Raw genomic sequence first — 72089 nt, 5'->3', positions numbered from 1 at the left:
GTGTTCCATGATTCATTGTTTGCATTATGAGGGCATTTTTAATCTATGTGTGTAAATTAACAGCACACTAAAGAGAAGCTACAGGACCATTAGGCAGTGAGAGGTTTGTGTAAGTTATTTCTTACCAGTGCTCTCTTTGCTTTGCTCTCTTAGGACTCTCATATTCCTGAAGATGGGATCCATTATAGTAAAAGTAAAGATGAATGTTCTGCTTCTCATTTGTGTAGGGAGAGAAGGATGATTGTGAAAGGAAAGATGGGGAAGAGAAAACTTGATAGGACACCTTGACTGTAAGCATGTTCTCAGGCAGGTCAGTTTTATGAATTATACATATGGAAGTTGAGATGACACTGGAAGTTGATTCCCTTAACTCTTTGCCTGCATACCTCTTGAAATTTTTGTGCTCCTCCAGAAGAAGACATACTACTGATTTGTGGTGATTCCAGAATTTCAAAAATACCTGTCAATTTTTGCTTCAGTCCTTCAATAGCTTCAATGTGAGCATTAATTATGATGGTTATAATTTGTATGAATACTGCTAACATTACATAAGTAATATTAATCGCTTATATTACATAGCACTTTGGGTTTTCAATTTCTCTCATTTATGTTATTTCATGTCATTCTTTCTTGGCCTTAGTTATTCTGAAAGCAGAGCCCAAGGGAGAGGCTTGGGTGCAGGTCATATATTTGGGGAGTAATTCCAGGGAGAAAGATGGGGAAGTGAAACAGGGAAGGATGGAAAAGACAACACAAGGAGACATTCTTGAGTTGGGTATCTCTGTGGGTGGTTGGGAAACTGAGGTATCTAAAAGAGTATATCTCAAAACTGCCAGTCTAGAGGGAAAATGTGGAAAGCATTTCTCCATCAACTCTAGCTCCCCTTGCTCAAGGCAGGCCGCAAGGACATCCAAATCCTAGATGTCCTCAAAACCACAGGATAGAGAGCAAGAGATAGTAGCAGTGGGTCCAAGATGAAGCAATGTCAGGTTAGAAGTCTTCAGGGAAATAAACAATGCAGTAGTGGCTGGAGTGGGAGGTAAGGTTAAGATAGTTTGATGCCTCACACAAGAGGAGTCTTATCCATGCCCTTTATAGCAACAGTATGAGATAGGGCAGGCATCCTTATTAATCCCATTTTAAAACACAATGTATTAACAGCCTATTATGCTATTGTTAATAAATGTCTTGGCCACTCTGTGCCTCAGTTTCCATAGCTGGAAAAAAAGCAGAGAATAAAAACTCTTACCCCTTCCAATATGAAAATAGCTAAGAGAACAGCTGCAAAATGCTGTGATCTCCCAGAAGAACACAGCTATGTAAATAAATTATTGTTATCGTGCTTTATAGTCTATTTGAAAACAAGATGAGTCTTTTGTCATTTTGAAATATTGAATTCTACATCAGGCAAAATTGAAAAATACATAGGGACCAATTTTATCTCTCATCCCTCATGCACATCTCCCACTGATTTTAAAGGGAGTTTGGCTCTCTTTGTCTATATATAATTATACAAAGTAATCATAAAATTCCATATTTTAGTACTTGTATAATGAGCCTCAAAAGTCAATAATGAACTACAAATATTCATAGAAAATATTCCTTTCTAATTTTAGGATTGATAATTCACTGCTACTTCTATTTGTGCATCAAGAACAACTATTGGTATGATTACTTCTCAGAATTTATGCCCTCATTCTGGAGCTAAGTGACTTCTTTTGACTGTACTGCATTTGTGGTATTCTTTGAAGGAAGCCATATTGAAGCTTCTCCTGGCTCCATGGCCATCTGTGACTCTGTGCTATACCCATACATCTCCACCTCAAAGTATGAGGAGGAGTTAGTGTCAAGTGATCCACATGGATATTGGTGGCATAGAACTGCTGGGCTAGTAAGCCACCACGGGCCCATGGTCTGAGCCCTGGGTCATCTAATTAGCTTGAATGATTCTATTTTTTTCCTGATGAATTGACTGGGTTTTAGTATGGCCACAGCCTTCAGATTATAATACATGTAATCATGCCAGGCAATCACAGTCACCTTCTTGAGAACCCAAGCCAAGGCAATGATATAGACAGAATCCTAGGTCTGCATAAACTTGTGAGAGCTCATTTCTCCTTTTTCTCCTCCTCATACTTATTTTTCTTGTTCATCATTTGTTTGTATTATGTGCTAGGTTCTGTTCTACATTTTATTCTCATTAGTTCCTGCAATAACCCTATGCAGTAGATGTATCACTGTAACCACTTTACTGATGAGAAAACTGATGCTTAGGTAGGCTAAATAAATTGCCCAAAGTCACCCAGCTTGTCAGTGGCTAAGCTGGTATTGAAACCAAGGTCCGTCTAATGCCAAAGCACTTATTTCTTCTTGTTAAGTAGTATTCTGCTTCTAATAAAAGAAAAGTTCTGTGTTCCCTGGACATTGGCTATCAGGGCCAACTTCATGCTAGATTTGAATTTATTATTTCAGTCTTTTCTCTTTGACCTAATACAGATGAAATTACTGCTCTGGCTTCCATACAATGCACCCTGGCCATAGTAATCTCTGGCTCTGATCTTATCCTGAAAGTTTGTACCTAACCTGAACAGTCCTTGGTGTGAAGGTCTGGGGCCTAGAAAACCCATAGTTTTAGTCTCTCCAGACCTTCATGATGCCTATAGTCCAGAATCTTTCTTCACTCATTTGTTCATTTAAAACATTTTTTATTGAGTTGGACATGGACACTAGATGGTCATTGCCCCTGCATTCCTGGCTCTTGCAGCCTAATGGGAGAGATATAAATGTGTACGCACACACACACACAGGAGAAGTAATTTCAAGTTGCAATAAGTATGATGAAAAAAACAAATAGGGTGCCATGCCAGAAAAATAGACTTGGGTCTATTTTAGATAGCCATGGAAGGTTGCTCTGAGGTGGTTATCTGGAAAGATAAGAAGGACCAAGCCATGTGAAGATCCAGAGAAAGATAGCAACAGGCAGAGGGAAGATAAATGGCAAAGGGCAGGCAGAGGGCAAGCTGAGGGAAAGGGCTTGGGCTGGTTCAACCAATAGGGAGGAGACCAGTGTACTTCGGGCTTAATAAGCAGAAGAGAGAGAAAGGCTGATAGGAGATGAGATGGTAGAAATAAGCTAGGGCCAGATCTTGACCAGACTTTATGGGAAGACTTGAAAAAGTGTTCCTGTTTAATTCTTAGGGTCATGGGAAATCATTAGTTTTTAAGCAGAAGAGTGATATGATCTAATTCATAGTATGTAAGATAATTTTGACTGCTTTGTGGAAAATGGACTAGATGGTAAAAAAAAGTGGAGGCCAGGGATACCAATTAGGAGTATCTTACAGTTGTTCGGGTGAGAGATGATAACAGCTCAGATTGGGGCTATAGCCGTGGGGGTGGTGAGGATGGTCAGATCCAGCAGGTATTTTGATGGTTGAATTGACAAGATTTGCTGACAGACTGGAGGCAGGAGGGTGAAGAAAAGAGAGGAACAAGGATGACTCTTAGGTCTTCATTTGAGCAACTGGAGGAGTGATGAGGCCATTTATCAAGATGGGATATGCTGTAGGAGGAACAGATTTTGGGAAAAAATATTAATAATTCTCTCCTGGTCATGTTCAACGTGAGGGGCCCATAAGACCCAAATAGAGACATTAAACTGGCAATTGGATAAGTAAGTCTGGAGTCCTAAGGAGACATCAGGGCTAGATATGTAAATCTATGAGTTAGACTATAAATGGTAAATAGAGCCATAGAGCTGGATGAGATCATTCAGGGAAAGAATCTGTTTCTTTTGTTTCTTGCCTGTCTCCTGCTCCACACTGGAATGTAAACTCCATAAGGGCAGATATTTCAATTCACTTGTAGTTCTTTTAGTTCTTATAATAGTTTGTTTATTTAAAAAATATATTGAATACGTAGAATTAATTATTTTAAGTTTCTTATTAAATACCTCTCAATGGATGGGCCACACAGTGACATGTGGCCCCACCCTAGCGTCCCATCCCTGGTTTCTTTATTCTTCCTTATTTCTCTCATAGAGAGTTATATTCACTCATGATAGTGACAGCCATCATATCTCCAAGGTACGGGGAATGTTCTTAGCTAGTCACATATACCTATCCTGATGTGTTCTTCTCTGTTCTTCTCTCTGAACTTCCTTTGCCTAGACCTTGCGACCCCTTGATTTCCACCACTCCCACTTCTTTGCTCTAATATCCTAACCTAGACAGGACACTAAAATTGGACCCCACATGAAGGTATTTGAATCATGGTCAGGTTGTGAATTGGCAAAGGCTACCTGTAGCACTACAGATATAAGAAGGAATACGTGCACTAACTTCAGATTTGATCACATTTCTTGAGGCAAATGCCTCACTGCTTGTGCAGACCAGGCTGCTTAAAATTTCTTGTTTAGAGCTTATAACTTTAGCAAATGCTCCTAGGATCCTTACAATCCAATTGTACTATATAATATTCTTCAGATACTTTAAAACAAATCCTCATTGTATATCCAATCTGAGTGCCACCAAACATGATGCCACACTAAGCTGATGCCTCCAAGCAGGTCCGTACTGGCTCAAGCCAGCACCAAGTTAGAAGCTGCATTCCCTGGGCTGTTGGCCTTTATTGGAAATGCACTGGACTGCCCGGAGTAGTCAGATGGCTGGTGTTCCAGTAGACTAATGATGGAACTTGCTTTAAAAATGATTGCAGTGGAGCAGGCCTTCAGCCTGCAAGAAAGTGCAAATAGTAATTTTCCAGATCGGTTTGGCCCAGCCCAAATCAATAAGGATTTAGTGACATTAAGAAGTAGTTTTTTCTGGGGCACCTGGGTGGCTCAGTCGTTAAGCGTCTGTCTTTGGCTCAGGTCATGATCCCAGGGTCCTGGGATCGAGCCCCACATTGGGCTCCCTGCTCAGCGGGAAGCCTGCTTCTCCCTCTCCCACTCCCCCTGCTTGTGCTCTCTCTCTCACTATGTCTCTCTCTGTCAAATAAATAAATACAATCTTAAAAAAAAATTTAAGAAGTAGTTTTTTCTTTTCTTTTTTTTTTTTACTGACATAATCCATTTGTTTTACTATAACAACTTTCGAAGGCACGTCACAGCAGCCTAATACACTGGGAAAAGCATCCTTTCTTTTCATAAGGACAGTACTACTAGAGATAAACATCAAGAATTACTTAATAATCTGTCGATGGACATCTTGGCTCTTTCCATACATAGTTTGGCTATTGTGGACATTACTATCATATGATCTCACTGATATGAGGAATTCTTAATCTCAGGAAACAGACTGAGGGTTGCTGGAGTGGTGGGGGATGGAGGGATGGGTGGCTGGGTGATAGACATTGGAGAGGGTATGTGTTATGGTGAGCGCTGTGAATTGTGTAAGACTGTTGAATCACAGACCTGTACCTCTGAAACAAATAATATATGTTAAAAAAAAAAAAGAAGATAGCAGAAAGGGGAGAATGAATGGGGGGAAACCGGAGGGGGAGATGAACCCATGAGAGGCTATGGACTCTGAGAAACAAACTGAGGGTTCTAGAGGGGAGGGGGTGGGGGGATGGGTTAGTCTGGTGATGGGTATTAAAGAGGGCACGTTCTGCATGGAGCACTGGGTGTTATATGGAAACAGTGAATCATGGAACACCAGCAAAAACTAATGATGTGCCTGGATTTCGTCTGGTCACAGGAATTCAGCTGGATAGGGATCAAACCATTCTGAACACCTACGGACTCAACAGGAGCTCAAAGAAAAGAATAGCAACAACTCTCTGAACAGAAAGGCGACCACTTTCTGGAAGGTAGGACGTGGGGAGAAGTGAATCCGAGGCGATATTCGGGAAGATAGACAGTGGGGGAGGGGGCCTCTGTCAGCCGCTTCTGCCAAGTGATAGAGCCGAGGAGCACAAAATCAGAAATTTTAGAAGTCGGCTCCGCTGAGACATTGCTCCAGTGGCTAAGTGGGGGGTGGAACACTCGCTGGGACAGTGGGGTCTCAGGACACTCGGGGTCACAGAAAGACCGGGGGTGCCTGAGTGCAGCAGAGCTCCCAGGTAATGGAGCAGGGAAGCCGGCTGCAGAGACAGAGCCGAGGCGCGGGCTCTCAGCTCAAGGTTGCCATAAACCATGATCCGCGGCACAGTCGGGCCACTGCTCCTCCAGCAGGGACCCAACAAGTGGCAGATCCAGGGAGACTCACCTTCCTCGCCTGGGAGGAGCGGTGCAGGAGTGCACCGCAGGGATCTGCTGGGTTTGGGGACTCCACACAGGGTCGGGTGCCAGAGATAGAAATGCTCGGTCACAGGCCGGGTGAGCACAGAGTGCGGTGGGAGACTGACTGCTTTTCTCTGGGGAGCGCACTGAGGAGCGGAGCCCCGAGTTCTCGGCTCTTCCAGGACGGAGATTGGGAGGCCGCCATTTTCACTCTCGGCCTCCAAAGCTGTATGGAAACCTTGCAGGGAACAAAAGCTCCCGAAAGCAAACCGGAGCAGATTACTTAGCCCGGACCGGGCAAGGGCAGGGCAATTCTGCCTCCGGCAAAGACATTTGGGAACCATGACAACAGGCCCCTCCCCAAGATCAGCAAGAACAGCCAGCCAAGACCAAGTTTACTGATCAATGAGAACGGCAGAACTCCAGCGCTAGGCGAATACTGCACATAGAATTCATGGCTTTTTTACCATGATTCTTTAGTCTTTCAAAGTTAATTTTTTTAACTGTCTTTTTTTTTTTTGAATTTTTCTTTTTCCCTTTTTCAACCAACATCTTATCAATCCCTTTTTTGAAAAATATTTTTATTTTTCAGTTTTAGAGTCATATTCTATCCCTTCATAGTACTTACCCTTATTTTTGGCATATATATATAAGTTGTTCTCTCTTTAAAATTTTGAGATACATTTTCTTCTAACAGACCAAAATATACCCTAAATCTCTAGTGTATGGCTTTGTTCTAGTCTCCTGCCTGATTGCATTCTCTCCCTTTTTTTTTTAATCCTCTTCTTTCTTTTTTCAACCAACTTCTTATCTTATCAATTCCTTTTATAAAATCTTTTATAATTTTCATCTTGACAGTCATATTCCATCCCTTCATCATATTAACCAATATTTTTGTACATATATAAGTTTTCCTTTCTTTAAAATTTTGGGAGGGACTTTCTTCTAAAAGACCAAAATACGCCCAAAATCTAGTGTGTGGCACTGATCTATGCATCAGTCCGATCATATTTGATCATATTCTGTTTTTGTTTTGTTTTGTTTTGTTTTTGTTTGCTTTTATCTTTTTCTTTTTCTCTTTCTTTTTCCTTTCTTTCCCTTTCTTTTACCCCGGTTTCAGTTCTTTTCTGATTTTTCTAGAGTGTATTTTCTGGGGACATTGTTACCCTGTTAGCATTTTGGTCTCTCATTCATCTATTCATCTCTGGACAAAATGACAAGACAGAAAAAATCACCTCAACAAAAAGAACGAGGCAGTACCGACTGCCAGAGACCTAATCAATACGGACATTAGTACGATGTTGGACCTAGAGTTCAGAATGATGATTTTAAAGATACTACCTGGGCTTGAAAAAAGCATGGAAGTTATTAGAGAAACCCTTTCTGGAGAAATAAAAGAACTAAAATCTAACCAAGGTGAAATCAAAAAGTCTATTAATGAGGTGCAATCAAAAATGGGGGTGCTAACTGCTAGGATAAATGAGGCAGAAGAGAGAATTAGTGATATAGAAGACCAAATGATGGAGAATAAAGAAGCTGAGAAAAAGAGAGATAAACAACTACTGGATCACGAGGGCTGAATTCGAGAGATAAGCGATACCATAAGATGAAACAACATTAGAAAAATTGGGATCCCAGAAGAAGAAGAAAGAGAGAGAGGGGCAGAAGGTATATTGGAGCAAATTATAGCAGAGAACTTCCCTAATATGGGGAAGGAAACAGGCATCAAAATCCAGGAGGCACAGAGAACCCCTCTCAAAATCAATAAAAAATAGGTCAACACCCCAACATCTAATAGTAAAACTTCTGAGTCTTAGAGACAAAGAGGAAATCCTGAAAGCAGCTCAGGAGAAGAGATATGTAACCTACAATGGTAGAAACATTAGATTAGCAACAGACCTCTCCACAGAGACCTGGCAGGCCAGAAAGGACTGGCAGGATCTATTCAGAGCACTAAATGAGAAAAATATGCAGCCAAGAATACTATATCCAGCTAGGCTGTCATTGAAAATAGAAGGAGAGATAAAAAGCTTCCAGGACAAACAAAAACTAAAGGAATTTGCAAACACGAAACCAGCCCTACAAGAAATCTTGAAAGGGGTCCTCTAAGCAAAGAGAGAGCCAAAAGTAACATAGACCAGAAAGGAACACAGACAATATACAGTACAGTCACCTTACAGGCAATACAATGGCACTAAATTCCTATCTTTCAATAGTTACCCTGAATGTAAATGAGCTAAATGCCCCAATCAAAAGACACAGGCTATCAGATTGGATAAAAAAACAAGACCCATCATTATGCTGTCTGCAAGAGACTCATTTTAGACCCAAAGACACCCCCAGATTGAAAGTGAGGGGGTGGAAAACCATTTACCATGCTAATGGACACCAAAAGAAAGCTGAGGTGGCAATCCTTATATCATCAGACATATTAGATTTTAAACCAAAGAGTGTAATAAGAGATGAGGAAGGACACTATATCCTACTTAAAGGGTCTATCCAACAAGAAGATCTAACAATTGTAAATATCTATGTCCCTAACATGGGAGCAGCCAATTATATAAGCCAATTAATAACAAAAGCAAAGAAACACATCGACAACAAAACAATAATAGTGGGGGACTTTAACACACCCTCACTGAAATGGACAGATCAACTAAGGAAAAGATCAACAAGGAAATAAAGACTTTAAATGACACACTGGACCAAATGGACTTCACACATATATTCAGAACATTCCATCCCAAAGCAACAGAATGCACATTCTTCTCTAGTGCCCATGGAACATTCTCCAGAATAGATCACATCCTAGGTCACAAATCAGGTCTCAACCAGTACCAAAAGATTGGGATCATTCCTTGCATATTTTCAGACCACAGTGCTTTGAAACTAGAACTCAATCACAAGAGGAAAGTCGGAAAGAACTCCAAAACATGGAGGCTAAAGACCATCCTACTAAAGAATGAATGGGTCAACTAGGAAATTAAAGAAGAATTAAAAAAATTCATGGAAACAAATGAAAATGAAAACACAACTATTCAAAATCTATGGGATGCAGCAAAGGCAGTCCTAAGAGGAAAGAATATAGCAATACAAGCCTTTCTCAAGAAACAAGAAAGGTCTCAAATACACAACCTAACCCTACACCTAACGGAGCTGGAGAAAGAACAGCAAATAAAGCCTAAACCCAGCAGGAGAAGAGAAATAATAAAGACCAGAGCAGAAATCAATGAAATAGAAACCAAAAGAACAGTAGAACAGAGCAACGAAACTAGGAGCTGGTTCTTTGAAAGAATTAACAAGATTGATAAACCCCTGGCCAGACTTCTCAAAAAGAAAAGAGAAATGACCCAAATAAATAAAATCATGAATGAAAGAGGAGAGATCGCAACCAACACCAAAGAAATACAAACAATTATAAGAACATACTATGAGCAACTCTATGCCAGCAAATTAGATAATCTGGAAGAAATGGATGCATTCCTAGAGATGTATCAACTACCAAAACTGAACCAGGAAGAAACAGAAAACCTGAACAGACCTATAACCACTAAGGAAATTGAAGCAGTCATCAAAAATCTCCCAACAAACAACAGCCCAGGGCCAGATGGCTTCCCAGGGGAATTCTACCAAACATTTCAAGAAAAATTAATACCTATTCTTCTGAAACTGTTCCAAAAAAATAGAAATGGAAGGAAAACTTCCAAGCTCATTTTATGAGGCCACCATTACCTTGATCCCAAAACCAGACAAAGACCCCATCAAAAAGGAGAATTACAGACCAATATCCTTGATGAACATGGATGCAAAAATTCTCACCAAAATACTAGCCAATAGGATCCAACAGTACATTAAAAGGATTATTCACCACAACCAAGTGGGATTTATCCCCGGCCTGCAAGTTTGGTTCAACAGCCACAAATCAATCAATGTGATACAATACATTAATAAAAGAAAAACAAGAACCATATGGTCCTCGATATAGATGCAGAAAAAGCATTTGACAAACTACAGCATCCTTTCTTGATCAGAACTCTTCAGAGTATAGGGATGGAGGGTACATACCTCAATATCATAAAAGCCATCTATGAAAAACCCACAGCGAATATCATTCTCAATGGGGAAAAACTGAGAGCTTTCCCCCTAAGGTCCAGAACACGGCAGGGATGTCCACTATCACCACTGCTATTCAACATAGTATTAGAAGTCCTAGCCACAGCAATCAGACAACAAAAAGCAGTAAAAGGCATCCAAATCAGCAAAGAAGAAGTCAAACTCTCACTCTTTGCAAATGATATGATACTTTATGTGGAAAACCCAAAAGACTCCATCCCAAAACTGCTAGAATTCATACAGGAATTCAGTAAAGTGGCAGGATAGAAAATCAATGCACAGAAATCAGTTGCATTTCTATACACCAACAACAAGACAGAAGAAAGAGAAATTAAGGAGTCAATCCCATGTACAATTGCACCCAAAACCCGAAGATACCTAGGAATAAATCTAACCAAAGAGGCAAAGAATCTGCACTCAGAAAACTATAAAATAGTCATGAAAGAAATTCAGGAAGACACAAAGAAATGGAAAAACTTTCCATGCTCATGGATTGGAAGAACAAATATTGTGAAGATGTCAATGCTACCTAGAGCAATCTACACATTCAATGCAATCCCCATCAAAATACCATCCACTTTTTTCAAAGAAATGGAACAAATAATCCTAAAATTTGTATGGAACCAGAAAAGACCTCGAATAGCCAGAGGAATGTTGAAAAAGAAAAGCAAAGCTGGTGGCATCACAATTCCAGACTTCAAGCTCTATTACAAAGCTGTCATCATCAAGACAGTATGGTACTGGCACAAAAACAGACACATAGATCAATGGAACAGAATAGAGAGCCCAGAAATGAACCCTCAAGTCTATGGTCAACTAATCTTCGACAAAGCAGGAAAGAATGTCTAATGGAAAAAAGACAGTCTCTTCAACAAACAGTGTTGGGAAAATTGGACAGCCACATGCAGAAGAATGAAACTGGACCATTTCCTTACACCACACAGAAAAACAGATTCCAAATGGTTTAAAGACCTAAATGTGAGACAGGAGTCCATCAAAATCCTGGAGGAGAACACAGGCAGCAACCTCTTCAACCTCAGCTGCAGCAACTTCTTCCTAGAAACATCACCAAAGGCAAGGGAAGCAGGGCAAAAATGAACTATTGGGACCTCATCAAGATAAAAAGCTTTTGCACAGCAAAAGAAACAGTCAACAAAACCAAAAGATAACCGACAGAATGGGAGAAGATATTTGCAAATGACATATCAGATAAAGGGCTAGTATCCAAAATCTATAAAGAACTTATCAAACTCAACACCCAAAGAACAAATGATCCAATCAAGAAATGGGCAGAAGACATGAACAGACATTCTTCCAAAGAAGCCATCCAAACGACCAACAGACACATGAAAAAGTGCTCAACATCACTCTGCATCAGGGAAATCCAAATCAAAACCTCAGTGAGATATCACCTCATACCAGTGAGAATGGCTAAAATTAACAAGTCAGGAAATGACAGATGTTGGCGGGGATGCGGAGAAAGGGGAACCCTCCTACACTGTTGGTGGGAATGCAAGCTGGTGCAGCCACTCTGGAAAACAGTATTGAGTTTCTTCAAAAAGTTGAAAATAGGGTTACTGTATGACCCAGCAATTGCACTAGTGGGTATTTACCCCAAAGATACAAATGTAGTGATCCAAAGGGGTATGTGCACCCCGATGTTTATAGCAGCAATGTCCACAATAGCCAAACTATGGAAAGAGCCAAGATGTCCATCAACAGATGAATGGATAAAGAAGATGTGGTATGTGTGTACAATGGAATATTATGCAGCCATCAAAAGAATGAAATCTTGCCATTTACAATGACATGGATGGAACTGGAGGGTATTATGCTGAGTGAAATAAGTCAATCAAAGAAAGACATATCATATGACTTCACTGTTATGAGGAATTCTTAATCTCAGGAAACAAACTGAGGGTTGCTGGAGTGGTGGGCGGTGGGAGGGATGTGGTGGCTGGGTGATAGACACTGGGGAGAGTGTGTGCTATGGTAAGCGCTATGAAGTCTGCAAGACTATTCAATCACAGATCGGTACTTCTGAAGCAAATAATACATTATATGTTAAAAAAAGAAGAAGAAGAAGAAGAAGATAGCAGGAGGGGAAGAATGAAGGGGGGGAAATCGGAGGGAGAGACAAACCATGAGAGACTATGGACTCTGAGAAACAAACTGAGGGTTCTAGAGGGGAGGGGGTGGGGGGATGGGTTAGCCTGGTGATGGGTATTAAAGAGGGCACATTCTGCATGGAGCACTGGGTGTTATATGCAATGAATCATGGAACACTACATCAAAAACTAATGATGTAATATATGGTGATTAACATAACATAATAAAAAAAACTAATGATGTAATGTATGGTGATTAACATAATAAAAAAACTAATACGAATACAATGTTTACAAAAAGGACATTTAAAAAAAAGAATTACTTAATAATCTAATAGGAAATCTGAGATTTAATAAATCACAGTCTAAAGAGATACAGAGAAATTTCATTATTCAAAATTCATATAGTGATTTCCTCACATAGAGGAAAGAAGTGAACTAATTGTCTAGAGAGGGAACATGTATTACTTGGTTTGTTTTGAAACTCATGATTGCTTCCCTAAGACAGAGAATTTAAGTTGAATGAAAAGTGCTGTGGACCTGGAAAAGGATTTTTTTCTCTCAGTGAAGGTAAAATTACCCTGTAAGAAGGTGAGCTGAAACCCTGAAATTTCCATACCCCATCCTGCCAGCAAAGGAAAACAGCAGAAGTAATTTCACATATATGACTCTGGAACTGGTATCCACTGAGTTAATCCTTTCCAGGCTCCTCAGTTTCTTCCCTTCCTTGACCTGGATTAATGCAGTAACTTCTTACTCAGACTAGTGGACTCTCATCATTTCCATGTGTGTGTTCTCTAGGTCACAGCATATCAGCTCCTAAATTCTTCTGGCAGACTATAAAGACCACCATCATCTGACTCCAACTTGCTGCTTTGTAAATCCCACCCCTTCCAACACTCGCATGTGTGCATGCACACGTGCATGCACACACACACACACACACACACCCTCTTCTACTTACATAGGCTTCTCCAGTACCACTCCCCTTCTTCCATGCTGGTGCCAACTGCTATGCTCATTTCCACTCCTGTGCTTTTGCTTACACTGTAGCCTCAATCTGGAGCACTTTCCACTCTTTGCGTAAACTGAAATCTTGCATTTATTTTAAGACCTAGCTTAAAGCCAGCCTTTCCTGTGAAATCCAGCTCATTGTGATATTTTCTTTCCTCATGGTTCCCTGGTTCTCTCACATATATTTAATGCATACATTTTATTGTCCATCTTAAACTCTGTTTTCTCCATGATAAAGCTTTCTACTCCTTTGAAACCCTTCAGAATGCATATGGGGATGGGCAAACCATAGACACTTAATGAAGCCTTGCTGAGGGAATCTTAACATTCTTGACTCTTTCCCATAGGATATATTGAAGGAGGGCTGAGAGACATAGCTCTGCTACTCCCATGCCCCTCAACACCAGTATAATCAGAGTGGTTTTCCTTCTATCTATTTAGAGTAAGATTATATTTGCAAGAAAGTGTTCTGATGATTTTTTAAAGTATGAAAGCCACCAATATGGACCATTAATTCAACACTTAATAAATACTTATAATGTGGCCAGCACTGGGCTAAACATTCCTATGGGAAGTTAGAAAAGGGTTAGAGTTATAAAGAATTCTACACACCAAGGATTTGAAAATGTAGAGACAAGGGGGAAGGGTTTTCTGGAAACCAGAGTAACTACTCCCCTAGTGTGTGACCCACTGAAGATGCAGGTGTTGGCTCTCCTTTGCTGTTCTCTGAGGGAGGGGCACAAAGAGGAAGGCATCCCTTCTCTAATGCATTTTGCCAGCTCCTCTGTCCTTGCCCAGTCCCTTGCCAGTCTTGTCACATCAGAATGATAGAGGCCTTAGTTTCTCAGAACTCTAAATCAGACCAGACATATTATGGTTTGGGGTTGATTGTTTTTTGTTTTAAGTACCAGGCTCCCCTGTGGGCACTGGTATCTGCATCTGCTTACATAGCAGGCTGCCTACATGAAATCTTCCTCCTGACCCTCCAGGTCTACTGGGAGACTGAGCTGGCATCCGGAAACCTCTTTTCCCATAATTCATTTCTGCAATACTGAATGCTAAGCACCTGAAGCAAAGTGTCCTGCTGCTACCACCACTGGGCAAAACTGAATCATGTGCAGACACCAACGCCCCAGGCTGCTGGCTAAGAATAAGATAAGCTCAAAATAACCTGCACTATCCCCAGTGGACCTTGCTGCCTGCCAGCCCTCTCTTTACCAGTGCCTATGATTGACTGAAGAACCAGGTAGACAACTACTTCCCGAGCCCTAAAATAACACTGACAACAAAAATAAATCTCCTGCCTCGGTTAGAGGCTCATCAAAGCCAAAGGAAGAGATGTTCAATCATTCTGCCACTTACTCAGATGTACTCAGAATTTCTAGTATGGGCTTCAGGGGGTTCTTGACCTCCCCAGTTCAGGTGGGTAGTGTGTGTATTTGCATAGTGGAAGTTGGGAACAGGTTGGGAGAAGGAACTAGACTTAGCATCAGGGGAGAACCAGGAAGTCTGTGTCCATGAGCTCAAAATTCCATTCTTGTACCCAGGCCCTTGGTCTCTATGAGCAGACCTGTATTCAGGCTATCTGAATGGACAATTATAGCCAAGATACACCTAGTTAATGAAAAGCAAAGGGAGCTAAAGATGGGAGCTCCTCTCTGACAATGAGAAATCAGTCTACTCCACACACCTCCTCCAGAGCTGGGGACACCTTTTCTAAGACTGAACACAAAGCAGGAGGAGAAGGCACTAGTGTTTCCTAAATTGAGACTCACCTATTGAGCAATCTGATAGCCAAGAGATTCAGGAGTCCCTACTCATCACTCTCATGGTTCCCCTCAACTTTGACCTCAGAAGAGGCATTTTCCTCTCACTTAGCACCTAATGGTGGTACCATAGAATGAATTATGTTCTTGACTCTACCCAGCCAAAAGGCAGAAGGTGCTGATTCTTTAGGGACTAGAAGTCTTATCAAGAGCAAGAAGTGGATTCATAAGACTGCAGACCTTAATGACCTGAAATGACCTGTAATATCAAAACTGGGGACTCTCAATAGGAACAGGAAGCAAAGCAGTGGAGCATTAGTGTTTTGAAAAATATGCCAAGGTTATTATGAGCCTCACCTTGAACTTTATATCCATGCATTAGCAAGTTATTCTTATTAATTTCCTAATTCACTGAAGAGACAAAAATGCCCCAGATAAGTAACGTGACCTACAAAAGGTCATCTAGCTGAAAATGATGCCAGAACCTGCCTGCATCCTTAAGAACAATCTTCCTTCACATGTGTGTTAATCTGCTAGGGTTACCATCACAAAATACCACAAACTAGGTGGCTTAAACAATAAAAATTTATTTTCTTATACTTCTGGAGGCTGGAAGTCCAAGATCAAGGTGTCAGCAGAATTCGTTTCTTCTGATGCCTCTCTCCTTAGCAGGCAGGTGACCACCATCTTTCCATGTCCTTACATGGCCTTTTCCTCTGTGCACACACCTCCTGGTGTCTCTTTTTGTTATTATAAGGTCACTAGTCCTTTTGGGTTAGCTCCCCACCCTTATGACCTCATTTATCCTTAATTACATCTCTAAAGGCCCTTCTCCAAATATAGTCACATTGGGAGTCAAGGCTTCAACAGATGAATTTTAGGAGGACACACTTCAGTGCATAACAATATGAAAACTCTGTGACAACTGGGCACAAGAATGTTCATCTGTACCTCACCCTGCATCCATGAAACTATATTTCAATCATCCTTCCTAACCACATGCTGCAAAGAAACTTTCTCTGCACCTTGAAAACCATGACTGTTGCTTTTACTAAGTCACATTACTTCCACTCTTCTCCTCTAGCCCCATAACATCCTGTCCCCTCAGTTCTTCTGCATGATCCCGGGACTGCCTGTCTTTTTCATATATGGGTTCTCTGCTCCATGGCAACCTTAATAGTTCTTAAGGGCAGGGACCAAATCTTCTGCTTCCTTTGGAGACCTAGAACAGACAGCAAATATCTGGGCACACAGTGGGCACTTGTACTGAAACCACTTTGTACCCTATTTAGTGACATGACATGAAATGACAGTAAATGTCATTGCACTCCAGAAATGTTGACTGTGTGACTGCCGAGGGACAGGAACAGGGTCACCTCATCCTCCTTTCTGCCCCCTCTTTTAGTCTTTTCCAAACACCATGGAAAAGGTCTTGCTCTCCGCTTCTGTTAGACTGTTCTATTTTCTACCCTTACACTCTAGGCAGTGAGAAACTCAAATAAGAAAAAAGGGCATTTATCTCACTCTGAGAGGCTGAGGTTTTTTTCTGCCACTGCTCTGGGGCTCTCACTCTCCCAACCAAACAGCTCAATAGGAAGAAAATGAAATTAGAAATTGGGGGCAAGGGAAGGGAAGAAAGGAGGAGGAAAAGGACGAGATGGAGGCGGGAGGGAAAGTAAGCCAACATTACAGTGGCCACTGCTGCCCTCCCTGCTGAGAACAGGAAGGGAACTTCATTTTGCAAAGCACCTGTAAATATAGCCTTTCTCTGGACAAAGACTCTGATGAGAACCGAAGGAGGAGTGAGCCCGTTTCCATTCTCATGATCATGTTAAAAGTGCAACTTCATCGTCTGGCTCATCAGCCCAAGAACCAGGCCAGCAAGTGCCTAGTGGTTTATTTTTATCCCTGATATCATCTCCCTGGTCCCAGAGGGAGCCCAGCCTGGCTTATTTAAGACCACACGATGTTGCTGTTAAACTCCTATGTGCCTGAGGGACCCTTCCTATCTGTTGTACAGGAAGAGAGAACCTAAGCTGAACCCCTTGGCTCTCTTGCCCTTGTTTTCCAACCGGCAGTTTAATAGTAGCAGTGAACCAAAGAAGCAGCTCAATGACACTCCAAGTGCAATGAACACATTGAGCAATTGCACCTGGCCCAGTGAGCTTACTTATCACCAGCTAACAGTTCTGGAGTATGCACTGGATGGAAGACTGCATTACGGATAGTGTGCCTTTTCCATAGAGATGACATGATCCACGCTTCAGGAGTCCCACAGTCCTGGGACAAGATTAATTCAGTAATATATTAGTTTTTTATTGCTGCCTAACGAATTACTATGAACTTTTGTGGCTTAAAATAACACCCATTTATTAGTTCATAGTTCTGTAGGCCAAAAGTACAGCATGATGTGACTGGAATCTCTGTTTAGGGTCTTACAAGCCTGAAAATAAGTTGTTAGCTGAGCTGCATTCACATCTGAAAGCCTAGGACTCTCTTCCAAGCTCATGTGGTTATGGCAGAATTCAACTCCTTGCAGTTATAGGACTAAGGTCTGGGGACCTCTTCTTGCTGACTATTGTCAGGCACACGCTCTGCTCCCAGTGGCCACTTTTATTCTTTCTGACATGGTCCCCTCCATATTTTAATCTGCAATAGGACTTCACATCCTTCTCAGGCTTTGAATCTGACTTCCCCTTCTGCCTTTTCTTTCTGTCACCAGCCAGAAAAAGATTTCTGTCTTTAAAAGCTCATATGGCTAGATTATGCCCACTGAGATAATCTCCCTCTCTAAAGGTCAACTGTGCCATATAACATAATATAATCATAGCAGTGATCATCATATTAGGGGACGCAACCTGGTCAGGAAGGGGGGATGTATTTTTAGAATTCCTCCTACAACAGCAATAAAAGGACACTTGTATATGTGTGTGTACCCCCATATATTCTTTACCCCTCCTTATTCCCCATGTACAAGTTTGCAGAGCTGTGAGTCCATAAATCAGTACACATCCAAGAGCTAGCAATACTCAGACTTTTCCCCAACCTCTCCTTTTCTTGTCATGATTCTGGAAACAAAACAGAACCTACTATTCCCATCATTTCAGATACCAGTGTAATCTTTGGGTTTCTACCACAAACAGTGACTGAATTTACAGTTGTGGTAGAACACCACTTTGAGAAAGAATTCTCCCTCATGGTTGGCCAGAAGAATGGAAACCAATTTTTGTTGGTTTTATAAAAGTGCTCAATAGTGTACAGCAGTGAAGGGTAGCCATTTACATTTCATAATGGAACCCTAAATGTCTTTGAGTTGCTGATTTTTAAAATATTTAAATTTATCTGAATGTTCATGATTGTTTTATCATTTAGAAATAAAATGGGTTTCTGACTGCTGTCACATCTGATAGTCTAAAATATAAATTAAGAGAGAAGATAGTGCATGAGTGAAGACACGAAAGCAGGATACATTTCAGTTAGTGGTGCAGCTGGGAATCAGGTTCGGTAGAGGTTAATGTCCATGCATTGCTATGATTTACAGAAGGAAAGAGATGTGCATTATTCTTCAGAACCCAATAGGGATGAAAAATAGATATGATTATATTTGAATGGTAGTATGCCAACCATACAAATAGTAAAAGTCCTTGAAACTTAAGATGTATGAAGATTCTAGCTTTTTTCTTTCTAAAAGCAACCAGGGAAAGATAAATTATAGAGGATAGTCCCCATATATACCTCCACTCTGTATCTGAGTTTGCTCCATACCTATAATATAGATATATGCCATTTATATTTACATGGATTCCTTTGAGCTTCCCAACTACCCTGTACACAGAATGGCTATGCAAAAAAGGGGGAAGAAAAACCGTTCCCTCTCCCAATTTGCTAATTGAAAACAACCTTAGTCTGGCAATAGTTTAGAGTAAGAAAAGACAATATTTTTGTTAATGAGTTAATGTCCTACACTACCCCTGACTGAGACCTAAAAGTATGGTGTGGAGATGTGCTGGTCCTGGCTGCTAGAGCAGAACTGTGAAAGAGTCACATCTGATAGTGGGGATGTGTAGTGTCAGAGGGAAAGCTTGAATAACAATGAGAAAGGTCATTTTTCCTAGGTTGTATGCCAAAGAGTTTGGAGTTTGGTTCTGGATCCTGGAATGCTATTGAGTCAGAATTTTGTATAAATAATGAGAGCACGTCTGACCTAGAAAGAAGAGATGAAGTGTATAAAGTTCAGTCAAAAAGGACTTTGCATTTTGGGGGAGTGAGGGAGCTAAGACAGAGATGTGGCATTATATTAGGGGTATAGAAATATAAGGAATTTTAATGAACCAACAAAAACTTTAAAAACACAATTTATATTTCAATCTATAATAATTGGAGAGAAGCACCACAAAAATTGAGGGAGGGACTGGGACTCCGGGAGCAAGGCTCTCAGAGAAGAAGAAACCCCTAGAACTCAAGCAGGGAGGAATAGCCTACAACAGCAACTACAAGGCTGCTTTTCTGAGGTCACCCTGACCACTCATTTATCATTGGCAGATCTTATGATATTTTTTTCAGATACGGAAGACAAGTCAGAGAAGTTAAAAGACTCACCCAAAGTCATATAGTTAATTACTAGCAGGAGCCAGGGCTAGATCCCATGTCTCTTGGCCCTTTTGGCAGCTTTCATTTTTAGGCTCGTGACCTTGAGTATGTCATTGTATGATGTTATTGAGTATGACAAGGATTGAGGAAACAGAAATTAGAAGATAGGGAAAGACACCCCTTTGTGACATTTATCATAAGCACTAAATAAGGATAATCAGTGACCAAAATCATTGGTGATTTATTGAGCTGGTTAAGTAATGGATGCAATCTAAAGATTCTTTTTTTTTTAAAGATTTTATTTATTTATTTGAGAGAGAGAGAATGGGAAAGAGAGAGAGCATGAGGGGGAGAGGGTCAGAGGGAGAAGCAGACTCCCTGCTGAGCAGGGAGCCCAATGTGGGACTCGATCCTGGGACTCCAGGATCATGACCTGAGCCGAAGGCAGTCGCTTAACCGACTGAGACACCCAGGCACCTGCAATCTAAAGATTCTTAAATACGCACACACATACACACACACACACACTGGTAATAATGTGAAGTGATGGATGTGTTAATTAACTTGATAGTGGTAATAATTTCATAATGTATATGTATATTAAATCATCACATTGTACACCTTAAAATGTTGTATTATCTAAATATATACAATACTTGTTTGTCAATCAAATCTCAATAAAACTGGAAACAAAGATTCATAAAAACATGGATATTTATTGGTACAGATGTATGAATTTTACAAAGAATTAATCTTGCTGAATTGATGAAATAAAACAGTTTGTTGTACAGAACTGACAATCTTAGAGGAGTCTTTTGCATGCTGAAGACAGGTATGTTCACTTGTGTTACTTCTTGGTGAACATGGTATTGCAATCTAGCTGACTGCACATTTTAAATGACAAAGAGTGCATCTAATTTCTAGAAGCAAAAAATGTGGACTCAGAAGATTGTGAGATGTTAGCCATTCTGAGGGCTTAAGGAAGGGGCCAAAGGAGGAGGAAAAAAGCACCAAAGGCTTGGCCACTATAGCTTGATCATATAATTATCTAAGTGTTAACCTACTTTCCTAAACTCCCTTGCAGTCAGGTTGGGGCCATGTAGCTAATTCTGACCAATGGACTCTAAACAGAAGTCATGTGTACCACTTTTAGGTCCAAGGGATTAAGAGCTAGTGTTTCTTCTCCATCTTTCTCTTCTCCTCTTATGATCTCAGAAGCTATATGTTGAGATGGTGATGTCACAAAATGGGTGGAACCTGAATCCTGAGTCACTGCTTGGAGGAAAATCCCCACCAACTTGCATTAGACCTGGTGAAATAAACTTTTGCTGTGCTGAGATACTGGAATTTTTGTCTTTTGAGGCAATTAGTGGTTACTAGTCCTAATGCAATCCTGTCCTCATAAGAATATCCAACTCAGTCAGTCTTTTGCATGATTTCCATATTTCTCCCACACATGTCACTAAATACATTTTTACTTGTATGAGAAGTATAAAGCTTTTGGTCATTTAAAATTGTATTAATTCTACAGAAATTTGTTTTGTACCACTTTGTTGGAAGGCACCTATTCCATAAAACTATGTAGCTAAAGCTTAGATATTTTCTAGGATTCCCATCAAGAATACTAAGTAATTGTACGAGGAATACATTCAGAAGGCAACCATAAATGTTCTAGAACTGGATTATAGTGATGGTTGCAGAACTCTATAAATGTAATAAGAATCGATGAATTGTATACTTTAAACAGGTGAGTTTTGTGATGTTTAAGTTATACTTTAATAAGGTTGTTTTAAAAAAGAGGTCAAATAAGTATAGGTATTTGCACAAACCTTTGCAAATATTTGCACACCCATTATAATCATTCCAGAATTCACTTCAAAGAGTCCTAAGCACATGTCCAAGAAATAAGATATGAGCAAAATAATGTAGCCTTATAATCAGAAGAGCTAAGGATAATATTCACAGGCCCAGGAAGAAGTCAGGCCAATAGCACCTGTGTAGTGAGTTTGGGGTTGGTTTCTCTTGGCAGGTCTACAACAGTTAAAGAGATGATAGGACATAAAACAGCTAGCAATAGTCTTCAGAACATGCAACACTTGGAAACCCTAATAGAAGAAACATGTCTCACAGATTTCCAATCTCTCACCCACATCATAAGTAACCGACCGGAGAGAGTTGGTTCCTGCTGAGAAAGAGAATGATAACTAGAAGCGATTTTGAACAAGACCATCCCTAAAAAGGAGGAGCAAGTAACCCAAGGTTGCCTTTGGAATTTGTCCCTTTGCTTCTTTTCCCAAGCTTGTACTCAAGGCCCTCACATTCCCCATCTTCCAAGGAATGGAGGAAAACAAGATATCACATAAAGCTAATGATGCAAAACTGTTGGCAGCATATTTCCAATGAAGTTTATAAGAGGCAGCTGGAATGGACAAGACATAAACCAAAAGAGTAATTCTATATGGTGAAATTTAATATATAAATGGCCGGCTGGTATAGAAGATAGTATTTTATTAAAGAAACCTTCCAAATACTCTTGAACCTATACCACACAAGCAACTGCCTATTTTGTAGTAGAGGTGGTGGTGGTGGTGGTGGTAGTAGTAGTGATAGTAAAACAGCTAATATTTACTGAACATTCACTGTGTGTCATGTCCTGTGTTAAGCGTTTAATGTCTTTATATCATGTAATACTCTCAAACAACCTATAAAGTGGGTATTACTGTCCCCAGTCTATAGATGAGGAAACCATGACATGGAGTGGTTAACAACTTAAGATTGTACAGCTAAGAAGAAGTGGAACCTACACCTTGGGTGCTATATACATTATTGAGATAGTTCAACAGAGAAACTGCAGATTCAGAATAGAACAAGAAAGGAGACTGACATAAGAGTACCTAGATGATAGGCTCGACACTGTGTTGGCTCACAGACCTACACTCCTTTAACCCTCAGTTTAACTCTGCAAGGCCAATAGTATTGTCCCTACTTATGGATGTGTAAACAGCTCTATTTTTTCAACAAGTGTTTATTGAGCTCCTATTGTGTGCTAGGCAATGTACTGGATGCTTGGGTCACAGCAGTCAACAAGTAAGAAAAGTTAGCTGCTTTTGTGGAATTTACATTTTAGTGGGAGGTAGAGGGGAACAATTAACTAACACATGCTACGAGGGAAAATGAAGCAGAATATAGGAAAATAAGGATTCCTTGTTCGTTTCCTGAAAAATAACCACTCTTTTAAATTTAGTGCTTATTATTCCTGTTTTTATTACACATACACACATATTACATATATACATAGACTTGGTGATATGTATATGTGCATATGTATTTATTATAATGTATGTGTGTATATATATGTTATGCTATATATATATACATAAACAACATTATACCTGTCAGTTTTTGCTGTATATCAAATCTAGTATCATACAACAACAAGCCTGCTTCTCTTGCTCCCTTGGTCTGTGTACCAGCTGGGGCAGCTTTTCTCTGTGCATTTTCACTCTGAGGCTGATATTGAAGGGGTAGTCGCAGGGTACATGATGTATTCTCACAAGATGGAGAGAGAGAGCGCAAACTCTCTGGTATCTCTTCTTATAAGGGCACTAATCCTATCATGACTGTCCTACCCTCATTACCTCATCAAAACCTAATTACTTCCCAAAGGTCCATCTCCAAATACAGTCGCATTCTCAGAGCTTCAACATATGAATCTGGGGGAGGGGGGACACGATTCAGTCTATAGCAATCCTCTATTCCTCTATAGCAATTCCTCTATTCTGTTCTATCAGTCTATTTGTTGATCCCTGTGTCAATATTATACTTATCAATCATTATAGCTTTGCATGAAGTCTTGATATCTGAATCCAAATGTGAAAATCAATAAGTAAAGTTACACCAAAAAAAAAAAAAGATGGAATATTTATTGGAACTGCATGGAATGTACAGATTCATTTAGAAAGAACTGACACACTGAGATATCAAGTTTTTTTTTTAATTCATGAAACATATTTATCTCTCCTTTTAGTCTTTTCCTGTGCCCTTCAGTAATGTTTTGTAAATTCCTCTGCATATTTTGTTAGATTTAGTCTTAAGTACATTATATTTTTGGTTGCTGTTGTGGACTGAAATATTTTTCATTGACTTTTTACTAACTTAAATTAGAATGTTTCTAAAATTCATTATTTGGTATGATTTTTGTTGAAGGCTTGATATCTGTTATCAGGTTAGGATATCCTCCTTTTAGTCCCAGTTTGCTAATACATTTTTATCATTAATGTCTTAGGATGGTACCAGTAAATATAGGAGAAATAAACAGATAAGGAATGTTGTTTGTAGGTATAATTGATAGAACTTGCACATGGATTGGAGGTAAGGACCAAGGGAAGAAAAGGATACAGAGGTTATTTCCAAATTTTTGGCAGGAGCAATGGTTAGAGAAGGGATAAAGAAAACTAGTCATTTTCTTTTGCATAGGTTAGATCTGAGCAACCTAATCATGTTTAAGTCATCATCATATAGATAAGATCATCTGGGGAGATTCTGCATCTTGAAAGGAGCAATGTGCCCTAGAGTATTTAAAAATCAAGAGATAGAACATAGGCAGGAGAGCCAAAAAAGGATGAGGAGGGCCACCAAAGGAGGTGGGGGGGGCGGTAACCAAATAAGTATGGTGCCACTTACTAAGATGGTGATAATTATAAAAAGCAGGTTTAAGGAGGAAGATTTGGATCTTGGTTGTGGATATGTATAATTTGTAATTTGTAAAGCCTATTAGACATCCAAGTAGATATGTGGAGTATGTAGTTGGACTTATGAGCCTGGAATTCATGGGAGAAGTTTGGCCTAGAAGATACTAATTGGGGAGCTGTCAATATTTAAGTCAGTTGTTTTCAATCATGGCTGCACATTAAAATCACATAGTGACTTATAAAATTTATGCATGCACAGGCCTTACCCTAGACCACTTAAATTAGAACCTCTGAAAGTGGGCCGGGGCAATAGCAGAGGTTTAACTCTCCACCTGATTCCAGTTTGCAATCAGAGCTGAGAACCACTGGTATAGATCATTGCCTTTCAAATTTTAATGCACCCGGGAATCTAGTTAAAATGCAGATTATGACTCAATGGGTCTGGGGTGGGGCCCAAGATTCTAAATTTCTTATGCACTCCTATGTTTTTGAACTGTAACTCACACTTTGAGTAGCAAGGGTAGGGATATTTAAAGCCAGGAGATTAGATGAACTCATCAAGGGAGTGGGTATAGACAGAGAAAAGGTGCAAGAACAGTTACTGTTTTTCTCTCTCAATGGTTGGGAAATTGGTACAAGCACAGACCAGGAAGATTACTAAATTTAAACAGGTTTAAGGCTTTGTGGGACAAATATATGAAAGGGTCAAATGAATGGAACATTTATTCAAGAGGTGATTGCGTTAATGAACTACGGACTCTAGATTGGGTAAGTAAGATGGGATCAAAGCGTTGATAGAGTGGAGATATTAAGAACATGAACTGAAAGGATAAGAGGTGTTGGTCAGGAATGGGAGGCTTAAAATCAGGACTTTGGTGCTGGTGCATTTCTTGCTGATTTCAAGAGTGGGAGCTGCAGAGATTAAGTAAAAGAAAATATAATTGGAGATAAGGAAGCCAAAGAACTTGGAGGCCAAGAAGTTGACACAGAAGTTCACATGAATGTTGAAATTTCCAAAAGGATGGCAGACAAGAAGTAAGCCACGTGCTGAAGTACTCATTGAATGAAGTACTCAATGAAAATGGGATGGGATAGTCTAGTGGCCCCCAGAGACTGTGACTCTGTTAAACTGGGGTGTGACCTAGGCATCAAACTTTTTTCAAAATTTCTCAGAGGACTCTAATGTGAGCCAGAATTACAAATCACTGTGTTAGAATAATCAGTGTGAAGTGAAAGGTATGGAGCTGCTGAATGGTAAATACCTACCATAGCTCCTGGGAATGTGAAGGCCAAAGCAAATAGGAGATGCTGTCTTAGAAAGTTTAGTAAACAAAGAGAAGTTAAATAATTTGCCCAAGGAGACACAGCTTGGAAATGTTTGGGCTGGGATTCAAACCTCGATCTGCCTGACTCCAAAGCCTAGACAGTCTTCATTCTACCATGTTGTCTAGGGGTCAGTATTTTAGCTCAGAAGATACAAAGAGATGTTTTGGAAAGAAGTGCAAAATTGCAAAAGTCCCCAAATGAGATTCTTTTTTTTAAGATTTTATTTATTTATTTGACAGAGAGAGAGAGAGAGGGAGCTATATTGAGCACAAGCAGGGGGAGTGGCAGGCAGAGGGAGAAAGAGAAGCAGACTCCCCATTGAGCAGGGCGCCAGATGCGGGGATCTGGGATCATGATTTGAGGCGAAGGCAGACGTTTAACTGACTGAGGCACCCAGGCACCCCCACCAAATGAGATTCTAATAGGCCACAGTGGGAAGAGGCAATTATTCCCAATATTACAATATTTACCTCTTTATCTATCCCCCTTTTATTCCCCTTGACCTTTCTACCAGCTTTGTTTCCTTTTCCGTGGTTGCCACCATCTCTCCAGTAAGTGGAGGCACTACATGAAAAGGAGCCAACATTGTGGGCTGCCCTCATGGATGCCAGCTGGCCTCAATGCCCCCCTTTCCCAAGTACTGTTCTCTGGGGCCTCCTTTCTGGAGAGGGAGGAAGGAACAGGATACAGTGCTGCAGTCAAAACCAAGCATTTTGTCTCCCCCTACTTCTGCCTCCTGACATATCAGCAGCTCTGTATAATGAAAATCTAAATCATTTGTGTGCACACATAGCAACTGTTTATTTTGCTGTTAGCTTTGAGGACTCAGTGGGGGTTTGATGCATTCAGAGAAGAGATCACCCTGGGAGAGCCTAATCTCATAAGTAGACAAAATGAAAATTGAAGCTGAAAATACACATCTCTACATCTGAAAGAGAGGCCAGTAATAAATATCTTAAGCTCAGGAAATGCTTTTAAACCAGGCACATGGAGTGAAGATGACTCCTTGAAAGGGTCCTGCTTCCTGTCTGCTAAGAAAGCTTTACTGGGCCTGGTAAGAGATTGATTGTGCATTCTAGAAATAACACACCTTTCCCCTCAAACCACCAAGTGGGATACCTTCCATCTTTCACAAAATGCGTTCACTAATTTTCTTGAAACGTCCCCCCCTGCGCCCCCGCCAACAGGCTGCCTTGGGACCAAATACCATCCTAAAGTTTCTCCACAATACTACTTCTACCAAAAGTGAAAGCCAGACTGAAGAAAGTGTCTTTATCACATTTGAAGGGGCCAGGCTCTCCCTCTCAGGGCACCTTGTTTGACAGTTTATAAAGCCTGTGCTTCTCAGCAGCTTCCCCATCCCCTCATCTTCCTAGGGTTTCCCCTCATCCAGCAAAACCCCCATATTGCCACCAATTCTTGCAGAAACCGGAAACCTCTTACCCAGAGGTCAGAGCCTTTCCATCTTCGTTTCCTTTCCATCTTGGCAAGGCAGGATATCAGTGCCTGGCAGTCACGAGTAACTGCAAGGGAATGGAGGCAGCTACTCCCCTGGGACCAGGGACAATAAGGGACAACATTAGGGAGAGGACATCGTCTAAGACACACCTGAGTGACTTAACACTTGCAGTATACCAAGGGCCACCCCAAGTGTAGAAACTATAACCTTATAGACATGAAGGCATGTGAATTGGGCAGTTACTGCCAATCTGGCATTCTTTCCTGCAAGAATGTCCTGCTAAATGAGCTCTTATGAAATACCCAGTAGATTGTGAGCTTGTCCAGGTGAATAGCCTCCATCCTGTCACCCCTCCAAGAAGATCTATGTGTTTCTAGGAGTCGTAAATGACCCATGGTTCGTCACTCCATCTGTGTACACAGGTGGGGAGCATGTCAGCCAGCCAGGCATGGGACAAACCACAGTCTCTAAGGTCCTCACGTGACTCATTTGACCCTCCACCTGAACCAGGGGCTCTACTTCCTCTCTGTTCAACAGCAGCCAGAAGAGGCAGGCTTAGCTTTCAAGAGACTACTCCAGGCCATAGGGGGGAAAAAAAAACCAGGCTGGTCAGACATCTACACAAAAACATAGCTTGACAGCAAAGAAACCAGACACAGGCAGAAAGGAATTTAAATTCAAATTGAACAAGGGGCTGGACCCCTCTTTTAGTATAAGCCCCTGAAGGCAGCTGATTTCAAGAGTGAGAGCCTGAAGGCCTGGTTTCCTCACAGGAAAAAAAAAAAATCCCTTTTAAATCCTATCTCCTTTCCCTGGAAAAAGAGAGGAAACATTCCAACTAACTAGTACCTTATACAAGGTGACAGTCATTTAAAATGGTTCTTAAAATGGAATTAACTCCTTCCTGCTCAGTCCCCTCTTTAGGGTGTAACTACTTCCTAGTGTGTTCGGGTGTCTGGGCCATGTAGGGCAGCAAATTAAGGTTTCCTGGAGAGCAATGTGTAAGGGAATGACTGTCAAGGGCCAAGTACACTCACTGAGTTGTTATTTTCCATTTGCCCCTCATACCCCCCAAGGTTCATTCTCTGCCCTTCTCTGCCATGTTCTGTGCCAAAGCTGACCTCATTGGACTGTAGCAACAGGCTTCCTTACTAGCTGGCATCTGGCTGGGTCTGGATAATGGTGGACGCTGGCAGGAGATCAGAGTGGTAAGAGAGTGAGATACGTAGATTTTCTGCCCCTGTCTCCCTCCCAGCTGTGTTGCATTTAAGCAGAGTCCACATTGTGCTACCTAAAGCCATAGCTCTTAGGCAGCCCCCCTCTTGCACCCATATAGCTCTTGCTGGGTTCCAATAACACACTTTCTTCCCCTTGCCCTTTCAGGCTTATAGGTGATTACAGCTCCCCATTGTTCATCGTATCTGTATGTCTCACCAGCACTGGCAGGTTCCTTTAATCCTACACATACCACCATAAATGGTCCCTGCATTAAGCTCATCTCAGCTAAGTATACCTTACTGAATATGCCATCTGTTTCCTGCCAAGACCTTGGCTTAAAGATTCATACCACTCACACAAATTCCATCCCACAGAATTTCAGGAGGTTCCCTATCCTGAGAAGAGAGATCACCTGATCTGTCTTTTCTAAGGAGAGCGGTCTGCCTTTTCTCAAATGCTTGACATATTCTCATATCTTGGGGTTTCCTAAATTAAAGTTGCATTATTATTTCTACATAATAAAAATGAGGCTTGAGCTGGTTCCATTTTTGTTTTAACTGTTCTTAGTCATCTTCTTAGTCATCTTTCTTATAATTGCAAACCCAAGTACACTTCGTCCCTTCCAATGAGGTGTGTTCAACTTGCCTTACCTTAAACACGTAATCCAGTTCCACGAGGAAGATCATTCTTGACATGAATTCAATCATCACTTCTTACTATGTTATTCCTCTAGTATTCCCCATCTTGGTAATAAGAACCACCCATATCCCAAAGTGGTCATCCCCAAACTTTCACTCACCCTCACCTACACATATCCATTAGACTAAGTACTGTGGGACCTAATCTAATTCCTAAATAGCTTCTTTCAAATTCATCCATCTGCTCAAGTCCCACAGTTACTACCTTAGTCAGGACTGGATCTTTTTACACTTGGTTTACTGAAATATCTCTCGTTTCTCCCTATTCTCTTTCATTCTCCTCACTGTGGTCAAACTGATTTTTGACAAAAACACAAATATGTTCATGTCACTTCCCTTTCAGTGGTGATCCTTTAGGATAAAATCCAAACTCTTTATCCTGGAGTAGAAAGCCTCAGGGAATCTGGGTAGTATCTCCCTTTTCAGCTTCATTTTTGCCACCTCCCTTTTTACAACCCTATTCATTGCTTTCATGATGGTGCCATATTCTTCATGTCTTCATGCTCCCGCTCCTTTTTCTAGTACACTCTTGCTTTTGCTGACTAATTGCCCCTACTCAGTTCTCAGACTTATCTTAGGCATCATCTTTTCTATGAAGTTTTCTCATGCATCCCTTCACCCCAAGTTGGTTTAATAGCCTCTCTGCGTGATCCTTTAGCCCCCTCTTCTTCACTTACTAGCACTTAACACACTGGCAATTATTTATCTACATGTCTATCAATGCCCACCACTCTCTCTTTTAGGGTGAGTGTTTCTTCTTCCTTTTATCCACAGCAGTTAGCACAGAATGTGGCATATAGTAGGCTACTCAAGAGATGTGTCCTGAATGAGTGACTAGACGAATGAATGAACTCATGAAGTATATGCTTGAATTCACTTACCTACATAAGGTCAATATCAGGACCCTGACCCTTCTTGAAATGGCATGTAACTAATGAGGCCAGTTTTGGCCATTTCTCCCCTTCCAGGTAGGGCTGTACCCAAACCACTCTGGAGTGATTAAGAATAGAAACAGATGAGCTGGGGCACCTGTGTGGCTCAGATGGTTGAGCGTCTGCCTTCGGCTCAGGTCATGATCCCAGGGTCCTGGGATCGAGTCCCGCATCAGGCTCCCGGTTCAGCGGGGAGCCTGCTTCTCCCTCTGTCCCTCCCCCCCTCATACTCCATCTCATTCTCTCTCTCTCTCAAATAAATAAATAAAATCTTAAAAAAAAAAAAAAGAAACAGATGAGCTGGCCTTTTGAGTCACAGGCTCTCCCTAATCCCTAAAGCGATAGTTATGGAACAATAGAGCTGGCCTGAATTAATTGGGGTGGGGGAGACAGATTCTGTCCCTGGGAGACACCAAGTTCTTCTACACCATCCATCAGACTTGAGCACAGATGGGATGGAGGCCAGCCCTAAAAATACATCAGCCCTAGGTGACACCAAAGCTGTGTTCTTTCATGTCTAATTCACCCCAGATGGAGGGGAAAGCATTTGATGAGCAGTCTTTGAAACAGGCAGAGAAACTTATATCATGCTAGGAATGACTATAGGGGCAAAAGACCACTGTGAATTTCCTAGTCAATAAAAATGAACTCTACTAGAAATTTTAATAAGGAGCCAGCAGAAACAACCTTGTCGTCATCATTGTGAATTCATGTTTATTGAATGTACAACAAATGCTAGTCTCTGCTCAGAACATTGGATGAACACCATTTCTGTATCTATAAGGGACTAGGGAATACTTGCCACTATTTTGATGCCAGTCACCCAGCCAGAACACAAAATGAACTCTTATGAATATTCTAAAGCATAATAAGGAAGGGGTCTTAGACTATATGCAGTCATCCTTGATTAGTATTTTCCCCATTGGGAGTCGCCCTCCCCACAAGCTTCCCCACAACTGGAAAGGAAGAGAAGCAGGAGAAAATAGGAAGAGTCAAGGTATAGTCCTGAGAAAGTCACAAAAATTTGAGCAGTGGCACTCCATAGATGTTTGGAGATGGCAATAAATACCGGGGAAGGGCCATATACATGGAGTGGTAAGAACCAGCCCAGTCCATCTCCTGGTCCTTCCTTGCATATGTGTTCTTATACAACATTTAAATGATAGACAGGAGCTGTAGATCTCTGAAGATCTGCTTGATTGTGAAGTTACCTTTCAGGTGAGGTCTTCTTCTTACTTTGCACAAAGGAACACTTTGGGACTTGAGGGCTAGTGGGTACTCACCAGCTGGGTAAATGTTTGAGAGAATCATTGTTCTTGATGAATTTTGTAAATAGCCACTGACCCAATGGCTTAAGGGAAAGTGAAAATGAATGACTGGTGATTTAAAAAGCATGCAAACATGAGGCTACACTACTAGCAGGTGAGTAGCAAGTGGCCTAGTCTTAGTGTCTCTTTTCAAGGCCCTCTTCCCTTCTCTTTCCCACCCTCTCCAATCTTCTGCCCAAACTCAAGGTTTGAGGCAGTGGTCAAGTTCCATGGAGTAAGAATTGGTGTTCCTCATGATGCTCTCTGCCAACATGACAGGCTTGGGGTTTCTTCCAGCAAAGCAAGAGAGCCAGGTGCAGATCAACATGGCTGCAGCTGCTCCACCTCCAGCACAGTAATAGGCCCAGCCAAGCCGACAGGTACCTGTAGAAATAGAGACAGAGACATGAGGATTGGGTTGTCTTCTCATACTTTCTCCTTGGGGTGTTAGAGTTAATGTGAATGTGTGAGTGCAACTGGGCTTCCTGTTTCCTCCTTTCCTCTTTTGCTGATGGCTGGTATTTGCTTTAGCAAGAAGTTATAGAATTTTATTCTGTTACAGTAGGAACCTGGGGGTGGTGTGGGTGGTAGCGGTGGTGATGCTGCTAATGAAACTGATGACAAGAACAACATGATCAAGTGTCAAGAACTATGCTAAACTCCTTAGACATACATCCCATTGATCATTACAGTAACTATGTGAGATATGCACTCATTAAGATGAGGTAACTGAGGCACAGGTTAAGTTAATTGTGAAAAATCACACAGCGAGACAGCAATAGAGTCAGGATATAAACCTTGGCTAATCTTGACTCTAAAGCTCTACCTTTTTCTCCACACAGATGTGCTGCTGTGCATGGACGATTTCCAAAGAACCGTATTCTGCATCATCAGGAGATTTGACAGGCACAAAAACAAATAAAAATCCCTTGCCCCCTGCTACATGCCTTTATCTTAACCTACCCTTTCAGTATCCAGGGAAGAAATATGCACTGGAATCAAGGCCAAGCTTGTAAGGCGGCAGTTTCAATTTAAAGGGTAATAGGAAAGGTCACCTGCTCAAAAACATCCACTCCACCACCTGCCTTTCTATCAGAGGTAGATTCTGTCCTTTGAAGTATTTATGTTTTCTCAGAGAATTTTCCCTCAGAAAATGTCAATGCCCAAAGAAAGGAGAGCTATTAATTTATAAGGGAACAGAGTAACAACTAATTGTTAAAATCAAGTGCCTAAGCAAACAGGACTCCAGAAATTGGAGTAGATGTCAGTGGTAGAAAATTGTAGAGAGGCCCCAAGAAAAGAGGTAGGCAGTGACCTTCACCTACCTCACAGTCTTGCAGAAAGCTAGTCCTGACTATAGTTGGTCAGTTGGAGATGTCAAGACTGATCTTCTTGACAATTTACTTTTTAATAACCAATTGTTTTTGTTCACACGGTGCTCAGTGAACCTTAATTTTCCTTCTTTTAATTAACTATTTGGCATGTCATATAAAGAGTATAACATGGCCCCAATTTAGGCTGCTTTGCTCCTCCATTCAGGCCAACCTAATTTATCCCAAATTTCTCACCTCAGAAATAGTGTTCCTACCACCACCAAATTATTATTCATACTGTCTCTCTTGCCAGAAACAGCTTCTTCCCTCTTATTCACCAATTCATATCTTCCTGAGAACACTATCCAGGACTTCCAGGAAGCTTTTCCAGATTAACCCCAGTGGGCTCAAGTCATCTCAACCAAGTAGCCTTCCAGGAGTTTGTCTATATATCCCTTACATGGGTGTACCTGTTGGACAAAATTTTGGGAGGAAAATTTGCATATGACATATTTTTATTTGCCCTTTACCCCCTTCCAGACTGTTGGCTCAACAGTGCAGATGTATTTGTTTTTTTCTTGATAATGCCTCCCATGCTCTATCAACAGTGGGTGCTCACTATGCATGTTTTAGCCTAACAATACTCCAAATATGGGTACACTTGCATTTTTAATCCTCACCATACAAATCTACAGCTTAAATTTTTTATTAAAGTTACAAAACCAGCTGCACTATTATTCTATTTGTTTCTGGAATGTGCTACAGTCCTTCCCACCATAAGGCCTATGCATATTCTGTTGCTTAAAATGCTTACTGCATATGCACATGTATACAAATATTTCCCACCACTCTCTTTGCCTAGTCAATATTCAGTCATTCTTCTAAGCTCAGCCCAATCATTAATTCCTTAGCGAAGCCTTCCCTGACCTCTGTAATTCAAATTCCTTCATCAAAGGCCCTTATTAGCACTGTGTATATTTCCTTCTATACTTGAATGAAAGAGTGAATCCCTTATCCCCTGCCATGACAAATGTCAAATTTTAGTTCTTCAGCAGAGACAGTACTTTACCAATAGATGGAGGCAGTCATATAACTCCTTGAAATCCCATGGCCCCACCCAAAATTATACTGAGAGCCAGACTACAGTAGATATGGAAACAATGCAATCCTTAGATGGAATGAATTTGAAAGAGAAAATAATTCAACTGTCTACAAAGTGGCCTCAACATGAAAAATAATGGCGGGACTCTGGAAAGAGTAAACTGAAGAATACCATATTGAGGCAAGCAGCCAATAAATTTGTATCCTCCCCCCACCTTGTCACACCTCCTTTTAGACATACACACATACTTACTAAAAGTAGGAGGTTTTATATAATGCTTTGGGTTTCACAAGGTGAAAACTCCAGAGATGGGCAACCCTTCAGCTTCTGCCATCCTAGGAGGAAGGTTGAAGGTTTTATTGTACTCAGTTCACAGACATGAATGTGAGGCTTAGTTGATAGCCCTAGGAACTTTCTCAGAAGCAGAGAGGTAGAGGCAGGGATTTAGACCAAGTCTCTTTACTCTCAGTCTGGTACTCTGTCCTCTCTACTGGTTTCCTCATCCTCCCAAAAGTCATTTTTTTTCTCTTACAGGACCCTTGGCCTATAAGCCCTGAAGAGGGGGCTCCTAAGTTAATTTGTAATAGATTCACCTGAGCTTCTCCTGTAGCCCCTCTAACCAAAATCTCCTGCGCTCACATGGTAGAGTAGACAGGGGCCAGCTCTGGGGTAGACCCACTGTCAGGCAACTTCCTCCTCTCTGGCATGCTCCCAATCTAGTCTAGACAAGGCATCAGAAGTCTCATTCTATTTCTTCAGTTGCTTGTCAGGTCACCCCCCCATTAGAGTAGCAGGGATATTTTTATTAGATACATGCACCCTGGGACTAGGGAAAGACTTGTTTCTGTAAATGAAAGGAATAAATGCATAGCATGGCATTACCCCAAAGCCCTAGGCAGGAAGAAAGCTGACAGACTGGGCAGCTCCAGAGTGAAGAGCTGGCTAGAAGGGCTTCAATAAACCTTATTGAAGTCATGTCAAAACCAGGTATCACAGGGCTCGGACCCAGCACCAAAGTGCTCCCATGGCCACACCAAATGCAATCAGAGTTTCCTCTCACAGAGACTCCTATTAGGCCACTGAATAGCACCTAAGCTCCAGGCTGCTGCCACACAAGGAGCCAAGGAGAAATAGAGGAAACATATCTTCTATCCAACCCTTTCCCCACAATCTGACCTGTTATTTGCTTGAGGGAATAGAGAGGTTGTATCAGTAGCATTGCAAAAGGGGAGAAAAAAAGCAAACGTTTCAAGAACTACATCTTCAAGTTGAGAGCTGCTGTCAGTATTCACCTACTCCACAGAAAGCTTGGACACTGGTCCAATGGCCTACAGAGGAATTTGTGTTTTCTATGGAAGGGTGCAAAATAGGGAGCAGTAACCACCCTTTACCTCCAATCACTTTTTAGTGAAGTCCCATAGACCATCACCAATTCCTAAATCCTACTCCCTAAAGCACTGTTGATTCTTCTATTCATCTAACAAATATTAAGTACCTACCATGTGCCAAACATTTTGAATATACCCTCTCATTTGATTCTCACAACAGCCATGATTATTTTCATTAAAAGCTGAGAAAACAGAGTCTCGGAAAGAAAAATTACTCTGTCGACATACAAGTGTCAGAGTTTAGGTGTGAGTGCCAAGACTGAAAGTCCATGGTAACCTATTTCAACCATGCCAGGAGAGTGGAGCCAAGGATACAAGTTACTATGGTCCAAGACTTATGGGAAAGTGCTTTCAACTAATCAATTCAGCTTTCTGGGTCTCAGTTTCCTTTTCTTTAAGTGAAGGGAATTTTTCTGGACAGATTTTTTTTTTTTTTAAGATTTTATTTATTTGACAGAAAGAGACACAGCGAGAGAGGAAACACAAGCAGGGGGAGTGGGAGAGGGAAAAGCAGGCTTCCCGCTGAGCAGGGAGCCCGATGCGGGGCTCGATCCCAGGACCCTGGGATCATGACCTGAGCCGAAGGGAGATGCTTAACTGACTGAGCCACCCAGGTGCCCCTGGACAGATTTTTTTTTAAAGATTTTATTTATTTACTTGAGAGAGAGCAAGAAAGAGAGAGATAGAGAGAACACAGAGGGAGAGGGAGAAGCTGACTCCACACTGAGTGGGGAGCCCAATGCAGGGCTCAATCCCAGGACCCTGAGATCATGACCTGAGCCAAAGGTAGATGCTTAACTGACCTAGCCACCCAGGCGCCCCATTGCTGGACATATTTTTAAAAGCCCCTTCCAACTCAAAATTTCCATTCTACTATGAACATGATAAATGTTTTAAGAGACATATAATGGAAATACTATAGGAACATCTAGGAAAAGAATTATTTGTATCTGGGAGAATTCAGAATCAGGTAGTGTTTTACAGAGAAGATAGCATTTCAACTTGACTTTAGCAGTGGGAAGTGGGCATTCTAGGCAGTCAGAGTGGTTGGTGTGAGCAAAGTTATGTAAGTGATAAAGTTGACCACATGTTTCAGAAACAGTACTCCATTCAGTTGCTTCAGAAAAGGAGCTATAGTTGGCAAGTAATAAGCTGAATATAGACCAGGAGGACCCATGAAATCTGGCATCTTTCCCACAAGCAATGGGGAACAATGGAAATTTTCTGACCAGAGGATGATATGATAGAAGAAGGTTTCTCAGCCTTGGCACTATAGATATTTTGGGCCAAAAAAAAAAATCTTTGATGTATGGGGGTGAGGTGAGGTGGAGTGGGAGGGTTGTCTGGTGTATTGTAGCACCCTGGCCTCTACCTACTAGATGTCTGCAACTTATCCACCGCCACCCCCTTCCCCGAGTTGTGGAAACCAAAAACATCAACAGACATTGTCAAGCATCCCTGGGAGTGGGGGTGGAGTGGATTGCTTCCCATTAAGAATGACTGAGTTAGAGGTATAGTTTGGGAAGATTAACTTAAAATCTCTCTATAAAAGGGATTGGAGGCAGTTGTATACTGTAGGAAGAGACCAGTTAACCAGAGGGCAGGGATGCTGGTACACATCCAACAGTACATAAAACAGCCTCCTACAACAACAAAAAAATGATCTGGCCAAAAATGTCAGTATTTCTGAGGTTAAGCAACCCTCATCTAGGCAAACACAATATATTTACACTTTGAATTACCTCCAAAATGAATCTTGATAACTGAACAATTAGGCCTATAGAATGGAATCTTTTTCCTTAAGAACAGCTGTGCATGGTTTCCTATTGACCTGGGAAGCTGACTGGAACTGGGGCATGGTCAGCTTTGAGCATTCTAGTATGTTAGCCCAGGGAAGCTGGGGAAGGTCAAGGAAAGATATCTCACAAGGGGAGGAAGCATTGATTCCCTGGGAGTCAGGAGACAGGAGTCTTTGAAGAATCTCTTAACCCCACAGGACTTCAGTTCTCTCACCTTTCAAATCAGAGAAAGTAGTTAAGTACCCATCTGAAGACAGAGCAGTAAAGACCAGATGAGTTCTTGAGGTCCCTTTCAGAAATAACCAGGCTCACTGCTGCTTCACCTTTCAGATTAACTGCACCAATTCTGAGCCTCCATGCTAGAATTGTTCTCGTGTCCTCAGAAAATAATGCAGTGAACTGACATCACAGCTGGGGATTGTCTCTACATACATGCATAGGTATTTGTGAAGAGAAAGATTGGATGGTAGGGTAGGAGGAGAAAAGACGTCCTAATTGCAAATTAGCTTTATGCAAAAGTTTCTAGAGGAGCCCTAAGAGAAGCCTGTTCCTTTTTGTGCTCTTCTGTATAATTTCTAACACTCTGTGAGTCATTCTAGTCCAGTGTTGAATTTGCTGTGACAAGATCCCTCATAAAAGTTATTAAATCATCACTCAGCAGTGGGCCTGACATTTAAATCAAGACACGTTGCTTTTATTCCAAGTTGCAAATCAAATTGGTTTGGAGTTTGACTCTATTTTCTTTGATTCAGCATTAAGTTAGATTATTACATCTCTGCTGTTTAGAGAACAAATTATGACTGGCTGCTACTTAAACTGACCCCCTCCATAGAGCCCCAGTCCTGTGTCCTTAGGGACATGGTATTTGGCCTACTGTAAATGGATCATTATGAACTGGGAGGAGTAAGCCACAGGCTGATGATTTTGGTGGGGTCTAGTACTGGTGTGGGCATCAGGATTGGGAATCAGAGTAGGAAAGAGTCTAACAGAGAGGCTCTCTTTGCAGAGGGCATGCTCAGAATGCCAGCTTAGAAGCCAACACTGCTAGAGAACTAATTCAAAGAAAGGAGTCCTGCTTGGAGAAAGAGGGAGAAGGCATAAAGAGGGTAAGCCCACTTTGGAAGACAGTTTGACAATTTCTTATAAGACTAAAGATACTTATACCATATGATCCAGCAATCATGCTCTTTAGTATTTACCCAAAGGAGTTGAAAACTAATGTCCACACAAAAACCTGCACAACGATGTTTATAGCAACTTTATTCATAATTGCTAAAACTTGGAATCAACAAATATATCCTTCAATAGGTGAATGGATAAATTAACTATGGCACAACAAGACAATGGAATATTATTAAACACTAAAAAGAAGTGAGCTATCAAGCCACAAAAAAACATGAAGGAAACTTAAATATGTATTACCAAGTGAAAAGCCAATCTGAAAAGGCTACATCTATGTCTATCTAACTATCTATCTATCTATCTATCTATCTATCTATCTATCTATCTATCTATCATCTATCTATTCCAACTATATGACATCTGAAAAAGGAAAAAACTCTGGAGATGGTAAAAGGATCAGTGGTTGCCATGAGCTGGTAGGTTTTGGGAGGGATGAATAAGCAGGGCAATGGAGGGTTGGTAGAGCAGTGAAAATACTCTGCAGGATAGTATAATGGTGGATACATGTCAATATATATTTGTGCAAATGTATAGAAGGTACAGCACCAAGAGTGAACCCTAATGTAAACTATGGGCTTTAGGTGACTATGGTGTGTCAATATAGGCTCATCAGTTGTGACAAGTGTACCACACTCTGGTGGAGGATGTTGATAGTGGGAGAGGCTATGCATGTGTGGGGACAGGGAGCATATGGGAAATCTCTGCACCTTCCCCTCAATTTTGCTATGAATCTTAAATTTCTTTTTTAAAGTCTTCACTTAAAAAGAGTGAGGTAAGTCTGTCTTTTGGGTTTCTCAAGTCTTCCCTTTTAGAAAATCATCTGACGGAAGTCTAGGCCCCTGGAAGTTTGGAGGAAGAGACAGGGAAGCAAGGACATAGCAAGTACATAATGACCACTAACACTTCCAACACTGACTAGCGCTAGATGCAATGAAATGGAACTTTCAGATATATGAAGTTTTGATTTGACACAAGTTTTTGCAAAAAGCTAGTTCTGGGATCTAATACTCCAGGAAAAGGCATGCTTGTGACCCAGGATCAGAGGTAAGGAGCTCTGGATTTGTGGTAAGAAAGAGGCTGATGGAGGGGTTGAGAACTGTGAAGTAGCTTGGAGTTTTGGGGTAGGATAACCAGGGATAAAGTTGTTTAACAATATAAACAGCTGCAGGGTGTGGACTGGGACTGTATTCCTACAAAGATGACATCCAAATTCTAGGAACTCATGGAGTCAGGATTTGGGGAGGTGGTTCAGGTAGAATGCAAGGGAACGATATTGACATCTGTTTTATCATCTAATATACTCAAATAACCAGGGAACTTGAGAGACACTGCTCTAGCCTTATAGACAAAATAAAGGAAAAAATGACCCCAAGGATGGAGGAGGACCTGCAGTGGGAACCAACACATTGCCCTCAACCTCACCTTCCAGAGCAGACAGAACAGATATGCAGAGATGTCTGTCTAGGAGCCACCTGGGGGAGGGAGAGGAGTCCTTCACAGCCTTCATCGTATCAAACCAGGCTGCCTGCACTGGCCCTGAGAGCAATCAGCTCAGTTATAGAGAGATACGTAAGTTCCTTTGGAATTCTCTGGAGGGAAAGGGGAAGAACTAGAGAGAGAGCAAAGAAAAGAAAGAGTCTAAAGGAGAGTCAATGGGAGAGGTGGAAGAGGAAGAGAAGAAAGGCAGGGAGAGTTTGTTTAGAAAACATTAGTATAAGATTAGAACACCAGAACACCTGGTACATAGGAACTGAGTGGATAGGCTGAGGTCTTCAACAGACCTATTCTTAATAAAGGTGGGGGTTTTGCAGAGCAGACCCAGCTCAGGAAAATCAGCTGCTTTTCCCATCACTGTAGCAACATCTGAGCTTATGAAACCAGGGCTGCAACCCACCTCCCAAACTGCTGTGTGGTGGGTGTGATGGGGGGGAAGGATAGGGTTGATACTTGCTTATTCAACATGTTCTTGCCATGGGGACTTGCATTTTGTGTTAAGCAGGCAGCAAGGGTTTGGAAGAAGCTGGCGGTCCCATCTGTTCAGAGAGATACTGCTAACTATAGGGTCTCCACAGGTAGCAGCATAAAAACATTTTCAATGCAGCCAAGCTAAATGAGGAGAGACTTTCTCTGCTAGGTTCAGCCCAGGTGAGTAATTGTAAAAAATAAAGCAAAGCCATGAATTTAAGGGCAATTGCCAAACACCCTATCCATCCCCCACCCCACTATAGCCTCAGTGAAAAGATAGCCAAAGCCGTGAGAACAGCTTTCTTCTCACTCTCCAGGCTGGGCCTGAGTCTCAACAGGAACCCAGACTGGAGGCCCAGAACCTATTGCAGATTCCAGAAGCCTGTTAGGCTCCCTTACCAGAGAAAAAGGCAAAACAAAAAATCCTTTGAAAACTTCAGCTATTCGGGTAAACATGTTTTTGTTAGTAGCCACTATTTCTAGCCACTTGCTAGAAAGTGAGGGTAGCACTCAGTAAAGAGTCAAATCCTCATGGTGACAGAGATGACCTGATAAGGTTGATATTTTTTTTCTCTTATACTTCTGCCAAAAAAATTGAGTGCTTCCACTGAAATCTTCCCCGGCACTATTAAGCATTTGCTTCTGACCCATCCCTGTATGTTGCCAACCAGTCTTTCCTATTTATGTTATTTCCTGCATAGCTATCCTGAGTTTTAGCTACTCTGATGATCTTTTTCTTCAATGGGGGATAAAGGGGAGGAATTAAGTCTCAGGTCAACTTAAATTGTGCTTCTGGGGCTTTCTCAAGATTGGCCCCCACCTTTCCCTGAATAAACCTTCTTGTCACTCTGCGTTGTTCTTTATATAGCCCATCAAACTATGCTTGAAGTAGCATTTCAGAAGAGCTTTGGGAATTGCTATAGACCGAATGTTTGTGTCCCCCAAAACTCATATGTTAAATCCTAATGCTCAATGTGATGGTATTTGGAGGTAGAGCCCTTGGGAGGTGATTAGGTCATGAGGGCGGAGCCTTAATAAATGGGATTAGTGCCCTTATAAAAGAGACCCCAATGAGCTCCCTTGCCCCCTTCTGCCATGTGAGGACACAGCGAGGAGACTGCCACATATGAATCAGGAAGAAAGAACTCACCAGATGCTAAATCTGCTGGCACCCTGATCTTGGACTTCTTAGCCTCCAGAACTGTGAGAAAAATATTTCTGTTGTTTATAAGCCATCAGGTCTTTGGCATCTCTCACAGCAGTGCAAATGAACTAAGACAGGTACTCTCCCCAAAGGACTAGTCAAAAACCAAGTGCTGGACCTGCTTGACTCAGCATGAGCTCTGTAAGATACTTGGCCTCTAAGAAACTGGCCCCTCTCCTCTAGCATCTGCTCAATAGATTTCTGATTGCATCCACTTGAACTTTTTCAGCTAATAAAGTCACTGTGGTAAGCTCTTTAAATACGTTGTTCTTGCATAGGTAAGATCAACAAACTAGATTGAGTGAAAGGGAGCCAGAGACAGAAGTGGAACAAGTAAACAGACTATTAGTGTGACAAGTGCTACGACATAGAGCAATACAACGATATAGATGAGGGACAGCAAGTGCAGTTCAAAGGGGGCAAGGAGTTTTCAAGAAAAAGTAGGGAGTTACCTAGCTGAGGAAGGGGAGAAGGGTATTCCTAACTATGGGAAGAACACATGCAAGGTTGCAAAGGTTTGAAAGAACATGGTATTTCAGGGTGGCTGGGCAGGAGGAGGAGCTTGAGTGTTGATGGAAGTGATGGCCAAGGTCCCTATAGGCCATGCTTAAGGAGTCTTTATCCTGCAGGCAATGGGGAACTATTGTTAAAGAATGTGAATGACATCAGATTTGCATTTTTGAAATATCACTTTAGCCACAGAATGTGAGACATATCAAGAGAGTGGTGTGCAGTATCTTCAGGAATATGGAGAGAGTCACGGATTGTTTTCTATAATATAGATGAAAACTGATACTAAGAGAAAGAAGATAGGTTCTGGAGTTCTCATGTGCCTTAGCAGTATTTATTCCTTCTGATGATATCATTATGGTTTAGGATTGATATTATTATGGTTGTATTTGATAGGCATCTATATATGTATATATATATGTGTGTGTATATATTTATATATATATATAATGTCTCCTCAAAGCTTCTTGAAGACTATGTACAGTGTCTCATTCAGTATCTCATATACAGTAAGTGTCTATCATATGCTTACTGAGTGACTGTTATATACTTTTTTTTTCTGACTGGACTAAGTGGCTTTATTGGGGAAGGCCAGGGTTACAATGGATTTAAGAGTTGGCATTGAGGCCCTTCTTCCTGCCAAAGGTGGGCACAACATTGAAAAAGTGCCGGTTGTACTGCATCCACCACTTAGCTGGGCAGGTCTTCTTCTGTTTCTCCTGTTTGGCCACCTTGGGAGTCTGCCCTCTTACTTTCCCAACACGGGCCAGGGAACCACGGACTTCACCTCCAAGCGTGTGGCTGGCTACTTCCAGGGCAATTAGAGCCGGACTGACCCAGGAAAGCCTCATTCTCTAGGGGTGTGCCTGCCAGGATCAAGACTTGATTTTCTGGAGTGATGCCCTCCAGCAAGACTGAACGGCAGCGAATGCAACCTCTACTGCAAAGATGGAGTCCAGAAAGAGGAAGGAGCGATGGCGCACACATCCTCACCACCTGCAGTGTGCCATATCACTGCTCTACTGTTATATACTTTTGACAGGATCTTCAAATACCTATGAATGCTAGAATGCCAGACCGGGAAAGCCTACAAAGCTCAGGACTCAGAAGCAAGTGCACCCTCATTCCAGCTGTTGACTTAGCCCCATACCTGCAAGGCTAGGTTTGAACATCAGTTATTTCTATCCATGCTCCACTGGCCAATAGATATAGACCCTAAAGGCTCTCCTTGGGCCCAGTATCTCTGGGTAACAACCAATGCCACAAATAATACCACCCAATATGTGTATAGCACTTTACAATTTATGAGGCACTTTTTCTATTCATTATTTCATTTAATCCTCTTGTATTTGTTTTATTCATTCATCAAGTCCCAGCTAGAGGCAGGAATGTCTTTATAGAGAAAGCCATTGAGCAGACAGATAAGTATTTTTTTTGAAAGATTTTATTTATTTATTTGAGAGAGAGAGTGAGAGAGAGAGAGAGCACAAGAGGGGGGAGCGGGAGAGGGAGAAGCAGACTCCTTGCTGAGCAGGGAGCCCGATGCGGGACTCGATCCTGGGACTCCAGGATCATGACCTGAGCCGAAGGCAGTCGCTTAACCAACTGAGCCACCCAGGCGCCCAGACAGATAAGTATTTGATAAAGTTTGCCACGTAGCCAGAGAGTAGAGACTGGGCCAGGCCCATGTGTGCTCAGGAACTCATGTGGTGCACGAACAAGGTCCTAAATGAGGATGACAGAGAATGGTGTTTGTAACCATGACCTGTCATTTACAAACTGAACCTGTGGGCTAGTCATTTAACATTTCTGAGTTTCAGCTCTCCCATGGGCACAATAGAAGTGACACCACAGAGCGGCTGTGAAGGTCAAATGATATGATACATATAAAGCACTCAGAACAGCACCTAGAATGATCAATACTTCTGGGCCCCTTCTCCTCTCAACCTAACCCATTTTTCAACTGGTCCACTAGTTTCCACAAATGTCTGGAGAAAGCTTTAACATACATATTTCTAGGCCCTGCTCCAGATCTATAGAATTATGATCTCTGGGGAGAGGGCCCAGATGATTGCAATGCACAGTCCAGTGGGGAACCACCTGAATGAGACCATATCATTAGCTCAAACTCGTCCAAGTTTTAGATGAAAAGTCAAACTTGAATTAAGAACCTACAGCGGGGCAGGGGAGCCTGGGTGGCTCAGTTGTTTAAGTAACCAGCTGTTGGTTTCAGCTCAGGTCGTGATCTCACAGTCCTGAGATCTAGCCGGCATTGGACTCTGCACTCAGCACGGAGTCTGCTTAGGACTCTCTGTCCCTCTGCCCCTGCCTTCTATGCTCTCTCTCTCTCAAATAAATAAATAAATCTTAAAAAAAAACCAAACAAATAACCTACAGTACGCTTGATGCAATGTTACGGGATTTCTCTTGAAAGACATATTTATATGCAATTTCTCCCAAAAGATAAAGTAAAGATGGTTTGAAAAAGTCATGCAACACAGCGGATGGACATATATGTCCACCCCTAATATGTAACTCTAACTTTGCCAGAGAACTGCCCAGAGAATGTGCAAGAACTATCCCCGGTTTTCCCTCTGGTTCCTGCTTATATAATAAGTGAAAATAAATTTCACTTATTAAATAACCTGGGTCAGTCTAACCTATAAGAATAACAATAATAATAATGGCAGTTCTTGTTGACATTTATTGAGTTCATGCCCTGTACTAAGTTTTAGGTACGTCACTTCATTCCATCCTCACAAGAGCCCCGTGAAATGGGCACTACGGTACTAACACCCCTATTTAAAACTGGTTTCTGTTTTTAAACAAAGGTTTAGGATAATGTATCATTCCAGAGTAGCGAGGGAAAGACACTAAAAGTGAGGGGAACAAAGAAGACTGTTACTGAGGTTTAGAGAAGGAAATTTGAGTGGAGGAAACGGAAGCAAGGAGATGAAGCATGAATCAGATTCTTTGACCTGAGGACCAGAGGCGGGACTGAGAAAGCAGCAGAGAACAGAATGAATTCACCTGACTTTACCGCCATCTCGTGGTGGTCTGATGATCAGACAACCAGTTCACAATTCTGCATTCACTGTTTCAGTTAGGGAGCCTGCTAGACCCTCTGCAAGGCGCTAAGTGGGGAAATAAGGCCAAATAAAACAGAGAACCCGCCCTTTGAGGTCTTTTTCTAAGTCTTCTGGAGTCACCAGGCTGGAAGTCTCCTTCCAGGATAAACACCCTTTTTTTCATGCAGGCTATTTTCAGGAAAGGCAGAATGTTTATAAGCACCATCATTTTTTTTCTTTCTATTCAAAATGAAAATAGCTTAGCATCCCATGGGATGTACCGAGTCTCATTACTTGATGTTCTTCACTATTTTTAAAAGAAGATGGTCAGTGAGAAAACTGGCACTGAAGTTTAGTCGCTAAAATTATAGGGAGGAGAAATCTAACAGTAGATACGCTTTCTCATCTTCTACCCCTTAGACCTGTAGGGCACTGTGTTCATGAAGCACATTTACATGCACTTTGTAATTTCATGGCCAAAACAATCCCTAAAGGTAGATAAAATAATCCTCACTGTAATCCTCTCCGGGACCCAGGTTTAAAGAAGTGAAATGTATATGAGAAATCTAAAAAAAGCCAAAGTGGTCCAAAACAGAGAGTAAAACGGTGGTTACCAGGGGCTGGAGAGGGGTGGGGAGATAGGATAGATGTTGTTTAAAGGTACAAACTTGCAACAAGTAGTCAGTAAACCTTAGAGGTCTAATGCACAGTATAGTGAATGTAGATAATAGCATTGTATTATAATCGTCAAACGTGCTAAGAGACTCGAACTTAATTATTCTAACCTCTACAAAGAAATAATGATGTAATAAGATAGAGGTGCTAAATATCACTACAATGGCAATCATATTACCATATAGAAATCTATCATTTTAACATGTTATACACCTTAAATTTACACAATGTTATAGGTCAAATATATTTCAATAAAAAGCACAAAAATATAAGGGGCTGAAATAACCTGGCTATGGTCACACAGTAAGATGGCAACAGAGCCACCTTGCAATTTGTTCATTCCACTCAGTGCAACATTTAGAGAGTGCAAAGCGTGTGCCAGGCACCAGGGATATGCTGTTGAATTACACTGCTCCCTGACTCACTGTTTCCTGCCTGTTCCAGCTTAGTTAGCCCAGCTTCTCCGAGTGGAAACTCCTCTTTGTGTGACCAGGAGGGCAACTGAAAAACCTTAAGCAACACCTGAGCCATGAGTTTTCCAGAAGGACAGGCTCTGCAGAGCATTCTATCTGTTGCTGCCCAATGAATGAGGTGCTTTTCCCAATCCCCTGGGTCAATCCTTGGCCCTCACTCCCATGGGTGAGTGACACTAAATGGTTCCTCTCCTCTAGGATGGCCTTAAGTAGACTGGTTTATCCTTCTGTTTTTTTGTTTTTTTAAATTTTTGTTTATTTACTTGAGAAAGAGAGGGAGAGAGATTGCACATGAGTGGGACGGGGAAGGGCAGAGGAAAAGGGAAAAGCAGACTCCCCGCTGAGCAGGGATTCCTATGACCTTGGGCTAAATCCCAGGACCCTAAGATCATGACCTGAGCTGAAGGCAGACGCTTAACCAACTGAGCCACCCAGGCACCCCTATCCTTCTGGTTTTTTAAGAACACAATAGATAAATACGAAATTTGATCAAAGGCCTCACCACAAAGGTAGGTCACAGCAAGGATCTAAGTAGGTGTCTGGGGCCTCTGGTTGCTCATCAGTCTAATTCAATGTTCTCTCTATTAAAACAGGGAAACCAAGGCTCAGGGTGGGGAAGTGACATGCCCAAGCAAATTTCGGAAAATTAAAACACAGCTGACCCAGGCCAGAACTGTTGCTACCACACTCTGCTGCCCCTCTGTGGATATGCTGCCTCATTGTGCTCTGCTGAGCACAAGAAAACAGACCGTCCACAAAGAAGGAAACTGATAGAGAGGAAAGGTAACAGGAAATGCCTGGAAACTGAACCCATAAAGTCCAAACCCCGAGTCACCGTAAAAGGCTTTGAACTGGCAAGAATGAGAGGAAATGATGAGAGAGCAAAGGAAATGGGCCTCTGAGAGAGGAAACACAGGGAGCCCACACAAGGCCTTTGGGGAGCCTCTGTTGCAGGCCTTTGTCAAGTGGAGTGGGTCTCTCCCTCCTTCCCAGTAGCCAAGCCTGGGGCATGCTCCCTAAGGAGGCTCTTGAGAACTGGGCCGACTACCTACTAACACATGTTACATTTAGTGCAGCCTACTGTGCTAAATGCTTTGTACGCACGTATTACCTCACTTAATCTTCTCCATAACTTATGGGGAAAACTACTTTTATCAATCCCCATTAATGGAGACACAGTGAGGTTAAATGGCATGCCCCAAAATGCACAACCAATAAGTGGCAGGGCTCAGATTTGAATGCAGATCTTTCTACTATTAACCTGTGTTTTTAAGCCATCATGCTATAACTAATGGCTCCTTGCTGTAATAGGTCCTTTTTCTGAAAACTACTGAAAAGTACTGGGAACATTTCCATTTCAACAATTAGTATTATTATAATGATGATGATGATACCAGACGACAACTGTTGACTGGTAACTGTATACCAAACACTGTACTAGGTGTTTTGCATGTGTGATCTCATTTAATCCTTACAAGGACCCCAGGAGGTAGCAATAAGCTCCCACATGCTGAAAAACCAGCCCAAGGTCACAGAGCTAAGGATGCCTCTGCGCTAAAGCCCACTCTTACCACTAGGCAATCTTCCCTTGGGTTTCTTCCCTGGCTCCCACTGTTGTTGATGCCAATTAGAGGCTTGATGAAGGACAACAAGAGGAGGAGTGAAATGCATTAATTTAATGTTGGACTGAGGATTCATTTGTGGGGGATCAAGTTGTTGAAATCTCTATGTGATGGCCAGAGTTTAATTAACAACCATCAAAACACCTTTCTCAGCTTAAATCTTTCATTTACTTAATCAAATTAAAGTGTGGGAAAGTTTGCACTTAACAGGGCTGTTGCTAAGCGCCTTTGTCTGACTTTCCCCTTCTTACTGAATGAGTGATTCATTCAACAAACAGGTATGGGATTGCCATTGAGCGGCACCTACAATATGCCTGAGAGTCAGGAAGCTAGTCCCAAGTCCCTTGTTGTGGGCCTCGAAAAAGTCACCTGCCCCTATTGGGTCTCACTAATTATAAATAAGCCCACTGATTAATCTGCGAGGTCCCTCCTTTTGTAGGTTTCAGTGCAAGCTCCTGACTAGTGTTTAGGGTTTTTTTTCCCTGTTTTAAATTTTTGATTGTTATTTTCTTATTTATTTTTTATTGAGATATAATTAACATACAATGTTATATTCATTTCAGGTGTACAACACAATGATTCAATATTTGCACATATTGTGAAATAATCATCACAGTAAGTCTAGTTAACATCCATCACCATACATAGTTACAATATTTTTCTTATGATAACTTTAAAAATCTACTCTTAGCAACTTTCAAATATATAATACAGTATTATTAACTATAGTCACCATGCTGTACATTATATCCCCAAGACTTACTAATTTTATAATTGGAAATTTGAACCTTTTGACCCTCTTCACCCATTTCACCCACCCCCACCTCCTGCCTCTGGCAATAACCAATTAGTTCTCTGTATCCATGACTTTGGTTCGTTGGTTGGTTGGTTTGGTTGGCTTTATAGATCATACAGTATTTGTCTTTATCTGACTTATTTCACAGAGCAGAATGCCCTCAAGTCCATCCATGTTGTTGCAAATGTCGAGATTTCCTTATTTTTTTATCCTTGAATAATAGTTCATTGTATACATATTCCACATTTTCTTTATCCATTCATCCATCAATGGATACATAGTTTGCTTCCATATCTTGGCTACTGTAAATAATGCTGCAATCAATAGGGGAGTGACTATATCTTTTTGAGATAGTGTTTTCATTGCCTTCAGATAAATACCAAGAAATGAAATTCCTGGATCATATAGTTTTTAATTTTTTGAAGAACTTCCACACTGTTTTCCACAGTGGCTGTACCAACCAATTTACACTCCGACCAACAATGCACAAGAGTTCCCTTTTTTCCATATCCTCACCAACACTTGTTATTTTTTGTCTTTGTGATAGTAGCCATTCTAACAAGTGTGAGGGGATATCTCATTGTGATTTTGATTTGCATTTCCCTGGTGATTAGTGGTGTTGAACACCTCTTCATGTACCTGTTGGCCGTCTGTATGTCTTCTTTGAAAAAGTGCCTATTTAGATCCTCTGCCCATTTTTTAAATTCGATTGTTTGGGGGGATTGCTATTGAGTTGTATATGTTCTTTATACACTTTGGAGATTAACCCCTTATCAGATATATGATTTGCATATATTTTTTTCCTATTTGGTAGGTTGCCTTTGCATTTTGTTGATGGTTTCCTTTGCTGTGCAGAAGCTTTTTAGTTTTACATAGACCCACTTGTTTATTTTTAATTGTGTTGTCTTTGCTTTTTGTGTCAAATCCAAAAAGTGATTGGCAAGACCAATGTAAAGGAGCTTACTTCCATACTTCCTATGTTTTCTTCTAGGAGGTTTTTGGTTTCAGGTCTTATGTTTAAGTCTTTAATCCATTTTGAGTAAATTTTTGTGTATGGTTTAAGGTAGTGGCCCAGCTTCATTCTTTTGCATATGATTGTTCAGTTTTCCAAACACCATTTATTGAAGAGAATTTTCCTTTTTCTTTTTTAAAGATTTTATTTTTGGAGAGAGAGAGCACGAGCGGAGGAGCAGAGGGAGAGGAAGAAGCAGACTCCCTGCTGAGCAGGGAGCCCAATGCGGGGCTTGATCCCAGGACCCTGAGATCATGACCTGAGCCGAAGGCAAATGTTTAACTGACTGAGCCACCCAGGCGCCCCTTGAAGAGAATTTCCTTTTCCCATTGTAGAGTCTCAGTTCCTTTGTCATAAACTAATTGACATATTTGTGTGGGTTTATTTCTGAGCTCTCTAGTCTGTTCCATTAATCTGTGTGTCTGATTTTATGTCCATACCATACTGTTTTGACTACTATAGACTTGTATTATAGCTTGAAATCAGGAAACATGATACCTCCAGCTTTGTTCTTCTTTCTCAAGACTGTTTTGGCTATTCGTGGGTCTCTTATGGTTTCATACAAGTTAATTTCTTCTTTAAATGGCTAAAAAGAAGAAAGGGAGTCAATTCCTCAAACTGCTCAATTGATGACTCTGGTGGGTGAGAGCCAGGTAAGGTATGTTTCCAGGGTGTAAGAACAGGCACTGAGGGAGGATAGGGACAACAGGAAAATAGACTGGGAGACATGAGAGAAGATCCTAGAAACAGAAAAGGCAGTGGGAGGAAGGTGGTCATGTAACCCAACCAACATGAGTTCGCTCCTTAGTAAGTCAGAAACTACACTAGGTTGAGTTGTTGCATAAAAGTAAACTTTATTTGCAGCAAATAAGGAGGTCACGGGGAATAGCTTCCAAAGCCATGAGTCCCCAAGCAAGGGTGGATGGGTTCCTTTTATTTAGGGTGAGGATGAATATTTAGATAGGGAAGTCTTGTCATTGTATGCAGAGGCAGGCATAAGGTCACAATGTGCCTTAAGGAACCATGCCTATACATACCGTTGTATGTTATATAAATGAGGCTGAGGCTCCACCTTGGGTGGAGATTTTAGCATTATAATAAAGATAGTCATCGGTCATTCTAGAGGTCACTCCATGGTCCATCTGTGCAGACTTGAGTCGGGGCTTAAGTTAAAACTTGTCTGGATAGTCTGGGCAGGCTGGAGGTCTTGTCAGGGCAGTCACTATTGCTCGAGGGGCAGTTTCACTTTCCATTTGCCTGAGTTAAGAGAGAAGCTGGAAAGAAGAGCTTAAGGAAAAATGTGGGACAAAGGTCGGTGAGTACAAGCAGGTGGGCAGTGAAGGCAAGGTCTTGGGGTCTAGCTGGTGATAGTCAAACTTTTGGGGTGCCAGAGTTTGGAGATTCCTTATACAACTGTGTTTTTGTCTGGAGAGCCTTGTCTTCTCCAACATCCTCTGATCTTCTATTTTCCCTTTTTTGCCCCACCCAATCTCTTTCTTTCAAGAAGAGAGACTAAGGTAAGTAGTACCGTAAGGAGTAGATATGCTGGAAGACCAAAGAGTGACCCTAGGAAGATTGTATATAATCTTAGAGCATATGAAAAAAAAAATTTGTATATCTTTCTCCTATGATCAAGTTTAGCAAGACAATGTAGGTGTCTTTATTAATGCAAGTCAAATCTAGAGGCACTTTAAAATTTCCCACACACGTCCGTTCCACTTACAACCTCTTCCAGAATCCCATCAGGTTCAGCTGCCACCTTCTGTATTTGTACCCTGATTATACTAAAAGATCAACAGGGGACTTAGGCTGAGGGTGGGAGTGAAGGAGACAAGATGCAATACTAGGTACTTTCCACGATGTTTCAGACATTTGTTTTTGAAAACAATAGAGCTAAAGCGTATCTTGAGGAGAAATTCTCAAATGACTCAAGGCATACCCTCACCAGTGGAGAGGGGAAAAGTCATTGTAGTCATACACAGAACAGTGAATTAGGAGATAAGCTCCATTCACAGTTCTGCCTTTCACTTGCTGTATGACCTTACACAAATTACTTTACCTATTCCTACCTCCGGGTTTCCTCATTATAAAATGGGCATATTACCATCTGCTGTCCATGCACTTTTTTTTTAAAGATTTTTTAAATTTATTTATTAGAGAGAGAGAGTGAGAGAGAGAGCGCAAGAGGGGGTAGGGTTAGAGGGAGAAGCAGACTCCCCGCCGAGCAGGGAGCCCGATGTGGGACTCGATCCCGGGACTTTGGGATCATGACCTGAGCCGAAGGCAGTCGCTTAACCAACTGAGCCACCCAGGCGCCCTGTCCATGCACTTTTGAAAATCAGATTAGATAATATTCATGAGAACATCTTGCAAATGTGATCCATTGATAGGAGGTACAGTCCTTACCTTAGAATTAAGTGCTACTGTGTAGTTTTATAAGCTAGCTTTAAAACAGCTATGTCCCATTTAGCTTCTTGAAATTTTCAGTGGGACTTATTTGGGTGATAGGCCATTGGGTATGAAGGAATTTCCTAGTAGTTTTGTGGGTCTAAGAGGATTTTGAAGATCACAGTGAAGCTAAAATACATGTATTTGGAAACCAGCTGAAATGAAGTCTCCATTCAAGGGTCCTCTTCATTGTACCTTCACATTCTCAAGGACTTTGCTTTTCTGCATCAATCTGTCTCCACTACAGAATCATTATCATCATGACTCAAGTATTTGGCCAATTTAGAAAAAGCCTCTCTTAATCCTACATTCTCCTCCAGCTATTGCTCAGTTTCTCTGCTTTCCCTTGTAGCAAAACTTTTTGAAAGAATTGTTTATACATGCTGCTTTCATTTTCTTCACCTCAAAATTACTCCAGTATCTATAACTGCAAAACTGCTCCTCTAGGTCACCTTTGTCTGGCAGACTCCAATGGTCACTTCTCTATCCTCATCTAGCAACTTGAATCAGTATTAAACACAATTGCCTGTTGTGACCCTGAATTCTTATTTTTCTTTTATATGTCTCTGGGTATTCTTTCTGAGTCTCCTTAGTAGGCTCTTTCTTCTCTGTAGAGGAGCATAACAGTTTAAGAACACAGATGCTCAAGCCGTGCTTTCCAATATGGTAGCCACTAGTCACATTGTAGCTATTACATTTAAATTAATAAAATTAAATAAATTAAATTTAATTAATTAACAAGATTACATATTTATTAAATTAAATTAAACATTCAGTCCCATCAACCTAACATTTCAATTGTTCAACAATGGCATGTGGCTAAAGGCTAACACATTGGATAGGAAGACACAGAACATTTCCATCATTGCAGGAACTTCTATTGGATGGTGCTAGCTAGAACCAGACATCTAGAATTCGAATCCCAGCTCTGCCGATTTATCAGCTGAGTGACCTTAGGCAAGTTACTTAATCTCACAGAAAAAAAAATCCCTGCCTTCTATCCCTACAATGGGAAAATATGGCATGCCTAAAATGTAGCGGGGAGATCTATAAACATTGATAGCTCTCCAAGAGATATTGGTAAGTAAAAAATGCAAGGTTCAGAATGGTATAGTTAGTTATATAGCTAGATAGATACATAATATGATCTTGGTTAAACAAAATAAAGATATGCTCCTATTTTTATATTTATTAAAAATTCTGGAGACATACAAAAAAACTTAATGGTCCCTTTGGGGAATGGAGTCAGGGTTAGGAGAAAGACTCTGACTTTGCATTTTATACATTTATGTACTGTTTTATCACATACATAAATTACTTTTGATTAAAAATAATAATCTTAAATTTATATGTATATGATCTGGCATTTTTCTGGTTAGTTTGTTATACAACCATTATTGTATCTTCAAAATACACAACCATTATTGTATAACAAACTAACCCCAGGGCATAGTAGCTTAAAACAACATCCATTTTATTATATCTCATGAATCTATTGGTCAAAATTTGGTCAGGGCTCAGCTGAGCGCTATCTCCACTGCAATTGGCTTTAACTAGAGCCATTCAGTGGTATTCAGATGGCTTGAATGGAAGACCTAGGACTGCTTTACTCACATGTCTGGTGCCTTGGAAGGAATGGCTGGAAGTTTGGACTCAGGTGGGCCTCTGTTTCCAAGCATCTCTGGGACTTTCCATTTGGTCCCTCCAGCAGAGTAGTCAAATATTTCATATGATGGCTCAGAGATCCAAGAAACCAACATGGAAATTACAAGTTCTTTAGAGGCTAGGCCCAGAATGAGCTTTATGTCACTATGCCACACTCTATTGGTTAAAACAGTTATAGGCCAGCCCAGATTTAGGGGATAAGTGGTAGAGATAGACCCAGGTTTGCTATGGGAAGAGCATCAAAGAATTTGTGGCCATCTTTAATCCAACACAGACATCAAGATTGCTGCCTATTTAATACAAGTTATATCTTTGATAATTCAGGTTAGGACAAAAATCATAACTGTGGATGGTTCAGGATAACTTGAATGGAAACTCGGGTAAAGAAGAGCTAAAGACACGAGTATGACTCCTTCTACTGGAAAGTGAAGGAGGCCATTCAGAGTCTCAGAGTAGAATTTCTATTTTACTTACTCTCAGAATCACCTTGGCAGACTAATAATGCCTGCTTCCATTGTCCTCCACATTCCCTTCATCTCTCTCAAGCAAGTCAGGGTAAGAAGCTTTGTTCCTTGGGTAGGGCTCATGTCTTTCTTGACTTTGTGAAACTTCCTATCCAAAATACGGAGTGCATAGTAGAGTATAGAGCCTACAGCAGAATCAAAGTAATGCCACTGACTGATAGTCTACCCTCCAGCACATTCTGCTCTGCTATCTTTTAAAGGCCACCACCCACTTTAAGTCAAATGCTGCACTAGGTACTTTAATATATCTTTTATTATTTCATTGTAACAACACTGGGACAGGTTTTTTAAATGGAAAAGATTTATGTTTTATTATTATAATTATTAAATTTTGTTCTTCAAAATACACAAGCAAGAGAGTAGAAGAACCACTGGGTAAAGTGTGAAAATTCTCATCTGGAGAAGATTTTTGGGGACAGGTATTATTATTATCCCCACTTTACAGAGAAGGAAAGTGAGACACAGACGTTAAGTGACTTTACCTCCATAACAAATACATAGGTGGCAGAGCCTGGATAGCAACTGAGATCTTTGACTCAAAAGCCTATAATCTTTCAATCTACCATCTGCCTCTCAAGGAAAAAGAAACAAAAGTCTGTATACTGGATACCAAGGGTACTTTTCTCCTACTTCATTCATTCATCCACACAATATCTAACGTGAGCCGAGGGTGCTTTCACGCTACCAGAATCTCCAGAGCATTAAAGAAAGGTCTAAAGAGAAAGGCTGTACTTCTAGCACTGGTATTTCCAAACCTTGGTATCCACAACATATCATAAAATATATTTTTTAGTTCTACTACATGTTTTGCTGCTGCTCCTGGCACCTCTGTATTACAAAGGAACAGCTGCTAATACAGTTGGCACTGTCATGTATGTTTGGGCAGCTGACCAGAAGAGGATCAAGGATGGCACAGGCTGTCTCTTCTTTTCAGCATTAGCCAGAAAAGTGCTAATATGGAGGCCTGTAATTGAAGAATATGGCAGGAAATGTGGCTCATGGATGAGAGACACTTAGGCAGTTGGAAGAATTTGAAAGAGTGATTCAAAAAAGGAACTGGGAGGGCTTGACTCGAGCAGGATTCAGCAATCCCTTCATCCCTAATGATTCACAGAACAACAGTATTCAGTGCACTGAGGAGAGGGGAGCCAGAGCCCTTGGGAAGACATACAGTGCAGGAGAGAAAGGTAAATAAAGGAGGAGAATGCAATGGAGAAAGAAACAATACAAAATATTGAGTGAAAAGAAAGAGAAAAATAATGATCCTGTGGTAAACACAATTGATGGCCATCAACTTGAAACAAAAACAACTGCACACAAAATTGCCCATTTGTGAACTAGCCCCTTGGGTGTGGTGATTAGTGCAGAAAACTGCCAAATGACTATGTACAAATCATGTCTCCAATTTTTTACTTTGGCATTTTTTTTTTATTAATGAAAGTAGCAACTCATTCTATGAGGCCAATGTTACCTTCATACCAACATCCAACAAACACATCACAAGAAAGAAATCTATAGATGAATATTCCTAGTGAATATAGATGCAAAAATCCTCAATAAAATGTTAACAAACCAAACCAAGCAACATATAAAATGGATTATACACCATGGCTAACTATGGTTTATCCCTGAAATGCAAGGCTGGTTTAACATATGAAGAGCAATCAATAAAATGCATGTGATCATCTCAGTAGTTGAAGAAAAAGTATTTGACAAAATCCATCACCCTTTCATGATGAATGCGCTTAACACACTAGAAATAGATAAAAGGGAACTTTCTCAACCTAATGAAAGCCACATTAAAAAAAAAAAAAACATGGTTAGCATCAATACTTAACGGTGAAAAACTGGATGCTTTACTCCTAAGGTCTGGGATAAGGTAAGGATGTTTGCTCTCACCAGTTCTATTCAACATTGTTGTGGAGGTTCTAGCCAGGGCAATGAGATAATGAAAAGAAATAAAAGATATCTAGATTGGAAATGAAGAACTAAAACTCTCTATTCTCAGATGACATGACCTTGTATATAGAAAATCTTAAGACATCTACCCCAAAATATCATTAGAATTAATAAAGGAGTTCAGCAAGCTTGCAGGATACAAGGCCAATATAGAAAAACCATTTGTATTTCTATACACTAACAATGAACAATCAAAATATAAAATTAAGAAAACAGTTCCATTTATAATATTGTTAAAAACAATACAGGGGCCTAGGTGGCTCAGTCATTTAAGCATCTGACTCTTGATTTCGGCTCAGGTCATGATCTCATGGGTTGTGGGATCAAGCCCCACACTGGGCTCCATGCTTAGTGGGGAGTAGGCTTGAAGATTCTCTCCCTCTGCCCCTCCTCCACTCTCTCTCTCGTAAATATATAAATCTTAAAAAAACAATACTTAGAAATATATTTCACAAAAGAAGTGTGAGACTTGTATAGTGAAAACTACAAAATATTATTGAAAGAAATTAAAGACGGTCTAACTCAGTGGAATGTCATCTTGTGTTCTTGGATTGGAAAATTTAATATTGTGGAAGTAGCAATACTTTCCAAACTTATGTACAGATTCAACACAATCCCTATCAAAATCCCAGCTGGCTTTCATGCAGAAATTGACAAGTTGAACCTAAAATTTACATGGAAATGCAAGAGTTCCAGAAGAGCTAAACAGTTTTCATGACCTTGGGTTTGGCAATATATTCTTAGATATGACACCAAAGGCACAAGAAACAAAAGCAAAATAGACAAAATTGGATTTCACCAAAATGAAATAAGTTCGTGCTTCAAAGGATATCATCAAGAAAGTAAAATATGACCCACAGAATGGGAAAAAACTACTTGCAAATCATATGTCTGAAAAGGGTCTAGTATCCAGAATACATAAAGAATTCTTACAACTCAACAACAATAAAAAAAATAAAGGCAAATAACCAGTTAAAAATAGATAAAGAATTTGAATAAACATTTCTCCAAGGAAGATATAGGAAGGGTATGTCCAATAAGTAGATGAAAAGAAGCTCAACATTATCAGTTATCAGAGAAATGCAAATTAAAATCACATTGAGATACCACTTCATACCGCAGGGATGGCTATAATTTTAAAAAATGAAAAATAACTATTGGTAAAGATGTTGGGAAATTGGAACCCTTGCACATTGCCGGTTGAAATGTAAAATGATGCAGTCACTTTGGAAGACAGCCTGGCAGTTCCTCAAAAGGCTTAAACATAGATTCACATTTGACCTAGCAATCCTGCTTCTAGAAATATACCCAAGAGAAATGAAAATATATGTCCATACAAGAATGTGTACACAAATATTCATAGCAGTATTATTCATAATAGCCTAAAAGTGGAAAAACCCAAGTATGCATCAACTGGTGAGTAGATAAAATATGTTATAGCCATAAAATGGAATATTATTCAGCCATGAAAAGCAGAAGTACTGATACATGCTACAAATGGATGAACTTTGAAAACAATATGCTAAGTAAAAGAAGCAGACATAAAAACCACATATTATTTGATTCCATTTATGTGAAATTTCTAGAATAGGCAAATCTATATTGACAGTGGTTGCTGGGTCCTGGATGCAGAGGGGAATAAGGAGTGACTGCTTAGGGGTAAGGGGTTTCTTTTGGAATATTCGGAGTTGCATAGTAGTGATGATTGCACAACTTTGTGAATCTACTGAAAACCGCTAATTGTACACTTTAAAAGGGCAGGTTTTATGGTATGTGAATTGTATATCAATAAAGCTGTTATTTTAAAAAGGAGAATTATATGTCTAACAACCAAGTAGGAGAGATGTGCTAAATCTTCAATTTTCTCTATCCTGACTAGCTGGACCAGTGGCCTGCTTCCTCTTTCTTCAGAACCTGCCCCCAAATATTTACTCATTCCTTCACCTATGGCAGAAGGTGCCAGTCAGCTATGCCCTGAGCCAGTAACACTGGGCATTCTAGGGTCCACATTTGTCACATCTTCTATATAGCCCTTCCCTCATGTTATATTTCTATAGTGAACAACTCCTTTCTCTAAAAATGAGTCAAGTGAGACTCAAAAAAACAGTCTGAGGCAACAGAGAGAAAGGGAAGTATTGGGGCATAAGCTATAGGGAACAGGGGGCTTCATTGTTTCAAAATCCTCTCCTACAATTGAGAACACTCAAGGAAACCTAGACATTTCCCCTTCTACTCCCTTCCATCATAGTAAGCTGGGAAAATATTTTGAAGTCTTTCAGTTGGAGAGTAATCTATTCCCAGTTCACACTAGTGAACTTAAGCCATTCTCAGTGAGGATTGGCAACCATAGAAGAGTCCAGAGCTACTTCTGTCACCCATTCTAATATTTGACAGCTCTTGCCATTAACATACCAGTAACCATGTAACAATGCCAGTAACAATTCCCCATATTTAATCTAGGTTCCTAATGTGTGGTGTAAACCAAATGACCCCTTGCTACATCCTTGGTAGAGCGTGAGAAGAGATACTGTCGATTTATAGTGGGAAAACAGTGCCTCGGAAAGAAATAGTAATAGGAACTAGGAGTTTTCCAGAGAATGACCGATCATCAGTCTCTAAGCATTTGAAATCCCCCTGTAGATAGGGTTTCCCCAAACTGGTCATAGGACTCTGGGTAAAAGTGTGTAAAGGATGTGGAGAGACATAATTTAAAAAGAGGAGTTTAAGTCCTTTGTGAGTTAGCAAGGCCAAATGAATCTGGACAAGTGACCACTTCCCACAAGCCAACATAATGACAGAGACTCAGACAAGCACCACTAGCAAGCAGAGTCCCCTGTAAGAGGTAAAGCACTTTGAAAACTAGATTCCCAAAAAAACCATCACTGCCATCCTGCCCAGGCCACCTTACCTAACCGAAATTGATTGGAGACATTCCCACATGTTTGCATTATCTCCGGGCTATTCCATCCTAAGGGGTATAATGCACAGCCGGAGCTTATCAGCAGCCCTGGAAAGAAAAGCATACACATAGGTAGAAAAAAATATAACAGGTCTTCTGTCACCCAAAATTTCTCTCTGTATTAGCTTGGCTCAACTTCTGCCTCTTCTGTTCAGAGTTTACCTTTCCCCTTTAACCCTAAATGTCTATGACACTACCAACTCAACAGGATTTCTTTGCCATGCCATAGGCAGTGAGTTGAGGTAGATAGTAGAGGGAACAACTTACAAAGAAAGGGCAGTGTTAGAAATTGAGACAGGCCAGTGTACTTTTTACAGCCCAAATGTTTATGACAATGGCTTACAACACTAAGTTGGACTCCCCAGTCAGACTCTTTTTCTACCTTGGTCTGATTTTCAAAGAATACTAATGTAGAGACTGCTACTCTTTCCTAAAATTCAGCCTTTTCTAAGAGTCAAATAGGTCCCTGTTAGTTGAAGGTAGGTCATGATTTCTATCACGTGGATTCAGCTGCCAGACTGAGATCTAGAGAAAGCATACACGTTGGATAGGCTTCTCCTGTTGAGGAGGGCACCACAATCCCTCTTCCAGAAATACTTTCTTATTCTGAGATATCATTCCAATTTTATGATAAGAATTTCTCCTTTATTTGGCTTCCAATACCTTCCACTAAACCTTTGTCTTCATGTCCATTTTATTTAGGTTATTTGGTCACTACAAAGTAACTGTGGGATCTTAGTGATAACCTTACTCTTCCAACGAGAGGTACAAATCTGGGTCTGCTTGCTGACACTGCACATAACACAGAACCTCCACAGAGCAGGTGTTTGATCAGTGATGAATGAATGGCATAGTTAGAGGTTCCAGAGCTCCAGGGCTCAGCTGGACAGTGAAAGGCAGACTACTCCAGGGACTACTGGCCTCACCTACACCTCTCTTTCCCCACTGAGGAAGATTCCGGATACACTCTGAGAAGCTAATAAGCCCACTTTGTCTTAAGATGAATCCTTTGGAAGAGATCACAAAGTACTCTAAGCTTGTCTACAACATGGCAACCAGCTTTTCTCAATATTCAGTGAGTCTAGAGAAAAAGATGAGGGCCTTAAGAAATAGCAAGAAAGGTTTAAATAGGGGTGCCTGGGTGGCTCAGTTGGTTAAGTGTCTGCCTTCAGCTCAGGTCATGATCCTGGGGTCCTGGGATCAAGCCCCGCATCTGAGCAGGGAGCCTGCTTCTCTCTCACCCTCTGCCCCCTCCCCCGCTTGTGCTCTCTTCCTCTCTCTCTCAAATAAATAAATAAAAATCTTTTTTAAAAAAGAAAGGTTTAAATAGGAAAACAGTGATAACTTTCTGACAGTGAGAGAGGGTTTAGAAACTAAAAGAATGACCAATTAAGGCTAGAAATTCCCTTCAGTGGAATGCTTAAAATTAGAAGGCATTCTTATCTGTCTCATAGTCTTAAAGGAAATGAAACTGGTCACTCAAAGACTTTTCTAGGCTCTGGAATTTATCCAGTGGGAATGGAACAACACTCCTATTTGTTTAGGGGTTCCTCTGTTTTCTTTGTTTGTACCACAGATAAACTGAAATCCTACAAGATGAGGAAGTATGAGCCAGAATATGGAACCCAGAGTATGCACAATGGGTTAAGGACAAAATTGGAAATGAAATCCTAGCCTTTTCCTGCTTCTAGTATATATATCCTTTGAGGGAAGAGTTACTAAAAAGTGAGCTTTTCCACACAAACTAGGAGGAAAAGAACATAAGTTCATAAAAGAACAGCAGTTCTGCTTTCAAACCTCCACATTCAGAACCCTGGGACTGGCATGAACTCTGATTTCTCAAGCAGGTATCAGTGCTGGCCAAGTGTGTGTCTCAACATGGCAGGGGGAACCTTCTACTCTCCTCAGCCCCCTCTTGTTCCTCAGACCTTACCATGTTGAGGAGCTCAGGTCAGGAATCACCTCCTCCAGGAAGCCTTTCTCACTATCCCCAAGGTCCCACCCCCAGGCTAAGTTACATATTCCTTCTCTGTGTTCCCACAGCACCCTGTGCTTATTCCTGTGATTAAAATATCCTGTGATAATATATGCTTCACAACTGATTGAGGTCTGCTTCCCTCACTAAAGTGTGTGTTCCTGGAAGGGAGGAACCCTTGGTAACTGGTACATAATAAGTGCCCAATAAATGCATCTGTTTCAGAGTATACTCTGGGTACTTGACAGACAGCTTCCTTTGCCCATGCTACCCAATGGGGAAGCCTTCTGAAGGGATCTTCATAGCGGGGATGGGAGATCATCCTAGACAACTGATACAGCCATAGAATCTTAGAGAGGGAAAGGCCTCTGGAGATTACCTACTCCAATCCATCCCCATTACAGATGTGGATATTGAAACTCAAAGAGGGAAAGCTATTTACCTATGGTCACATAGCCAGTTACTGGCAACACTTTTCCCACTAATCAGAACAATCATCAACCCCTTAGAAGCTCTGCTGTTCTAAAGACAGGTATCCAGAAATGACCACCTTTTGACAACAATATCTATAGCAAGTACTAGGAATCTTATAGGCATTAGATCCAGAGAGACAGCACAACACAATGGCTTCAGAGAACAATTCTGTATTATATACTTGAAAGTTGATCTTAAATGTTCTCACCACACACACACACACACACACACACACACACACACACACACACAAAACCAGAATGATGTGAGGTGATGGATGTGTTATCTAACTTTATTATGGTTAACATTTCACAATATACATGTATATCCAATCATCACGTTGTACACCTTAAACTTACACAGTGTTATATGTCAATTATATTTTAATAATATGGGAAAAAAGAGAGAAAGGGTTCTGTAGTCAGTCTAGATCTAAGTTCAAATTCCAGCTCTGCCACCTGGAGTCTGTGTGACTTTAGGCAAGTCACTTAATCTCTCTGTGCTTCAGTTATCTTGCCTTTAAAATGAGAATAATAGTACTCCATCCTATAGGGCTGTTTCAAGAAATAATGCTTATAGAGCGCCTAGCATATAGAAAGTGTTCAACAAAAAATTATTTTTATTGAACAACAGCCTCTCCCTATGACTCCTCTCTCATTTTCCACCTATATTCTCCATGCTAATTTCTTCCTCACCTCTTTGTCCTCATAAAAAATACAGCTGAAAAGTCAAATTGCTCAACAGGGCTCAATTCAAATCTTCCTGGTTGGAGTTGTTATCTTGCAATTTTTTGCAGGCACCAAGCCAGAGACTAGAAATCTCGGCCAGGCATGTGTTCTGCCCCAGTGCATGTGGCCCCACGCTCTACCCAACCAGCCCTCCTACTCCTCTTATCCCCTATCCTCCCTCCTGCCTTTTAGACAGATGAGCGCAGTAGGTTGTACACATGCTTCATGGAGATGTTTGACTTGTAACTGACAGCTGATTCCATCACATTTGCTCATAGCTGGGAGACTTATTTTAAAAATGAAGTCACAGGGTAATTTATCCTCAATTATATTTGTTTCCAACAGTTCTCATAAATTTAGGATTTTGAAGATGAGCTTCAAACAGAAATGCAGAAGTCATTTGCCAGTGTCAGGTCTTGCCACCTTCTGGAAGAGTGGGCTTATTAAAACATGTAGATTCTTAGACCTTAGTCAGAGATATTTGATTCGGTAACTGTAGCCTAGGAATATGCATTCCGCCTTCTCTAAGTGCTATAGCTAACTCCTGGTTTTATTACCCCTCCAGCCACATATGTCCCTTGGTTCAGCTGGGTACTTTCTTATTCTCATCTGCCTCTAGAAAGGGGAAAAAAAAAGCTCTTTAGAATATGTTACTATCCTTACTTCCCTACTATACAGTGACCAGTAGGGCTGCCATCTTGTTTCCCTTCCTCAGCTTTTCTTTCCACAAGAATCCCCTAATGCAAAATGTACCAAATGTCCTCCCCAAACATGGTTGCTATGGTTTGAATTCACTTCTCTGACCAAGCAGAGGCCTGGCGTTAAACACTTTACTCTGTTTCAGCCCTTGTGGCAGGCAACCTCAACTCCCATACAAAACCTCAGACACACCTTCTTGGACAGAACTTGGAACCCTCCTTGCAGCTACTTCCCAGCTACAGTCAACCTTCCCCTGATGCCAGAATTACTACTTCTCCATATCCCAACAGTTGTATAGCCTCCTCCTAACCGCACATTCTCCGTTAGGCAGATGCCAAATCTTTGTCTCTGCGCAGAGAAAGCCCCCTCCCTGGGTGTTAACCAACCCCCTTTGCTTCCTCCACAGCCATTCACAAGTACAAATTTTGAGTGTGCAATCATTTTATTACACGCCCAACCTGATCCCCAAATATCTGTCCAAATATGGTTATTAGGTAGTTTGAATTTACTACCTGAGCAGAAGTCTAGTATGGGTTAATTTGTTATTTGCTCATTTATTGCTCTTAGAACAACTTCAACTCAAACACAGTAGAAAATTTATAAGTCTGCCCTCCAGCTATAATCTCAGCTTTCCCTTCCCAGGGAGCTCCCCACTCAACTGTCCCATTCATTTGACCCCATATTCTCTCTCGGAGTTATAAGACAATTTACTTCTGTGAGAGACATTTAAAATAGATCAGGGGAGACTTCACACAGAGGCTGCATTTGACATGAACTTTGAGAAATAGGCAGATGTTTACAGACAGAGATGGAAAAAAAGGGAATTCTAGAAAAAAAGCAACACTATGAATGAAACTGAGCAGAGGTTCTCAAATTTTAGCGTGTACTGGAATCATGCTGGAGAATGATAAACACAAATCAAAGACAGTAGTTACCTTTCCTATAGGAACAAGGGAATATGATCACGATATGAAGGACACTATAACTGTATTGGTAATATTCTATTTCTTAAGCTGAGTGGTGCATACATCTGAACTATTTTATACTATATTTAAAAAAATAAATCAGTCTGAGAGGCTGTGTAAAATATAGAGTGGAGGGCATCAGTTCTGATTCAGTATGCTTAGAATGGCCCTAACAAGCACCCCAGGTAATTCTTATGCAAGTGGTTCATGGGCCACTCTGAAAAGCATTGTGATAGCATTTCATCTTCAAGAGGAAAAGGAAAAATCAATAGCACCAGTGCATAAAGCCCAGGGGTGAGAGTCAGGAGCTCTGACCCATATTCTCTGCTCTGCTCCAATTTGCTACCTAAGTATTAACTTCTTTAAATACTATTTTCTCAAACAGAAAGCCACTTTTATCCTTGTTCAGCATGGTAAGTATAAATTAAATGATGCCAGTGAAACTCTGAGGGATTTTCCAGGAAATGCATGGTTTCCAGAGAACATAATGGTTTTTAGAAAAGTAGTTCTCAAAAAAAAAAAAAAAGAAGAAGAAGAAGAAAGAAAGAAAAGTAGCTCTCTTTCCTTGATTCAGGTTCTCAGGGATCTGCCTCCAGTGGAAATTTTCATTGAGCTTGAAGCATTTAGCATTAAGACTTTACATGGAAAAAAACACTGGTGCCTGTCTGGGTATGTTGAATTATATCTCCTTAAAGAAAAAAAAATTGTCCAGGGTGATGGTTCTCACTTGAGTTGGGGAAAGGGAACACAGCATACACATCAGAGTCACTGGGGAGATTTTTCAAAACACCAGACTTCCACCTGTTGCTATGTATATCAGAATGGAAAAGAGGATAGGAGAGATGGGGAGTCCACATTTTTTAAACGCTCCAGGTGATCCTGATACATTCCCTGCTCTAGAAAGATTCTTGGCCTCCCTCAAGTAACCCGATCCAAGATCTTACACTTTTTCCTGCCAAGAAGTTCCCTATATTTACTTCTCAACTATTTCTTCTTTGTTTAGCTCTCACTGAAGATAGAGAACAATTCACAAGCATCTTGCATATGTATACACAGGGGAATGTGAATAATGACCTTGTTCTCAGGGACTGGGGGCCAGCTGGTTGGAAACCTCAGGATCCCCAGGGTTGAAATAATCTCCTGGCCAGATGTTTCCTTCACCAGTTGGAGCAGGGCATGAAGGTCCCAGTGGAAGGCTCTCTGGACCCTAGGCTTGTCCAGCTGGATCAGTTGCAGGTGGAGCAAATGGGACCCAAGGGCCCCATCAGGTCACCTTGCTAAGTCTGACTCAGGCCAGCAGCTCTTTATTCCTTCCTGTCTCTCCCACTTCCCACCGTTCATCTCTGTGGGCAGCTGCCAAACTGGGGAACAAGAGTCAAGAGGGGGAGGGGGTTGTTCTTAATGGATACTCCATCTCTTCAGTGGTTTGGGGTCTGGCAGATATAAACCAGACCTAAAACAAATTGGCTCCACCCCCTGATGTATTTCAGTTAATGCACTAGCTGCCGAGAAGCCAGGCCTGGAGCAACAAAATCAATTCCCTTCAACTGAACAACAAGCTTAAACTTAACCCCCACAGCTCTTTCTCTTGTGTCTTTTATCCATGCTGCTGAACATGCTGTTCAGGTTTGGCTTCCTGACACTGGCAGAGCGTATCTCTAAGAGGTCAGATCCAAGGTCTCTGAAGACCCTTGGGTAATGGTAATGTGCCAAGGGGCTCCTAGAAAATATGATACATCCAAGCAGTCTTCACCATTCTCTCACATCTGATGTAAACTTGACAGGCACCAGTTCCTAAAAAGGTGGTAGGAATGACCCTTATTTGGCTGGTGTTACAGATGGGGAAGCTGTTGAAATTTAGCAACATATCCAATATCTTTCACATATCCAGGGATAAACCTTGTACTACCATGCCTTGGGTCTTGACTCCTTCCATGCCTACTGTCAAATGGTGTTTTATTCTTGAACTTTAAAATCCCTCCTCTAAGTATAAATACTTTGACCATGTTCCTATGAGCATGGGTCAGTGGGGAATCATTCTATATGGGGAATCATATGAGATGAAAAGGGTACTGATGTTTTGATTTCCTCTGTATGACACCCGCCACTCAGCCAAAGTTCTTCCCCACTCAGTCTATGAGTGTCTAAAGCTCCATGATCTATCCACATATCTCAAGAATTTCCTTTGAGTTTCTCGACCTAGGAAGTAGGATCAATTAAATGTATCATATGGAGAACCACAAGGGTTTCTTAAAGTCTCAGTCAAGCCCAAGCAAGCTGGGAACAGGAGCCACTGTTAATGGTTGGAGTCTGATGGAAGCTGTTGCTACTGGCCTTCTGATTCCTACCCATTGGCCCCTCCTCACTCTCTGCTGGCAACTATTAGAAATTCAAGTGAAGCTAAGTTGCCACTCTCAAATCAGAAGAGAAAAGGACTCAGGGTGCTAACCCCCCTGAATGGAAGCCTGGTAAAAAAGGATAGGATGTGAATGAACCCAGCTCTCACATGTCCAACTTATCCCAATATACACTAAACATTGTCTTAGCTGTGCATTCATTCCTTTACAGTTACTGGACACCTGCTCTGTGCCAGGCAATGAACTGGGACCTGAGACTATAAATATGGGTTGAAAAGACCATCTCTTTCTTCTGCCAGCTAAGTGTCATTTCCTGAAATAATGTGTCCATAAAAGTGCTAAGCTATCTATAGCATGCCTAAGAATTCAGGTGAAAAGTGAGCCCGTTTAAGGTTCATTTGTGATATCCATAGAGCCCCCAAAGGGAGACAAAGTCATTGGCTTAGACCAGCCTTAGTAATTGGTTCTGTACCATGGTTCTCAAGGGGGAAGAAAGAAGCTAATCTAATGACTTTCCAATGTGGCCAGGAAATCATTAGTAGCTAAAGAGTAGAAAAATTCAGAGATAAGGGAGGCTAGAATGTTCATTCATATTTAAAACTTTTACACTGAGTCTGAGGAAAGAGGGGACCAGAAAATATCACCTTAACTGGCACAACCAAAAGAATCAGTGTTTTTTAATAAGCAGGTCAGGAAACCATGATATCTTAGCTCAGGGTTTCTCGACCTTGGCCCTATTGACATTTTGTGCTGGGTACTTCTTTGTCATTGGAAGTGGGAAGCTGTCTTGTTCTTGTTCCCTCACCTTTACCCACTGGATGTCAATAGCATACTTCTCAAGTTGTGATAATCAAAAGTGTCTCAAAGAGATTACCAAATGTCCAGGGTGGGGTGGGAATCAGCCCCTGTTGAGAACCGCTGTCTTTGTTCACCACTACCACCTCACTCTATGGCCACCTGAATACAGTCATTAGAGAGAAGAAAGAAAATCAGGATCTGCACTATCTTGCCAGTGAACAAATTCAAGGAAGGAAGGCAGATGAGCACCAGGAAAGGTCACTGTCATTTGCCCATGACCGCAGGGCAACTCAGGGCAAGACTCAGAAGTGGGATCCAAGTTTCCTGGCTCCAGTCACCCACACTGTACTGCTAATGGAGATGATAATGATAATGAATTGAGTAATGATTCTAAAACTTCACGAGCAACAACCACCACTTCAGCAATAGGTTCTACCAGCACTTTTTCCCAGTGTGCCATCCAGGTATAAAATATAATTCACATATTCACCCACAGATTTGCCTGTCTGTCTAAACTTGCTTTTTCTTCTCATAAAGTTCCAATTAAATTGCCCCTGTTGACTTCCTGCAGTCTGCCATTTTTGCATTTGGCCCTTTCCTGGCCCATCTATGCATCACCAGCCTCCCAGGTGTTCTGCACTAAATTTAGAGGGAGACTGAATGAGGGAAAAATAAGTAGGGTGGGTCAGGGCCCTAAGAAATCGGGATAGACTGCTAATGGCTACCAGACAGGGCTAGCCTTAGATAGAGGCCAAATAAGCAGTCACCTATAGTCTGTCTGGTACCTAGCATTTCACTTTTAGAGGTGTATTTCTTTGGTGAGGATTGTACATCAAACTTGTTAGTGATGAGGACTTGTGCCTATATGTTTATTAGATCACTGTCCTCTGAGATAACTACCAGAGATCAAGGCTCTTAGAGATCAAGTGTATTTAGAGTATACATTGCTGTCCCTAGAAAGTGGACCTGGATAATATCATTAAATGAGCACTGTTCAGACAGAAGAAGGTGATGAAAATGGAGGACTAACAAACCAGATATCAACTTTGCTGCTAGCCAATTTTGCTGCGAATAAAGCCCTGGTATAGATGGCACTTTGGGGAGTCCTAGGCTGGGTGTTTCAAAGGAGTCTCCATTCGTAGCCTTTGAGTTGGATAAAGGGAAGGGGCTGAGAGTGGATTTCTCCATGAAGAAACACTTCCCACCCCCACCGCCAAGTTCCAAGACCTACCCAACCCCAGCAACAGTCTTACCTCCCACGAACTGTGCTGCTCCCATGCAACGTCCCGTCATTCTGGAGATGAGTTCCTCCATGCAGCAGCCCAGGACAGCAGCTAGTGCCACGAGGAGCAGCAGAGCACAGCCGGCACCTGTCACCACCGTGCACATCTGCCAGGCCAGGCTTGGAATGGCACTGAAGCTGGCATAGCGCCCGCACTCTTCCACCATGATCAGACTGTGCCCCTCTCCCCGCACAGGGTAGTTGCACCTCCGGAATGTGCTGAATGACACTGGTTTCCCCAGCTGGGATCCAAAGAGCCAGTAAGGCAGGAAGTAACTGGTAGAACTGGCCACAGCAGTAACAAGAGACAGGAAGGCCCAGAGGGTCCCCACCAGTGTCAGGCTGCTCCTCATGGTCCCAGGTTTCTCTGCAGGAATGGGGAGATGAGTTGGGTCATAGCACCAAATGCAGAAAGTTAGCACGTAGGCTCCATTGGCCTATTTTTCATCTGGCTGGCCAGTCCTAGGGCTCATTTATGGACAACTTGGCCCTTGCCTTTAGATAAGATTATTCTATTGAGGCCCATTTGGGTCCTTCTGGGATTCTGCTTTCCAGCACTTTTCCCATCTTCCCTTCCTCCCACCTGATTCAGAGTTCTAGGGTCTCTAGGCTGCAATGGAAGAACCATAGAACTGAATTAGTGACTGTTCTACCAACTCAAATGCAGCCTAATCAGACAGCTTTCAACTCTTGACATCTAGCATGAAACAAGTGGCTGGAGCTGAAGCTGGAATGAAACCAAGGTGGCCCAGAGAATCCTCAGCTTCCAGTGGAATGGCCTTGCTGGCCTGGGGGCCTGGGAGGAGATGATATCTCAAGAGGGTCAGAAACCAAGTTGTTTTCAGAGAATGAAGAAAGAAGGAAGGAAGAAGGAAGACAACTCACGGGGCTGCCCCTTCTACAAGGGAGAAGAGGGAAGGAGAGCTCACTATGGAGTTACAGGATGTGCTCATGTGACCTATGTAGGATGTCCAATAGTGCCTCAGTATGAGCTGTTCACGGGGTTGAAATGTGTAGAATAAAACAAGGGGTGCCTGTCTTATACCCCTTGCTTGTCACTGAGTGAGCACTGTTTAGTCACTTTTTCCCAAAAACAATATGGGAGGCAACTTTCCAACCAGTGAAGGTTGTTTAACTCTAGACAGGCTACTAAGAAAACCTGCCTCATCCTTTGCTCAATATAGTCAGGAAAGCTTCTCCTCTCTCTGAAATGGATCAGGTAGCCCCTGCCTGGCAGTAGGAACATGCATATATAGCTGTAAGGACCTTTCAAGGTGCCCTCTGTAACAAGTAATCTCAGATTCAAGACACTGAGAGTTTTTTTCAGATCTAATCTCCTCAGCTCAGCTCACAAATGGCTTTCACAGACCCTTCTGTCAAAAATCAACCACTTTCCTCCCAACTCCATTACTCTGCCTTTGCTTTCTGGCCTCAATTAGGGCAGAGACCACACTGCAGCTTGATGACCGCACTGTGAATGTCTCCAGCAGGAAGATGGTGGAGTATATTTCAGAAACTTCTCCATGATTCATCACCATTGCATAAAACTACAGGTGGTGGGAGAGGAAAGGGGTCCAGCAATGGGGGACTGAAGATAAGGGGAGTACAGGCACTGGCTATATGGGCCTAGCATACCACCAATTTGGGACATTGTCAGGAAAAAGCAGCAGTTGTACTCAGGGTCTCAGGGACTAGGCCCAGCTGTGGGTCTTTTCACAAGCACCATTAACTCATGTTTGTCTAATGAAACCCATTGCATAGAAGCAGCCAATTTCCAGGCTGGCAGGGACCTTAATGAATCACCTAATTCAACCTTCTTGTTTTACATATGGGGGAGCATGGCCCAGTAATTGGGGGGGAATTCTTTCCCCCAAGTCACAGAGTAAGTTAGCAAGCAGCAACACCGGAATAAGAAAGCCGATCTGCAGATTCCTGGGCCAGTACTTTTCTACCACATAGTACTAACACCCCTCCCCCCATCACTTTGCACACTGGAATCGGAAGAGGAAGTAATTTTACCCAAGGGTAAAGGACTAGTGAGGTACACTGGCCAGACCAGAGCCCAGTTATTTGATTCTTAGCATAACGCTCTGTTTTCAGTCCACCACAATTCCCCTCCTGAAACATATGTATTGTGTGCTATGTGTTTTGTGCAGGAAGGGAGAAGAGATCATAAATTGCAGGTGCTTACTTTGGAATGCTAGGGCTTGGGAAGAAAGTGCCCTGAGCTGGGCCCCTGGGAATGAGGATTTATGCCTGAGGGGGGCGGGGTGAGAAGAAGATGTGATGAGGAATGGAAAGCCAACGGGAGGAGAAGTGGAACTAGTTTTAAGTAATTGTTCTTAGGAAACAGGTATGCTTGGCTGCAATGAGGTAATGCCTCTGCTTGTGATATTAGAGTTTGTAAGATTATGAAAAGTGCAAGCAGCCCTCTGTTATGGTCTCACTTCCTGGTGAAGAAGCTCAGGCGGGAGGATGAGAGGAAACTAGCTGACAAACACTTAGGGCTGCATCATCATATTCCTTTCCAAAGCCATTATGTCATGACCTCTGCTCAACAACCTTCTCTGTTTGGTAAGAAAGGTGTCACCTCCAATTTACAAATGAGCACAGCGAGGGTTAGAAAGCTAAGTGACTCGTCCAAGGTTGCACAGTAATTTATTGGCATAGCCATGACTTCTCACTTCTCATTCACCCACCACCTTCCCCGCCGCCATTTTCTCCGTTATCACCCCAGTAGTATTACAGTTAAAAGCCTCCATGTTTTCCCAGCTAGGATTTCAAAAAATGTTTAAGAATGGGGAAAGACTTAGAGAGGCAGACTGGGAAGGTAGGAGGAAGGCCACTTTCTCTAAGCAGTGTGTAAACCAGCGGAACAAGAGCATTAGCTGTTTCAAGCTCAGCAGCTCTAGTCAGAACCAACCCCATACAGGGCGCCTGGGTGGCTCAGTTGTTGGGCATCTGCCTTCCGCTCAGGTCATGATCCCGGGGTCCTGGGATCGAGCCCCGAATCGGGCTCACTGTTCGGCAGGAAGCCTTCTTCTCCCTCTCCCACTCCCCCTGCTTGTGTCCCCTCTCTCGCTGTGTCTCTCTCTGTCAAATAAATAAATAAAATCTTTAAAAAAAAAGAACCAACGCCATATGTTGCCCATAAATATCATCACATTGCGATCAAAATTCCCGGTATGACAACCAGTAGAAGGGCAGAGAATTTAAGGCAGAGAAAGAAACTGTATCAGTGAGTGGTACCTAGATTATACTAGAAATAAGAGGTGGGGTTCTGACATAAGATTATCATCATCTGGGGGTGCCTGGGTGGCTCAGTCAGTTGCGTATCAGACTCTTGATTTTGGCTCAGGTCATGATCTCAGGGTGGTGAGATCAAGCCCCACACCTAGCTCCATGCTCAGTGCACAGTCTGCTGGAGATTCTCTCTCTCCCCCCACCCCTCCCCCACTCGCGTGTGTACATGTGTGCGTGCGTACTCTCTCTCTCTCTCTCTCTCTCTCTCTCGTGTGCAAGCATGGCAGGGGGCGCGTGAGTGGCAGAGGAAGAGGGAGAGAGAATCTCAAGCAGACTCCATGCTCAGCGTGGAGCTGGATGCAGGGCTCAATCTCTCGACCCCAAGATCATGACCTGAGCTGAAACCAAGAGTCGGATACTTAACTGACTGAGCCACTGAGGCACCCCAATAAATAAAAT

General features: G+C 41.5%; 1 protein-coding gene across 1 annotated transcript; it reads right to left on the bottom strand.

Annotated features, from left to right (window-relative positions):
• Positions 1 to 31647: 31647 nt before the first annotated feature.
• On the bottom strand, positions 31648 to 68740 carry LHFPL1 (LHFPL tetraspan subfamily member 1). The gene is made up of 3 exons (XM_021686515.1): positions 68359 to 68740; positions 59059 to 59157; positions 31648 to 31829 (listed from the first exon to the last, which is right to left on the bottom strand). Exons 1-3 carry the CDS (start codon positions 68738 to 68740, stop codon positions 31648 to 31650), a joined length of 663 nt encoding a protein of 220 aa, XP_021542190.1.
• Positions 68741 to 72089: the final 3349 nt, after the last annotated feature.

Source organism: Neomonachus schauinslandi, chromosome X, assembly GCF_002201575.2.
Source record: "Neomonachus schauinslandi chromosome X, ASM220157v2, whole genome shotgun sequence".
NCBI classification, from domain to species: Eukaryota; Metazoa; Chordata; class Mammalia; order Carnivora; family Phocidae; genus Neomonachus; species Neomonachus schauinslandi.
The sequence above is the reverse complement of the archived record's forward strand: the minus strand, read 5'-3'. Positions and strand labels throughout refer to the sequence as shown.

Excerpts from the sequence above, each read along its gene's own strand:
- LHFPL1 (XM_021686515.1), bottom strand. The coding sequence starts at position 68,740 with ATGAGGAGCAGCCTGACACTGGTGGGGACCCTCTGGGCCTTCCTGTCT. Across the intron at positions 59,158-68,358 it reads AGCAGCACAGTTCGTGGGAG|GGCTGCTGATAAGCTCCGGC; the intron begins GTAAGACTGTTG and ends TTTTCTTTCCAG. Across the intron at positions 31,830-59,058 it reads CTCCAATCAATTTCGGTTAG|GTACCTGTCGGCTTGGCTGG; the intron begins GTAAGGTGGCCT and ends CTATTTCTACAG.